General features: G+C 43.1%; 1 protein-coding gene across 1 annotated transcript; it reads left to right on the forward strand.

Annotated features, from left to right (window-relative positions):
* The first annotated feature begins 15,316 nt into the window (after positions 1–15,316).
* Positions 15,317–40,370, forward strand: LOC147615405 (mitochondrial import inner membrane translocase subunit TIM14-1-like). The gene is made up of 3 exons (XM_086779502.1): positions 15,317–15,451; positions 15,554–15,732; positions 40,008–40,370. The coding sequence occupies exons 1-3, from the start codon at positions 15,449–15,451 to the stop codon at positions 40,162–40,164; spliced, it is 339 nt and encodes a 112-aa protein (XP_086635628.1). The 5' UTR covers positions 15,317–15,448; the 3' UTR covers positions 40,165–40,370.
* Positions 40,371–72,089: the final 31,719 nt, after the last annotated feature.

The following is a 72,089-nucleotide window of genomic DNA, read 5'->3' on the forward strand; positions in this document are numbered from 1 at the left end:
TGAAGCCTAGGGTGGAGGAAGAAATCCCAAAGACTGGCAATATGCACTAGGTGAAGGACGTGGACAGATGAGACTTGGGAGAACAGTTCATCTTTTTCTTGCAGAACGTCATGTTCATGGGCAATGTTCATGGGCAAGCCGGAAGATATGTCCAATAAAAATTAAAGACTGCACAGAGCAGCAGAATCAGGAGAGAATATAAATTGGGTCGCCATCTATAGAGAAAATCTTGTGAAAAGGGCAGCCACTTGGGCCAAGGAGAAACAACCAATAGTAGTACATACACATCTAAGGGCGATTGCTCAGGCTTCCAGGTCGGTGGATCTTAGGACAGGAGATGCCTACACCAAACAACATCACAGGGAAGTTGGAGGATCCTCAAAAGCTGCCAAAGTGACTTTTAGTTCATTTGAAGATGATATAGATGATGAGGAGGAATGGCAGAAGATTGCATAGAAAGCCAGCAAAAAGAGAAAACATAGAATAGATGAAGAGATGCTACCTAACCCGAAAGAGGTCAAGAAACAAAAAGCAGAAGAAGAAAGAAAAAGAAGATAGAAGCAAGAAGCCGCTACGGAAGCAGAAAAGAAGAAGAAGAGGAAAAGAAAGAAGAGGAAGAAGAAAAGAGAAGAGGAAGGAGGAAGAAGAGAAAAAGAGGAGAGAAGGAGAATGTCATAAAAAGAGAGAAGAAGCAACTCAAAAGGGGAAGCTGCCTACGAGAATAGAAATTGTCATACAAGCAGAACTTCGGCCTTGGATGGCAACCCTAGCACAGAAGATGCAGGAAGGCCTAAGACACTGCTTCAAGCTACCCAGAGAGCTGGAGAGGCAAAACTCCCTAGCTAGTAGCTGCACATGAACTGAAGGCTAATGTATGTGGCCCCAGAACATCCTCTTGCAGGCTCTCTTAGATGGAGGATTATGAGATGAAGGCCTGGAGCACCATCAATCACATGTGTGTCCTAAACCATAAACAACATGGAATGCTAATGAATGCCACAACTAAAGCTAAGGATTTAGAGAACAAATCATAGATAATGGCACATCACAATGAGGAGATGCAGAAAAAGATCACTAAAGCAAAAAAAGCCCTAGTGCAGCAAAAAGAGCTGAGTGAAGGGAAGATCAGAGCCCTCATCAGTGATGAGAAGCACCTGCTCCAAGTTTAGGTGGAAAGGCTCCAAACAAAATTAGCGGAAGCCCAAAAGCCAACGAAGGTCTAGGCCGATACTCTCCAAGGACTGAAAGATAAAGTGCTGGATAGCACAACGGCGTTGGTGGCGATCACCCAATCAGAAGCCCAAGCCCTGAAGAACCAGGAAGAAGAAGAGGTTATGTGCCTTCCACTGGATGCCAAAGCAGCAGTAATAAAAACAGTGAAGGCTAGACTCATTAAGGTCTAAGATCAGGCGCTATAAGCCCTGATAGAAATTCAAGAGCTAATGTCTTGCAAACCACAATAGGTCATTCATAACCTAGAGGAAGATGACGATGCAAACAGATAGCCATATCAACAACAACAACAGTCCCCACAACAGCAACAACAATAGCCAGTAGGCCAGAAGTCCCCCAAAACAAGTGCTTCCAAAAAGGGAAAACAAGTGGAAAATAAAGACCAGAGTCTAGAAAAAAGCACTAAAGGCTACTACTTGGAAAGTAGAACACTGGGAGAGGGAGGCGAAAAAGCTAGCAGAAAGAAATAAGGCGTTGCAGAAGGAGTTACAGGACGCCACACCCTCCAAGGAGTATGCGAAAATATTGAGAGAAGCTCTCCAAGACAGAGACAAGGCTAAAGAGCAGGCAGAAGAATACAATCAGAAGCTTGAAAGGAGCACAAAATTCAAAATAGACACCATCAATGAGCTGAACCCACTGGAGGTGGAAATGCAACACTACATGGAGAATAAAAATCAACTCAAAAAAGAAGTGTTTGGAGACTAGGAAAATTACAAAACTTCTCTCCAGATGCAAATAGAGGAGGCACGACAAAAGTAGTAGAAAGGGTACATCAGACCCAGAAGACAAGGCTACAGTGGAAACTAGAGCTAAGGGAAGCAAAGGAAGAAATGGCCACACTCCAAGCAAAACTCGCAAAGGTAAAGGCTAATGTGGAGCTAGCCATAGAAAGCACAAAAATGCTGTCGCCCCCGGAGTACCCAGAAAAGAGCGCGAAGAGCTACTAGTCGAGGTCCGGAAGTTGCATGACACCAACCAAGCCCTGCACAAAGAAAGTGAGCACCTAAAAGACCGATTGGACAATAGCTCATAGCAGCTCCGTGGGGCCAGCCTGGACAACCCATTCTTTGAGGCCTCACATGTGATGTTCTCTGAACTGCTAAGGGCTAATAAAGAGCTGCCGCAATATTTTCAAAATGCAGATAGAATAAAAATCCATACTTACTAGGAAACCTCTTCCTCTTATGCACCCATGCTCACAATTCTTGTTCTCACAAACGCCGGAGGGAAGAAGGATGTTTCTACCTAGAATGAAACCACCTATAAGTGTGTCTGGAAGTGGGGCACCGAAGACTCAGAAGCAGAAAAGGTACAAAGCCCACCTTTAGATGATCCAGCAGAATATGAAGAAGCTGTACAGGTCGAGTGGAGGCCCATACCAATGGCAGAAAAGAAGATTCTAGGGTAGACCCCACTCAGATCGGTGGTGAAAGTTTTTGATCAGAAGACACCATAGACCTACAATAGGGGTATGGATTGCTCATAAGAACATGCAGAAAAATTAAAGAAGATGTAGAAGTATGCCACCTACTCCGATGATGTATACATCCCGGACCACACTCCCCTATAAATGTTCACAAAATTCAAAGAAAAATTTGTCAGGGAGACTGGTTCCGGAGCAGAAGCTCAAGCACCGAGCGTGCTAGGTGTTGCGCCAGTAGCTCAGTGTGACGGTAAAAGGCACAATCAACCCACTCCACACGTCATGAGCACCACCTCGATATCGCACGTGTGAAGGTGGCAAATTGTAACCACCAGAGAGCCGTTTCCAAGAACAAGAAGTCTCAGCTTAAAAGGGTGACTGATCACTACTGATAGTAGAGAGAGAGAGAGAGAGAGAGAGAGAGAGAGAGAGAGAGAGATACTCAGATAGAATGGATGTATTACTCTCTGCACGGTGTGGATTAAGTACGTTGTGTCTTTATTTTAATAAACATGCTACACATGTGTGAGACAGTGAGTGGGATATGCAATGGAGAGTTGCGGAGTGAGAACTGAGAGAGTGTGAGTGAAGGTTTGCACAGTAGAGTAGTGATATGTGTGTCCCCATGACCACTTAAGAGTTGGTGTTCGTATCCAGAGACTCTGGTGGGTGACTACGTGTCTCCCACGGCATTGCCTAATTGGTCTATCACACCAGATTGTTGTCTTGCCATTCTGTTGTGAGAGGAAAATCAACGAGAAACAACCTTGATGCTTCTACCTGTCATATTCTGCTAAGAGGGAAATCAACGAGAAACAACCTTGATGCTTCTACCTGTCATATTTTGCTCAGAGGGAAATCAATGAGAAACAACCTTGATGGTTCTACCTGTCATATTCTGAACCATAACATAAAATTCTTTGAAAATGCTAAATACTTCCGCTTCGGATTTTATGAAGAAAACCCAAGTATCTATGGAATAATCATCTATGAAGGAAACATAGTATGTATTACCACCAAGTGAAGGAGAGTGGGTTGACTCACCGACATCTGTGTGAATGAGGTCAAGGACTCCTCTTACTCTACTTGTGCTTCTAGAAAAAGGTGCTCTAGACTACTTGCTAATGCAATATGCTTCACATACTTTATCAACTTTATGTAGGGATGGTATGCCCAAAACCATACCTTTGGATTTCAGCAGACATTGCTAACCTTCGAATTTTAATTTGAATCCTTTATCCACCATGGCTCCTACTGAGAGTAAGTTCTTGGTGAGTGAAGGCACCAAGAGGACATCTCTCCAAGCTGCTTCCTTTCCCCTATGTTCAAGGGAAACTTCTCCTTTACCTGTGATAGAATTAGGAGTGTTGTCTTCAATATAAATCAAACCATCATGAGTAGAATCCAACTTAGAAAAATATTTAGCATGAGAAGTCGTGTGGCAGCTTGCCCCACTATTAATCCACCATGGTTCCTGCTTGCTGCGATGGTCTACATGATTTGCCTCTGTGATCTCTTTAATAGAGAGAAAAGTGTTGGCAGTTGTGAAGCTTTGAGAGCTTCCTTAATCATTAGAAGAATAAGTACCTTGATCATTGTTGTTGTTGTTGTTGGGTTGATAGTTGTTATGTCTTCCTCTTCCTCTTTGATTATTTAATCTTCCTCTACCTCTATGTGTGAAGAGGCCTTTGTTAGTGTTACTTACTGAAGTGCTGATGCTACCATGAATGTTCTTCATAGCTGCTTTCCTTTGATCCTCGTCCTCCCTAAGGATCTGATCCATTTTGTCTAGTGAGGGTTTTTATCTTAGAATTATGAGGCCTTGAACAAGAACTTCATAGCCTTCCTTCAGCCCATGGATGATGATTGTAGCAAGCTCGTTATCGGACATCTTATCTCCCACATCTATCAGTTGATGCAAATCTTTCACCCGATGAAGTCTGTAGCAGTCTCATTGGGCTTCCTTGTCTCATTTATGAGTTCAGATCTTAAGGCAATTTGCCTTGAAGTGCTCTTAGACTCATACACCTTCTTTAGGTTGTCCCAAGCTTCTTTGGGAGTCAGCACCTCCCTCAAATGGCTGAGGATGTCATCCTTCACACTCAGCTTTATCATGTGGATAGCAAACATGGCCTTCTTGTCCCATTTTGCTAGATCTTCAGCAGTCATATTAGTTGGTCTCTCCATAGAAACCATCTCCAAAAATCTTGGAAGAATAATAGTGACTCCATCTTCAACTTCTAGGCTGCATAGTTTGTACTATTGAGTTTTTTAGCTCCCTCCAAGTGTAGGCTACTTATACTGGTTGCCATCGAGTTAGTAGAACAGGCAATTGATTCCGCCTTCAGATTTTGACAACTAGAGCTGACTCTGAAAGGTGATTGTGACTGTAGTAAACTTGGCCAAATGAGTAATCCCGGCCAACATTGAATGCTGACTCCGAAATGCAAAAAGCTATGAGACAACATGCGGTGACTATTAGCACGTGATGTCAACAACAACAGTAGTAGGTTGACAGCTGTCAGTAGGAGGTTAACAGCTTGTTAGTAATAACATGTCATAGCATGTCAAAACGACTTGTCAGTAGAGCAGGTCAACTCATATGGTTGACTCTGACAGTTAATGTAGACGACTGATTTCATCACAGCCAATTCAAGAAGCTGATTCCAACAAGCAGCTGGTTTAGATAGCTGGCTCCAATAGCTCTTTCAAATAGCAGATTTAGTCAATTGTTTCAGATAGCTAATTCTGTGAGTGACGGCCAAAAGATAACATGGCATCAGTAGGTTGGAAGATGATGTGGCATCAATAGGTTGGAAGATAACATGGCATCAGTAGGTTGGAAGATGATGTGGCATCAGTAGGTTGGAAGATGATGTGGCATCAGTAGATCAAAAAATGACACGGCATCAGAGCAGGTTAGAAGATGACATGACATCATAGGTTAGATGATGATGTGACTTTAGTACGTCAAAAGATGACGCAACATCAGTAGATCAGAAGATGACATGGCATCAGCAGGTCGAAAGTTGATGCAAATTTTACAAACCTAAGTGTATAGACGAAAGTGGCTGATGCTAAATCTGTAATCCAAGTGCAAAATGCTAAATGCCAGAATGTAAAAGACTCACTTAGCAGTTTGTGTAGCACACACCGACACGGAGCAGAAGGTAGTGTGTGACTGAAGCTAATGCAGATGCTGGTGTGCTTGATCTCAGAGGCTAGGTGGTTCCTAGCTAGAATCTACGCAATAGAGTAAACAAGGCTCTGATACAATGTCAAAATTACAAGGATAGGAGGAAATGCAACACAAGAACCAGCACAGATAATTGAATGAACTAGTTGAGAACTGAATCAACACTATTTATATTATTAAATTAGATGAGATACATGAATACTAATTCTGACTCTAATAAATGGATGGGATAATCCCCAAAACCCTAATCCTAGTACTAAGGAGCTCAAACAGCTAAAATATGATAGTTCATACAGTGCTGTGAGTGTCAGTCTCTTAGACTACACTTAGCATATGGCTTCTGCTTACTGTGTTCACTTTGGTTCACCCAGTTCACTATCAATAGTTATGTACAAAACCGGATTTTATAATGATCCAAGATGAGCAGCTTGTCACCGCATCGTGCTTCATCTTCGCCGATATAATCAGGTAGGTGTGACCATAATTCTACAACTAAATCACGCGTGAGATGATGGCAACTTGTAATTTCTCCTTTGATGTAGGGATCAATTTCTACCAAACAAACGGAACATTTGCAAGGCTTAGGAAACCTTAGAATGGTGTGAATCTTGAATCTTTTAACATTGCTATTATGCCTCCCTACTACTCTTGCCTACTAGCAGCAACTACCTGCAAAGATCTGATTCATCGTAAAGAGCGCCTCAAGATGTGATAGTGCAACTTACTGTTATGCCTCCTTGCTCTACTCTTGCTACCTACTAGCAACTACTTGTGCAGAGATTTGCTTCTAAATCAAAGGGAAAGAGATGAAGCTACCCTTAACTGTGTACTTACATCTTGCTTTCCTCTTGAGCTCTTCACACAAACATTGGTGCTTTGATACCATGAGAAGAATGCAACAGACAAGATGATCTTGAGATCCTTGCAAAAGTAAACACACACAAAAGAGTACATAAGCACATAAAAGAGATGGATGGTTGAATTTTCTTCTATTCTCTTCTCTTCTCTATAACTAAATAGAGAACTATATTCTCTTCTCTTATCTTCTCTATAACTATAACCTAAAGAGATAAGAGTACATACTATAAGGAAAAGTACTCTCCTACTATAACATATAAAGTACTCTCCTACTATAACCTAAAGAGATAAGAGTACATACTATAAGGAAAAGTACTCTCCTACTATAACATATAAAGGTGGGTCCATAGTGTGAACCTAATTACATGAGCTGGTGCTATAGCTATAACCTAAAGAAATAAGAGTATATACTATAAGGAAAAGTACTCTCCTACTATAACATATAAAGGTCGGTCCATAGTGTGAACATGATTACATGAGTTGGTGCTATAACTATGCCACAACTCTAGTATACCAAAATGGGTGTATGTAAAGGCATATCACCCAAAATCTCACCAACCCAACCACCAACCTAGCCAATGCCATAAGTGCAAAAGCTATCACCTAGGTGGGTCATTAATGTTTACAACACTAGTTGAGCTTGATATCTCAATATAGTAGACATATCACAAGGTTAGTGTTGGATAATAACTCTGCTTTAATTCTTGAATAATTACAAAGGATAAGAATTTTTATTGAAATTTGTAGCTGGTACATATTGTATGATAAGAAAATCCTCAAAGGACGTGAGTTGGTATGTCTTTACAAGTCTTTAAGGTAGTAATAATTGGTATAATAGTAGATATACCTACCTCTAGACTCATGTATAGCCGACTCACATCTCTAGACTCATGTCTCACATCTCCAAGTGCGTAGCTCACGTCTTTAGGCTTAAGCTCACGTCTTCAGGCTTAAGCTCATGTCTCATATCTCTAGGCTCGTGTGTATTGACTCATATGTTTAACTCACGCTTTTTTCACATGACTGTGGACTTACATCTTCTAACCCAAGAGCTAGTTTAGCTTGGTTTTTGGAGTTTTTTAAAAACTTTTTAGACTTAGGGTGATTAAGAGTCCTAATCCTAATAAATGGTAGTCATGCAAGTGTTTGAATGTTTTTTTTTAATTTTTTGTTGATTTTGCATGCTTCTAAGCTACCAATTCAAATAATGTATTAAAAAATATAAAATGCATGAATACAAATGAACCATCCCACTCTAATCCACACCTAATGTAGCTTAATGCTTATGTTTTTGGAGTGGATTCCACTCCTAATCACAATTGCTAAGCTATTTCTTGGCTTACTGCAATAAGGTCAAAGCCTTATGGGCTTTAAAATCATGTAAAAGGCTAATAAAGTCATGAGATCCCCAAGGGTATAGCATCTCCAATAACCACCACTATTAAGAACTACCCTCTACGTCAACAGTCCCCCATGATAAAGCCTCTACTCCTTCGAGAACCCCTCTTTAACCAACCTCACTAAAGGAGAAAAAATTTCCCAACACCAAAATTTCATCATCCACAATCCCTCTTGTAAACATCCCTAAGGCATCAATGACAACACTAATGGTCATCACTATAGCTGACAAAGGTAAATCCATTGGTGTGACCTCGACAATGGTAGCCCCTCTTATGTAGACCCAAGCCTCATCATCAATGTTTCCCAAACCCATAAACACCAGTACTTCCTTGCAAGATCATGCCAAGAAGGGTACCAAAACTTTAGCTCTACTGAAGAAGGTAAATCCACCACATTAATAAATTTCAAGATATGTGTAAGGCATTAAAAGATGGATGGAAAAACTTTTGTTTGTAGATCAAGGTTACTATGAGGATAGAAATCCAATTTGTCTACCTCGCCAACCCAGGCCAGACACTCATCAATACAAATCTCAAAAGTCTAGAAAAAAGGGTACCCAATTATTGTGAAAACCCATAAGAGCCCCACCATAACCTCTACTAACTCAAACCTTATGGGTTCTAAAGAACTTGTTGATACAAGGTAATATTGAAGTGTGGATCCAAAGACCTCCTAAGAGTGCACAAAGGAAGAAACCTCAAGAGCAATGACATCATTGACTTCCAAGCCAAAAGTTTGAGAAAGATCAGTACCACATGCCTACTATATGTTCAAGGGTACCATGAAGGCAATTCCTTCAGAGGGATGCCTAAAGAAGTCAGCAAAAATAAAGCCTCACCACCACCAACCTTAGTGTCAAGAGCACAAAAGTCTCACGTGATGTGGAGGCCAAAGTAGATCATAAGAATTCTCTCCCAAAAATGGAGGAACCACAAGAACCTGCATGCACTCAACTCAATAAGGGCAACCAATTGAACTTGCCTATCACCTCACCACTTGTGATGAGGGGAAACTCCAAGATTTAATATCCATAATGGAGTTGACCATGCACAAAATGTACATGTACCCACTTTTTGAGCCACAACTACAGAAGCTTAACAATAGACACGAGAGCCCACTCTCTCATAAAAAGGGAGGGTAGCCATAAGAACACAACTCAGGTGTGTATAAAACCTATCATATGTTATGTTGCCTTGATAGATTTAATGGAAGAGAACATAAAATCTACAAAGGCTAAATGAGAAAATCAACACATCCACATTTTCACCACCATGAAAAATTGGAGTTTTTCACGATGTGAAAAACAACTAGTTTTTCACAATGTGAAAAAACATCATAAAAAGAGGGATAAAGCTAATTGGACATCTACAAATCATACTCACTTCTCCCTACCACTTATCTCTAGCCTATCATCAACTCTCGATAACCTCAAAGTGACCTTCATGATATTTTCATGTCATGAAAATCACCTGTGTTTTCACGACTGTGAAAAACTAGACTATTTTTCATGCCATCATGAGACAAACATAAAAATGATGATTAATAAAATTGATGTGCTAGGGGGATAATTCCACATCTTAATAGAGCAATCTCCTAAGAATTGAGCAGTGTTAAAAATTTTGGTTGTTCACGCTATGAAAAACCGCCTTGCTTTTTCATGTCAACATCAATCATGGAAGAAACACCAAAAACATTGATCTACCAAAAACATCAATCATGGAAGAAACACCAAAAACATTGATCTACCAAAAACATCAATCATGGAAGAAACACCAAAAAATTGATCTACCACTTTTATATGACTTACTTCATGTCAAGATCAGTCAACCATAAAAAGGGGAAGAAGTCTTTACACTTTGAAAAACTCTAGTTTTTCACGTTGTGAAAAAACTACCCTAGTTTTTTCAGGCCATACTTAAAGCTTGATGTTTCACATCTACACACTGGTCTATCATCACTAATGTATTTTATTAACATGGGATCATGTATATATCACCAAAATAAGGGAGTTGGTTTGCCATGAAAAGCTAAACTATGGTTTTTTCATGTCATAAGGCGATACACACATTAAGCAACATCAGAAGTGCATCTACATGGCTATCTCACTTCATCTGGTGCCAAAAATCCCAAATAAGCTTAACTTAGACACCATGACAAATTGAACTCGGGTTTTTTATTTCATAAAGGGTCATCTAAAAAAAGGGTCATCTAAAAAAATCATCATGATGCACCAAGGAGGTTGTCTAGCTTCATCATGTGTACAAAGAAGCCCCAATAAGCTTAACTTAGACACAAACTCAAATAGGTTTTCACGTCCCAAAGGGCCTTCTAAAAAATCAATATATTGACCAAGTGGAATACTAACATCACCAAGAAACATCCAAAAGTCATGCCAAAATGAGGAGACCAATATCTGATCACATGATATCACTATGAAAGTATCTAGCAACAACAAGGAGCTTTGATGGTGAACTGTAGGTAGACTATGGACAGAGGATCTCATACACAACAAAGGCGCATAAGTATAGTGAAGATCTCAATATGACTGAGGAGAATTTTGATGGTGATCTCTAGTTAGACTATGGATAGAGGATCTCATTCACAACAAAGGCGCATAAGTATAGTGAAGTTAGATCCAAGTTGTTGATCTCAATATGATTGAGGAGAATTTTCATGCCCGTGAAAAAGTCACTTAGACCACAAGTTCACAAATAGAAGTAGAGTAAATGTTTCTCAATACTCTTCCAAGCTTCTAAATCATCCACATCCAACCACATTAATGGGTGAGCTAATTAACTTGCCATTTTTTATTTCAATTGGCTAACTAATGTAGTAGATTTTCCATCATGATGTTACAGATGCTCCATCATAAGTAAAACACAATTATTTACTCACACACTAGTAGAAGAATTGCAAAGTTCATAAGCACCTTAGCCTCACCATCGACATCCTTCTAAGTATGTCTATGGATGGGGGGCACGAGAAACTCCACCAATAGCATATAATGGCTGCCACTTGCTCTCATAGATGTGCTACTACGGGTCTTAGCATCCATGCTAGCTTGAGGCAAGGCCTAAAAGAAGAATTGTGACTATGATTGAGGTTGATCCAAGCCACGATGTCCATGCATAAATATAAACTTGTCCAAAAAGGTAGGTAAAGGTTAATGTTCTTTTCGAGCAAATTCCATTAATCTCTTTGGGGGGGCTATAATTTGAGAGTCCATGGCTAACCGTTTGTTGCTTGCACTTGGCCATCTGTTGAAATTTCAAGAATTAAGTTGGACAGAGCAAGTGAAATGCACATCTTCTAGTTTGTTTCTCTGCTAAGGTCCATGACACCAAGATTGACATCAATCCTATTAGTAAATCCCCACAAGCCTCCAACCATTACCATTTTCATCTTCATGCTCTAAAGAGAAAAAATTATATTGTCTATTTTTTCCATTTGTTTTTTTCCATGTATTAAAATAAGGGGTGATATTTTGTAGGTTAGCAACATAATGTTGCTACTATTGTGGTGAATTTTGAGCCATGGCGGCTTGCTCCTCGGATCAACGTCAATGTCCAAAAATTTGACGAAAATAGCAATTTTACACCATTATTGCATTTTTGTCAAAGGGCTAAGAAGCTCTTAATGGTCCATTCTGAATTTTCAACAGGTCGAAGGACAAGTTGAGGTTACCCTCTCTAAGCTGAGGCTACCCTTTCCTAAACACTCTAGTCTCTATGTAGCTCATGTGGGCTGTTAGAGTTGGATGTTCGTGCTTTAAAAAAAACATGATGATTTTTTTTCAAAACATTCAACATATTTTTTAGGGGGTAAAAACCAATGTGTCTATTATGTCAAATGTACATGGAGAGACCCCATTAAAGCAACAGAGGGCTCATAGATGAGGAAAGAAAACTAAAAATAACGGAAACATAAATCCAAATGAGACTGATCTAACTACCATTTTTCCTACTTGAATGAATTTCTTATCTCAAGAGATCTTCCAAACCAATGAACATAGTGCAATACTGCTTGTGTATGGGCAGCCAAGAATCTTGCCTTGGATATGTCCAAATAGTATATCCCAATAGTGTAGCTTCCATTTACCAAAGGAGCAAGTTTGACAGGTTGTCAACATTGCAACAATCATTAGAGTCCAAGGTTGTTGTTGAGCTAAAATAGTTTGTAACATGGTTCCTTTGCGTGCTAGCATATGATAATGACTATTAAGAATATTGAGACACCCATACAACTTGGGTGAACAGATTCTTTCGAATCGTAGAAGAAGGTACAATGCTTTTTGATGATGTTTTGTTCGCCACCATAAAACCTCCATGTCTTTGACATAAAGCTTGAAATCTGTTGTTTTAACCATATTAAAAGCAATAAGAAATACTGAATATAAGCCATAAGAATGGACTGCACAATTCTGAGTCGTACATGAAGAGGCCAAGTAAATAAGTGCCAGTAATCCAATTTTGCTCGTGCATGACCAAGTCACTCTAGTAGCTGTTCGATGAGACATATTCCAACCTACAGGATATCCCAAGTGTTGAACAATGCCAATGGGTTGAATTATCTATCTCGACCATAAAATGCTATGCCAATCCATCTCCTTCAAAGATAATAATTTTGTTTTTTCTAAAATTTATAAACATGCTTGTCGCCTCTCCAAATAGCTCAGGAGCTTGCATAAGTACTTTAAGATCATTTGGTGTATTCTAAGGGAAGAAAAAAGAGTCATCAGCATAAGCTTAAGCAACCAAAGCACACCCATTTGGTAATTTCAACCCATGTAACTGCCCAATATTAGTGAGTTTATCCATGTAGAGCAGTAATGAGTGGCCAATTGCATATAATAAAGCACTTAACGGGCATCCCTGTGAATGAGAGGACAGTCCTTTGCATAATATGCAACAAGTCGTATTGTCTTCGTAAAGCTAGTAAATAACATTTGATAGTTTTTGCTCAAACCCAAGCTTTTTCATGACAATAGCAATGTAATCCCTTTGAATAGTGTCAAGTGTCTTTGCTACATCAACTTGTAGTAACTAAAGATCTTGCTCTATATATTTTGTATATTTTATCCCCACATAGGCATTATAGATATTATCAAGGAACAAAGCCATACTACACAAGATGGAGGCCTCTATTTTAAATCCTTTTAAGTTTGTCAATGAGCATTTTTGTGATCATTTTATAGATTACTAGCATCAAAGTAATGGGTCGCCAATGAAATAAATTTTGACATACGTGTTTTTTGGGCACCAATTTGACAAGCCCTTCTTGCCAAAAGGATGGCATAATTCCTTTCAACCAGGATTGATTCACCATAAGCAACAGGGGCTGCTTAAGTATTCCCAAAGTTCTAGAAAGAATTCATCAGTCAAACTATCCCAACCTGGCGATTTCTATTAGCCTAAAGATTTAACAACACCACCGAGCTCTGAAGCTGAAAAAGGAAGTTCAAGGTCTCTTGCTTCCTGTGCATCCATAATTGACACCATCTTAGATAGGAGCTCAAGACGAGTATTAGAAACAGTAGCTGTTAATGGAGCGGGTGAAGCAAAAGAATGTTGAAAATAAGCAATGCACTCTTGGTTCAATTGCATAAGATTCTATGTACTTCGTTGATTTTTTCAGCCAAGTGATTTATTGTCTTTCTTTCCCTTAGTACCATTTTCCATAATCTGTTATTACTCCTTACATTCACATTGCAAAATGATACCAAGCAATGTCTGTGTCCTCATACATTTCAGCTTTTAGGGCACCCATAATAGCACACACCATTTCTCGAAACAGGGTGAGTGAGTGAGATAACTATTATGTACCATACAAAGTCATTTGGTGGGGAACTGTATATCATCAATGGGAGCATCCAAATAAAGACCCAACCATAAGGGAGCATGATCAGAGAGTCCAAGGGAATACTCAACCCACATATGGCATGCATGAAGATCAACATGATTAGCATTTAAAATATACCAATGATCCAAATGAGCATGGTAAAACCAATAAGAGCATTGTGATGGAATGTAAACCCTTTTACATCCAAACAAATTTCTTTCCATATATCTATTGCATTCAGACAACATAATGTATTTGTCCATGAGGTCCTCTGACCCGCAACCATGTGAGATCGACCACAATTATTGTCAGCGAGTTATTAATTAAAATCACCACACAAAAATGCATTAGTCATCCATGGAAACTGGATAAGTTTTTGCCAAAGCAAGGCAAATTCATAAGCCTGCCCATTTAAAATGCAACTATCAGGTTTCATCCTATATACATAGTTCCAAAGTAGTCTCCAAGTTCTTGGGTTATTTAACCCATGTACATTATATGTCAAGCATTTTATTGGTGCATTCATGTTCATTAAAAGAAAGCCATGTACATTATATGTCAAGCATTTTATTGGTGCATGCATGTTCATTACGTGAAAGCCATGTCAATCCTACTTGCTTTGTAATTTCCACCCTTAAGTGCATCAGCCCACAACATTCCAGCACACCAACATGGGTAGAAGTGGATGCCTTACTCTCGGATGTAGTGACCTTTGCCCAAGTGTGGGACTACAATGGTCGAGGTTTCACATTGATCATTTTTCTTAGATACAGGGTTTGCTAGCCCTAATCATCCGGCATGCTTTTCTCTTTTGCTACAAAATGTTTCTGAGGTGGCTCAAAACGCACTTGTGCATGTGGTCCACCTTTATTTCTAGTCTGGACACCCATATTAACCACATGACATGGATTAGCTGTCTTAATAGAAAGGGATTTCGTTTGAGGCATCGAATCATTCATTCATCGGAGCAGAAGGGACACAAATATTAACCACATGAGGTGGACTAGTTGTCTTAATAGAAGGGGATTTCGTTTGAGGCATTGAATCATTCATGATTAGATTAGGAGGGACTGAGTCAACTGGAGGATGCAATAACAATGTGGGACATTCAGAGGCCAAATGCCCAAACTTGGCACAGGTAAAAAAAAGCTCTTGCAAAAACTCCTCGTTTGAGTTCAAAGCATTTTTTCCCATGTGTCCGATAGACACACACGTATTAGTGATTACACACACGAATTGCTTGCTCACACAAACACACACGTTTTAGTGATTATACACACGAACACAAACACACAACTTACACACACACACACACACACACACACGTTTTAGTGATTATACACACGAACACAAACACACAACTTACACACACACACACACACACGAATTGCTTGGACACCACGGCATAGTACGATTATATACTTTCGGGAAAGCGCAGTCATTCTTTCTCTCAGAGCTACTACCTGACGATACCTCCTCTTGCGTTCGAAAGCGTCATGGTAGGTTTTTCTATATGTGCAGCGATTTGTGTGTGTGTGTGTGTGAGAGAGAGAGCGAGAGAGAGAGAGATGTATTTAACTGTGTTGTTGGTGGTTTTACAGGCATCGCCCTTGATAGCGGGGCTTACAGTTGCAGCGGCCGCCTTGGCGGGGAAGTACAGCATTCAAGCGTGGCAGGCCTTTAAAACGAGGCCCAGAGTCCCCCGCGTGCGCAAGTTCTACGAAGGTGGCTTCCAGCCCGTCATGACCCGGCGAGAAGCCGCCCTCATCCTTGGTGTGAGGTATGTTTTTCTTTCCCCCATCACTCTTGACGGTCGTACTCGTTTACTGTACTAAATCTAGGGTTTTTCCTATGCGCAGCCCTTTGTCAAATTTTTCCGTCATTTGGTACATCCCTGCAAAATCCTTAAAAGGACTGTAGATAACAGAGCGAGACTGGACATTTCTTTAAGTGAACCGCCCATCAAAGATCAACGAAAAAAACCCTGGAACTTGGAAGGGCCCTGCACATAACAAATGAAAAGACATGGCAGGGTGTCCGGGTTACTAGGCTTTCTGGGCAGGCTTTACCTCCCCCCCTTCCTGTCATATGTAGTCTCTTTTATGGTCTTCCCTGCTCTTATTATCCGGTTTCTGTCACACTCTGCCTGTCAGGATCTTTCTGTCCACAATCTGACTTGGCCTGCAAGCATAATTAAAACTTTATATCCCCCTCTCCTCCCCTCCTCAAACGATTAACAACAAGGGGTTTAGGATTGCCTTCAAGCAGTGTGCTGGTTTCAGAAAGGCACTTTGATTAGTCAGCCAAGCTTCAGGCAAGGCTTGGGTTTGTGTGTGTGGGAGCATATATTGATACCAAGTTCTACACCCGCTATTGGGCACTGATGACATTAGTGGGGATGTTGTAGTATCTAGTCCATACTATGCATAATGGAGTTGATGGTTATATTGTCTTTGTGTGAATATATGCTCTTATGTGTGTGTGTGTGTGTGAGAGAGAGAATATCTTGATACAGAGTTATACACCCACTATTGGGCACTGATGACGTTAGTGGGGATGTCGTAGTATCTAGTCCATGCTATGCATAATGGAGTTGATAGTTATATAGTCTTGTGGGTTGACTGCAATGGGTATATAACATGCACGTTCCTAAAAGGTGAATTTGGGCATGTTCCTGAATTCATCTAGGCATATATATTGTCTTGTGGATGGACAACCATGAGGTTATAACTTGAACTTTCTTATAAGGTGAATTTGGGCATGTTCCTGGATTCATCTAGGTATATATATAAGGCTTTAGGCAAACACATTGTGAGCAATGTGATGAGTCTGAAATGATTAACATAAGTAAGTTAACCTTTTGAAGAATGAGTTTAATAAAGCCAATTCTTCTTCTTCAATCTTGTCTCAAGCAGCTTGATATGTCTCCACTATGAGTCCATCAATGCACTCATGCAAGGTCAGAATGAGCTCATCTAAGGTTAAACTAGCCAGCAAGTACTCTTTTGCCTATCATTGAAAATGGTAGGTTCATGTATAAGTTAGGATCTTAGCCTTCTCTCCCATAGCGAATAATTCTACTAGAAGAAGGTCATGGGTGCTTGCTGCTCCTGTTACTCGTGCGGCTTCAGATGTAACTAAATGAATGAGACCTGTGGCTTAATTTTTAGAGGAATGATTAAATACGAAGTCCCTTAAGAATAGATAGGTAGTTCAAATGTCTATTTGTTGTTATACTTGTGCTATGTGGAAGAGATGTTGAGAGAGAGTGTTAGGATCATATCGTATAAACCACCCGTGGTTAGCCAATTGTAGGAGCATAAGGACACTGGCATGTAGCTCACTTCCCAACCATAGAGCCACCCCCAAGTTGGAGGTTAGAAGCACCTAGAGACTTGGCTCCATGTGCAAAGCCTTGGTGTCCCATACCACCAGGACACCCCCCTCTGATGTAAGCATGGGGTAGTCTCAGTAGGGCCTAGGGTTGTCAGGTGCGCCACTTATCCTAGGGTGCCACGTGGACATTATTCTCGATTCTAAGGCAGATAATCTCCTTTTTTATGGGCCTCGAGCATGTTGTGAGCCCTAGGCCAAGGGATGAGTTGTCGGGCACCATCTAGGTTAGGGTCATGTCAGTCATGTTTGGGGCACAAACGGTCGACCTTTGGGAAATGGCAACGGCTCAAAACTAAGAAATAGAAACGGCTAGGAAACGGTGGATGAATGATACATAATATAAAAATAATGAAAAAATTAATAACTAGGGAAAAGTTTGAGGAGTACACTGTCATAATTTGAAATAAATAGTGAACAAAATTTGTAGAAAATCACTATGCGAGCACTAGATGAAATAAATCAATGGGTGATTTTTTATTGGAGATTAGGAAACCGAGAAACGGAAACAGAAACGGCGACTCTCAAGAAACAACGTTTTCGGGTTGGACAATGGCTGTTCCTTGTTACTATTGGCACAAGTCTTTGTAAATTCTCTTTGCAAGATGTGTAATGTTGTGCGGGCTAGCTGGGCACTTATTAGACCATTGGTTAGGTGCTGGGGGAAGCTCAAGCCGGCATTAGTCCCTTGTACGAGTCTCGAGCAAGAGGTCAAGCCAAGTGTGAACACTTTTTAGGTCTTTGGCTACGTTTTTGTCAGGACACTACTATAAAGTGGTGTGAACATGGAGTGGTGCCAACCCGAGCCTTACCTAGCCCTAGGTAAAGGCAGCCCAGCTATAAGTGTGGATCTAAAACCTACCTTCAGAGACTTGACGGGCGGTGAGCACAACTTAATCACACTTAAAACTCTTGATGAAACGGAATAATAATAAACTTTGCAAAAGAAGATCAAGAGATGGAGCTAGAGCGCTCTTGCACAAGAGACCGATAGGCCCCAAAGCGTGGCACCCCCGCAGGTATTTATTTATCACTTGAAGTTGGCGTAGCCCTTGTACAACTTCCGAGAAGAGATCTCCTTGCTTCACGTAGAAGGAGTCTCCTTGAAGCTTTCACCCAAGTTTGTTGTGCATACAAAGATCCGTGGCCCACCTTTTTATACAAGTTTGGGGTAAAAAGCATAGCTTTTTCCCTTTTAATAAAATCTTCTACGAATGCTTTTCTGTCTTCTTCTTTTTTTAATTTAAAAAAATTCTATTTGCACACAGGATATGCGTTTTTGTTTTCAGCGTTGCTTTCCCTTTGCGTTTTGCTTCTTGACGATTCTCTCTCTTGCGCTTTGGGATTCGCTACTGAACTGTGCGCCTTCTCGCCGTTCAGCACAACCTGCAGTCCAGCCTGTCGGTTTGTGTTGCAGTCAGCCACACCACGTGGCAGCGCCACGTCACCTCGACGGCTACCAGACCTGCTGCGCTGGCTGCAACCCGGCTGCTCTCCCCCTTGGCCACCTCAACACTGCGCTGGCTGCAACCCGATTTTTTTTCTTGCTGTGCTGCAGGGCTACTACCCGGCTGCCCCCTAGTTGCGCTGGAGGGCTGCTACCCGGCTAGCAATGCTTAAGAAAAGAGGTAAAATACTCAGTCCTGTAACAAGATCATATCTTGCAACATGAGCAGAGTGTTCAGCCCAAGCATAAGGAGGCAGATGAACACTCAAGCGCTTAGATCATCATCTTCATCATCTTCAAGTACAACAAGGTAGCTGTGTAGGTGCAAGCTATCATTCAGCCCATTAATGCACCATTTCAAGGGCAGCCAAGGGAAGGCAAATGCAGCCACCAAGAAGACATCAGTGGCGGCCAGACCTAGTAGCAAAACGCATCAAGACAGGTATGGGCACACTCAGTGGCATAAGTAACGGGTGATTCATGATCAACTTTGGCTGTCCCCACATTATGCATAATTTTCAGCCCATGATGGGACTCTCCTCTGGCCAATTCCATAGACAAAGTACAGTGGCTAACATGCCCAACACTTTCCCCACAGGAATCATGCATCACATATACATTTACATCTTGTTTGCCACTCTCTTTGCCATGTACATCTCTTTCCTTTCCCGATCCATGCGTAGTGGAGGCTATGTAACACGCCGAAGCTTTGGGAGTCTTCTTTCAGCCCTAAACACTCCTGGAAACTTGCTGATGCAAAACGCAGAAATGGAGAGAGAGTAGAGAGAGAGAGAGAGATGTGCTGGAAAATTCAGTATATTACTATAGTACAAAAAGGTACTCTTCTACAGCCCTAGGTTGTCTTCATGGAAAGGGTGATAAACACCAAAATTTTGGTCCCTACTTGGACTCTAAGGATCCAATCCCTAAAGGACTGAATGAGTACAATGATGAGCTACCTTGCCTATTTATAGGCCTTTTGATTCCTTGGAGAACAGGCCGACCAGCAGTCGGCGAGCAGTCTTGGCATTAAATCCATAAAACCCAGCGCAGCCGACAGCTCATGTATTCCTACCTGGTTCAGTCGACAGCGCATCATCCATGCCCTGGCTCCAAGTCGAAGCTACTACCTCATCTGCACCCTGATGCTCCTAAATTCTAGTTCATACTCTTTATCTGGCTGCCTCTTGTGGACCAGCACCGGAGAATGTCCATGGCATCTTTCATGCACGTGACATCCCCCTCTGCTAAACATGATGACGGGATTCCAACCTGTTCTTGGATGACTGTCATCATCCCAATCTATTCCCGAAGTTCCTCTGTCATCCATCCAACTTTGGCAACCCTTTTCACTGAAAACCTGGCCCGGTCTCCAAAACCACTGTGTCTCAAAATAAGATGTATGCATTTGTTCCATCTAGTCCACAATCCAGTCCTGCCATGACTTTGAACACTATCTTGGTCTTCATTCCTGAGAAATGAGTCTGGCACTCTCACATCACCCCTTGGAGGATAAACCTCCCTTGGGACCGTTGCCCGAGAACCTATCTGGCTCACAGGACTGCCATCCCTTCTGGCTTTGTGGAACACCACCAACAAACCTCCTAGGAGCTCTTCCCGATTCTGTGTTCCTTGCCTTGGGCTTCGTATCCGTGTACTTTCTTGTACCTTGGACCTATACACCATCATCTGGAACTAATTCAGTGTTTAGCTTTGCTGAGCCTGATGCTCTGATACCAATGTAATACGCGGAAGCTCTGGGAGTCTTCTTTCAGCCCTAAACACTCTTGGAAACTTGCTGATGCAAAACGCAGAAATGGAGAGAGAGTAGCGAGAGAGAGGTGTGCTGGAAAATCCAGTATATTACTATAGTACAAAAAGGTACTCTTCTACAGCCCTAGGCTGTCTTCATGAAAAGGGTGATAAACACCAAAATTCTGGTCCCTACTTGGACCCTAAGGATCCAATCCCTAAAGGACTGAATGAGTACAATGATGAGCTACCTTGCCTATTTATAGGCCTTTTGATTCCTTGGAGAACTGGCCGACCAGCAGTCGGCCAGCAGTCTTGGCATTAAATCCATAAAACCCAACGCTCCTCTGTTTTGGTCCAGCCGCCTCTGGTTGGTCCAGCCGCCCACCTTGTGTAAGCAGCCGACAGCTCATGTATTCCTACTTGGTTCAGTCGAAAGCGCATCATCCATGCCCTGGCTCCAAGTCGAAGCTACTACCTCATCTGCACCCTGATGCTTCTAAATTTTGGTTCATACTCTTTATCTGGCTGCCTCTTCTGGACCAGTACCTGAGAATGTCCATCACATGCTTGGAAGTCATTGAAGCCTCGTCCTTGTGCACATAAGACTTTATCCTACGAGACATAGCATTACTTGTCTACACCCACGGGGTTTTTTTGTTACAAAGTTCACATGTTAGGCCCTTCACCAAATCTCCAGTGCGATTAAGGTAGCATTACGAGACATAGCATTACTTGTCTACACCCGTGGGGGTTCTTTGTTACAAAGTTCACCTGTTTGGCCCTTCACCAAATCTCCAGTGTGTGTAAGGTAGTTGAGAGCTACCTCACGAGGGTTCACACCCAATTCCCTGGCCAAAGAGTCCATAGTATGTGCAATCATAGATGCGGCTTTTGTGGCCTCCATAAGCTTTTGAACTTGTGGGTTCTTATGAAACATCTTCAACTCTTCCTCCTTGACATTCAATTGTCTCTTTAGACGTTCCATCTCGGCCTTCAACACATTTGGGTCATCTTCATGCATCCCCTATTGGCTTTGAGAGTGCTATCCCACCCGTGTTTGCTTCTCCACATAACTTGTATGCATATGCCTATTACCCAAGGCATCAGAAGCATGTGTACGGAAACAACTGTGCTCTGATACCATTGTAACTACACCGGCTAGGTGTGAACGTCCTTGGGCATAGTCTCGTGAACATTACATGTGTCAATACTCAAAATGTAATTGCTGCGATGCACAACTGAAAGATACATCGTTGCACATGATAATCTACAAAGACAAACACTGCACAATACACCACCACTGGGGCCACGAACAGGCCGGCCCCCCAACAATACTGAAATAAACTGTGTACACGATTCCAAGGGCTTTCTAGCCGGATAATCCAATGCAAATGCAAATATGAAGACAAGTTACCCAAAGAAGAGTGGTGTCGGAGTAGATTGTCGATGCCGGACTCATCAATTGAGTCAAAGTAACCTAGCCATGCAAATGCAAATATGAGGACAAGTTACCCAAAGAAGAGTGGTGTCGGAGTAGATTGTCGATGCCGGACTCATCAATTGAGTCAAAGTAACCTAGCCATGCAAATGCAAATATGAGGACAAGTTACCCAAAGAAGAGTGGTGTCGGAGTAGATTGTCGATGCGAGACTCGTCAACTGGGTCAAAGTAACCTAGCCATACATACACCTGAAGGAAAGTGAACGCGAAACTGTTATTCCAAGACCACGGACGAACACCTGCTCGTACTAGAGCTTGGCTTACACCCTCGTAGAGACTGTGGCTCAAGCCTTCTTGGTGCAAGTACACAAACACGTACATGCACACGAATAGGTATTAGTACATGGTTTCCAATAGCAGGTACTCCTCAAACAAGTACACACAGCCGGTTAATAGCAAATACTGTTGGGGTAAAGGCGTTATGCCCACCCTTATAGTGTGTACAAGCCCATAAGTTATAGTACATAGTACACTTAGTACTTTTAATGTACTAAGTGCACTATGTGTACTAGTGCAATATACATGTGTGATAGGGGAGTCACACACTCATGCCTCATGAGTTGACTTATCCCCACAACTCTCTCTCTCTCTCTCTCTCCCTTGCTTCTCTGTGTATGTCTCCCACATGACCTAACCCTAATTCTCCCATCAACTGGTATCAGAGCTTTGGTCACCAGGTTCTCCTCCCTCTTCTGCTCTGCTGGCCGCCCCCCCTTTTTGATTCCTGGTCGCCTTGCTGATTCCTGGTCGCCCTGCTCCTTGCAGCACAAAAGGGGCTGGCCAACCAGCTGCCCACGCAGCCAGCCCACGTGGCTGCCCAGGCTGCTACTCGGTGAAGAGGCCAAAGGAGAAGCTAGGCGAGCGAAGAGGCGAACTCAGGCGATAAGCTTGTTGCGCTTTGTGGCCACCAGCGGCTGCTGCTGTAGGCGGGTGGCGCTCATAGCGAATACGTCAACACACGCTAATCGTGTAGCGTGGCTGAGGCAGCGAGGAGGCTAGCGCTGGGCGTTCATATGCTAGGCGAAGGCACACGAGCGAAGAATCGTTGGGCGGAGCCCGTCTTGTAGCTTGGCACTAGGCGAGCGAAGCGCACAGCAGCAATACGAAGCACAAGGCTTGAGCGAAGGCGAATACAAGGCGACGCCTGGTCAGTAGCGAAGGGAGCCCGTCGACGTGATTGGCGTCTCTAGTCCACCGACGAAGGGGTCTCCATTCAGAGGCTCGATCACTTGGTACTTCTCTTGAGCGCGGATAGCAACTGGCCTGGCAGCGATCTTCTTGGGCAGAGCCGCTCCAAACCCGAGACCTGTGCCAAAGAAAGCGTTGTTGAGGGGACGGCTAGCTACCCTGGAGGAGGAGGTGGTCTCACGGCACTGTCTCGAGCTGTGGAAGCCATGGCCGGACCCTTTGAGCGGCTGATTGGGTAGCTTATGGAGGATGATCCCCCCGTAGCAAATCACAAGAGCACTCTTTCTGCACCAACAATCTGCAGCAGCAAGAATTGCCCCCATCTCCTGCAACAGCTTGCAAATTGAAGAAAAATCAAAAATTACAAGGTATTTTCCTCAATTTTTTTTTTGGGATTTGCAATTGAGCAAGTACAATCAACAATTGAGCAGATACAGGTGTCAAATTGCTCAATTTTGAGCAAAATTGGCAAAATTGGGTGACATTGGTCACAATTAGGATCAATTTGCAGGACATTGGTCACAATCAGGATCAATTTGCAGGAAATTGGATGTCGAAATTTGGGGCTTTTGATGTAATTGTGCAATTAAGCACTCATACATGCTGTATGATGTGAAAAATTGCACATTTGGGCAAAATTGCAGCAAATTGCAGTGCAAATCAAGGGGCTTTTGTGCCGATTTGGTTGATTTGCATGCAGACGATCGCATTTGATGCTGTGGATAATGTGCTGATGCCTTACAAGCACTCAATGTGCCTGTAAATCAAGGGGCTTTCATGTATTGGATGTATATGTGGCCAGGGGGAAGCATCGTGAACACTCTGGATGCCTTCATGTGCGTCAATGTACCATGTATGATCAGAAATTGATCTGTAAATCAAGGGGCTTTTCAAGTTTGTATGCTTGTTGAGCTTGGCAAAGCAGCATGCAAGACATTTATGCCTTGAATCCTCAAAAATCAGCTTGCAGTCAAGGGGCTTTTGCCCAATTTCTGTTCGGGACTGTTGTATGCAGTGTACAGGACTGTAAAAGTCTGATTTTCACTCATTTGGACAGCCAGGAGAGCATTTATTGCTATTGTACCTACTGGTACAGATTTGGCACAGCTTTGTGCATGTTTTGGCATGGCTGTACACTGTTTTGAGTGACCAAAAGGTTCAATTTCAGTTGCTGTACTTGTCGGTACAGGTTTGGTACATCATTTGTAAGCACTTGGTACTGTTGTACAGTACTTTGGAAGGGCAAAAGAGCACATTTAAGGTGCTGTCCAAAATCTGCAGCAACCAGATTTTGGTGTTTTTCATCACATAAAGTGGGAGAAAAAGTTGCATTTGTGCTTCCGCAGTGGGAGATAAAGCTTGGGAGAATAACTGTGAGCACTTTGTGTGCTTTTGGTGCAGTGTTTGCACATTTTGCAGGGAGTCAGGCATTGACAGGTTGCATTTTGCTATGGCAACCACAGGTGAGAGCTCTTCATTGCTTCACATCAAGAAGCTTGAAGGCTCGCATAATTATGATATTTGGCAAACCCAGTGCTACAATGTGTTGCTCCAGGAAAAGCAGCACAAGCCTATCAAAGAAAGGGGTGTGATGCCCGCTTCTCTTACTGCTGAAGAGTGGGAAGATATGGATGAGCTGGCAAGATCTACTATCATGTTGTCTGTGTCAGACTCATTACTTTTCAGCATTCGTGAAGAGAAGACAGCTTGGGGAATGTGGCAGAGATTGCAGGACTTGTATGCCCAACAAAGTGCCTCAAGCAAAGTGTATTGGTTGAAGAAACTCATAGGTCTTAAGATGAAGGAAGGGGCGTCTATGACAGCCCATCTAAATGAGTTTAATGGTATTGTCAGCCAGGTCATTAATCAAAAGTTGGCAATGGACGATGAGTTCAAAGCCACTTTTCTGTTATGCACTTTGCCAGAGAGTTGGGACACATTCAGGACAGCCACTAGCAATTCGAATGCTATGCTGTCATATGCAGATGTTGAGGGTGCTCTTCTTCAAGAAGAGATGAACAGGAAAAACAACTCTGTTGGAAAGTCCAATGCAATGAATGCACGTGGGAGATCCCAGCAAAGGGGAAAAAGCCAAGAACGGGGAAGGAGCAAGTCTCGCTCCAAAAAGGATTTGGAATGCCATTATTGTGGCAAGAAGGGACACATTAAAAAGCAATGCTACAAATGGAAAAATGATCAAAAAGAAAAGGAAAAAGGCAAAGACAAAGAGAAGGATGAAGCCAAAGATGTAAAGCCAAAGGGCAAAAGTGGAGTCAAGATTGAAGAAATCAATGTGTCACATGCAGGTGGCAGTGAGGATGAGGTCCTCTTTACGTCTTCACTTGTTGATGCTCATTCACTTCTTACAGGTGGTCATGGTATGCACTCATGGATCATTGATTCAGGTGCCTCCTTTCATGTCATAGGTTGCAGAGACTTGTTTGTCAGGTACACTGCTGGCAATGAAGGAGTGGTTTATTTGGGTGATAACCATGCATGCAAGATTCTTGGCAGAGGTGATGTAAGGCTTGTATTTTCAAATGGCTCACAGCTTATGCTCCATGATGTCAGGCATGTGCCTGAGATCAAGAAGAATCTGCTTTCTACTGGACTGCTTGATGATGCTGATTATGTTACCACATTTGGTAGTGGAAAGTGGAAAATTAGTAAGGGCTCATTGGTTGTTGCCAGAGGCTCTAAAGTGGACACTCTTTACTTTATGCATGCAGGTGTTTGTCACCATGCTAATGTAAATGCAACCGAGCTGCCGGAAATCTCTATGTGGCATAGCCGGTTGGGACACATGAGTGTCAAGGGAATGGAGCAATTGTCTCGTTTGGGTTACTTGCCTTCTCTAAAGTTTTCAAGTTTTCAGTTTTGTGAGCATTGTATATATGGTAGGCAACTACAGTGCCCCCACAAGAAAGCTCTTGGACAGAAAGATGCTCAGTTAGAGCTTGTGCATACAGATGTATGTGAGATGCCTCAGCTTTCTTTGGGAGGGGCAAAATACTTTGTGTCTTTTATTGATGATGCCACACGCAAGGTGTGGGTTTATCCTCTTCGTTTGAAGAGTGATACATTCTCAGTGTTTGAGAAGTTTGTTGCTCTTGTTGAGAATCAAACTGGCAAAACACTGAAGGCTTTGCGTTCCGACAATGGTGGAGAGTACATGTCCAAACAGTTTCAGGACTTTTGTGATGCTAAAGGCATCAAGAGGGAGCTCTCTACTCCTTATGATCCTCCACAAAACGGGACAGCAGAGAGGATGAACAGGACCATACAGGAGAAGGTCCGTTCTATGTTGTCACATGCTGCATTACCTCATGGTTTTTGGGCTGAAGCTGTTATGACAGCCGTTCACCTTATAAATAGGTCACCTAACACGAGGCTTGGTGGGAAAGTGCCAGAGGAAGTATGGACAGGGAAGCCTCCGTCATACAAGCACTTGAGAGTGTTTGGTTGCGTTGCGTACGTGCACATACGCAGGGAAATGCGCACCAAACTTGATCCCAAGTCTCACAAATGCATATTCCTAGGATATGGTGACAGAGGTGAAATGGGGTATAGACTTTGGGATCCCATGAATAGAAAGATCATACGCAGCAATGATGTCATTTTTGATGAAACATGCATGTATAAGGAGCCTGCAAGGCAACAGGAGCCTGGCAGAGTCATCTTTGATAATGATGGACATCATGGACAACAACAAAGGGCTGTAAATCAGCCATTACAGCAGGAAAACCAGCCCTTAAATGGTGTTGAAAATGGATCCCTATGGATATACCACAGTTAGAGGAGATACCGGGCATGATATTTCAGCCTTATGGCATGGAACAGGAGCCACCAATGGGTGATATGCAGGCTGGACATCAACCTGCAAATGATGGTCATTGGGTACGGAGGTCCACAAGACCCTCTAGAGCCCCTGACAGGTTTGTTCCAGGGGTTGACTACTTGATGCTTACTGACTGTGGGGAGCCCTCATGTTATAAGGAGGCTTTACAGAGGGCAGACAAGGCTCTATGGCAGCGTGCCATGAAGTCAGAGATGGATTCTCTGCATAAAAATGGAACTTGGAAGTTGGTGCATTTGCCTGCAGGCAAGAAGGTTTTGCCTTGCAAGTGGGTTTACAGGCTCAAAGTTGCACCAGATGCAAAGCCAAGATACAAAGCCAGGTTAGTGGCTAAGGGCTTCAAGCAGGAATATGGTGTGGACTTTGAGGAGATCTTCTCTCCAGTGGTCAAAATGACCACACTTAGAGCTGTGTTAGCTTTGGTTGCACATGATGATCTGGACTTGATTCAGATGGATGTGAAGACTGCTTTTCTTCACGGTGATCTCCATGAGGAGATATATATGCAGCAGCCAGAGGGTTATGCAGTGAGTGGAAAGGAGAAGCTTGTATGCAAGCTGAAAAAGAGTCTTTATGGGCTCAAACAGGCACCAAGAGAATGGTATCATAAATTTGATACATTCATGAAATCACAGCATTTCAGGAGAAGTGACATAGATCACTGCTTGTACACCAAGAAAGCTTTGGATGGCAGTCTATTGATCCTCATCTTGTATGTTGATGATATGTTGATTGCCGGGAAATCTCGTAAAGAGATGGATGCATTGAAAAAGAGGCTGCATGAAACCTTTGATATGAAGGATTTGGGTGATGCAAATCACATTTTGGGTATGCGGATACTTCGGGACAGAAATCAGCATGTGTTGTATTTGTCTCAAAAGGAATACATTGGCAAAGTCTTGCAGAGGTTCAATATGGACGGGGGGAAGAAGACTAGTACTCCTTTGCCTCCATATGTGAAACTCAGTGCTATGGACAGCCCACAGTCGGATAGTGACAGGGCTGATATGGCCAAGATTCCGTATGCTTCAGCTTGTGGCAGTCTCATGTATGCCATGGTTGCTACTAGGCCGGACATTGCATTTGCAGTGGGAGTGGTTTCTAGATACATGGCCAACCCTGGCAAGAAATATTGGGAAGCAGTGAAAGGTGTCATGAGATACCTGAAGGGCACACAGGATATGTGCATTTGCTTTGGCAAACAGGATGCATTAGTGCATGGTTACACGGATTCGGATTATGCCGGTCATCCAGATAACCGGAAGTCTACTACCGGTTATGTATTTACATTCACAGGAGGTGCTGTGTCATGGATATCCAGGATGCAGAAGTGCACTGCCTTATCTACTACAGAGGCCGAGTATATTGCAGCCACAGAGGCTTGCAAGGAGGCATTATGGCTATCTCGGTTAGTGGTTGATTTGGGCTATACAGGGGATATTCCATTGTTGCATTGTGATAGTCAGAGTGCCATCCAGTTGGCAAAGAACCCTGTCTTTCATGCAAAGACGAAGCATGTGGATGTGAAGTATCACTTCATCAGAGAGGTGATAGAGAACAAGCAAATTCAGCTTGTTAAGATTCACACGGATGACAACCCGGCTGATCTGTTGACAAAGAGTTTGCCTCCGGAGCGGTTTGCTCATTGCAAACACTTGATGGGCATTGGATGAGGCCAGTTTCAGCCTTGATATGGCCTTGTATATTATCATGCACATGCTGATTTTTTCTTTTCCTTTACTTAAGGGCACTTTGCCTTTAAGTGGGAGGTTGTTGGGGTAAAGGCGTTATGCCCACCCTTATAGTGTGTACAAGCCCATAAGTTATAGTACATAGTACACTTAGTACTTTTAATGTACTAAGTGCACTATGTGTACTAGTGCAATATACATGTGTGATAGGGGAGTCACACACTCATGCCTCATGAGTTGACTTATCCCTACTATGAGTCATGACCATCTCCCCTTCCTTCCTTGTTGTTTAGTTCTGTAGTTGCCAGGGCACTTTTTACCTTCTTTAGGAGGGGTTTTTTCCCCTGGCTTTATCATTTTGTATCAGCTGGCTTTTGTTCTCTAGAGTCTAGACTCTACACTAGTCACTCTAGAGTCTACACTGCAGTTTGAACTTTGCGCAGTGCACAATGCGCATTTCAATTTTCAATTTTCATTTGCTTCAATTCAATTGCTAGTTTTGAGGTGCTTCATGTTATGATGTTTTAATGTTCAAGTAAATATGGATTTGTTTAAAAAATGCTAAAAAATTAGGGTTGCGTTTGATTCAGGTCAAGGGTTTGAATCAAACTCGTATCATACTTTCATACTCGTTCGCGTTTGACGTTTGATTGACGTTTGAAAAAACTATGATCCCCACAACTCTCTCTCTCTCTCTCTCCCTTGCTTCTCTGTGTATGTCTCCCACATGACCTAACCCTAATTCTCCCATCAAATACACCCAGTACAGTAGATGTAATGTGATATTCATCAGGTACAAGAGGATGTACAACTGATACAAGAGGATGTACAGCTGATACAAGAGGTACAGATGGTACTTCTAATACAATAGTTGGTGCAGCAGGAACTACTGTAAGTACAGCAGGTAAAGTAGGGTTCTCAGCTAGAATAGCACACTGTAGGCTGTACAGCAGGCACAGTAGGGTTTCCAGCAAGTACTGCAGGTATAGGAGTTTTTTTCAACGGGTACTGTAGGTATAGTAGGGTTTTTAGCTGTACAGCAGCCAGCAAGAGGCGTGAATGATAGTCAACTTGTAGATGAGCAGCAGGGAGAGATGCACCAGCCTCCAAATAGTGCGAAAGAGAGAGCAGTTGCGAGCATGGTTGGTATGCAGGAGGTGGAGAGGTCCAACCCCTGTGTGCCACATGGCATAGACCACCTCAAACCAAGGTGGGCACCTCCTTTTGGTGCACACACACACGTGTGTCTACATGGTCAAAAGGGTGCCCGCTGGTTGGGCTGCCCTAACCTGCATCCCTTGGGTCCAGGGCATTGGGTAATGGCTGGTGCCCGACTTTAACACTAGTTTGGTACCAAAAAAGGACACTTAAGTGTCCTTTTTCGGACGATGCAAATAAAATGCTACTTGCGCTAGGAAAGACATATTCAAAATCCCTCTTGAGGAGTTTGAATATGTGACCTAGTGTGTCTTTAAAAAATGTAACCTTGCAATTTGGATGCTGGCACGATAAGGAATTACACCCATAAATAGGACTTGCATGAGACTGCAACTCAGGTTTGAGAAAACCGCCTTATAAGCTTAGAGAAAAAAATCACTAAGCCTCGTGAAAAATTCCAAGTAATTATTTCATATTTGTGTCAAAGATTTTGCCAAGTTTCACATGAAATAAAATTCAATTGAGAGTGTCTAAAATAGTAGGAAGTTGTGTGTGTTTGATACACCACTTTTTAGCATCCATTTGTATCCAAACCATTGCAAGTTTTTTAAGATGATACAATGCTTACTCTATCCATTGAGATCTTAAAGTTATATGTAAAAGCCCCTTGGTAAGCTACAAATATTAATTGTTTCAAAATGTCAAAACTGTACACAACAAAAATTCTGGATTTAGATTCTTGAGTCAAACGCATTACATTCCTTAGTAAACTTGCAACATTTTGTCTGTATAGAATAATCCCGCTAAGGTACATTGTACAAACATAATTTGGGCACCTAAAACCTTTGTTTCATGGTTGTTGAGAGAGAATTTAGAAATTTTGAAAAATGTAGCATGATTGAAAAACTAAGATAGCGCTCAAGTAGCAAGATTTACTTGAGCTTGGGACCCCAAAAAATATGTATTAACTTGGTTTTGAACTATAGAATCATTTCCGATTGCCAATTTGCACTAACATAACCTTAGTTTTATGGAAGTACCTTTGGAAGGCCAAAATTTTTCTCTTTTTCAGCATCTTGGTAATTATGAGATTTTTGTTATAGTTCACAAGTAGCTTAGGAACTAGGACCTAAAGGAGATTGTGTTGTTTTGAAATCCCAAGTTCTACCAATTGACTTTTACAAACATGAAAAACATGATTTATTCAAGAAGTTATAGGCATTTTATGGGATTTTTGACAAAACAGCTTCAAATTTCAATGAAAATTTCAAGTTAGAGTTTTTTGTCAAATTTTTTTTTTTTTGGAGAAATGATCCTTCTATTAGTTAATGAGAAAACGCCATATGGCTACAAAGCTCACCTCGCAAGGAGGGATAGAAAACACAATGAACACCTGAGCTCCCCCCCGTGGCTGGCCGCTCTCTGGGGGGGGCTACCTAGTAGTACATGAGGGAGGTGAGAAAAGCCAAACTGGCGGCCTATAGTGCCAAGTGACATCCTCGTCCCTCACGGTGAGGAAAGGGCCAGGCTGCCAAGTGCGGAGGAAAGCCTTGCGGCGCCCTCTCATGCGATCCGAGTCGCCCTGGAGTTTCCCCCAGTGTCCTCTCAAGGTGTGAATGATGTCCACCCAGAGGGCCTGTATGACCTCCGCCGGTGGAGTCGCCTGGTGGTCAATGGCCTCCCTGCATCGGGCTCTCCATATGTGCCAAGCCGTCATGCTGCTGATCATCTCCCATCTCTGTCCGACCCCCTCCTGAGAGGCTGCCGAAGAGAAGTCTGGCGTCGGAACCACCGCCATCGCCCTGTCAGAGACTTGGATGGTCACACTGCCAGGGACGTCCTCATATCCAAGTGCAGGGCCGCTGTCCGTGGCCCAAGCCACCGCACCCCACGTCACCAACATCTCACCTGGTGAGCCTGCAAAAACCATCCTGACAGCGCGCTGCCAGACCTGCTGTGCCTGTGGGCAATCCCATAAGCAGTGCCGCTGTGTCTCCTGTGCATGGCCGCACCGAGGGCAGGACGCTGGGTGTCTGCCAAAAGCTAGCTAAGCCCCCACAGCCAATCCTCTATGCGCTGTGAGCCAGAGAAATAGCGTCACCTTCCGGGGCCAGAAACTGGCCCAAAGGCACTGCCAGAAGTCCCTAAGAAAGGCGGGGGAGAGCCCCTGTCGCCGCCAATGCTCAGCCGCTGCCGGGGTGCTCGCTATCCTGTGTCTCTGAATCCGCCGCCCCAGCCTCGCTGTGTACTGAAAAAAGGGGATGGCAGGGCTGGTAGGGGCCGAGTAGGGATCTCGCCAAAACCACTCACCTGGGTCCCACTAAAGGCGAATAAGAGGCCTGCTGTCCCAAGCCCATAATCTCCAAGAACAGTCCTCCCCTATCGAGGCCGGTGAGGGGTCTACATGCCACTGCCTCTGATGGAAGCCGACCACCCGTACCCTCTGAAGAATGCAACCCTGGAGCCCATCCAAATCTAGTCGTGTCCTCTGAAGCTGGCCACCCTCTCCCACCTCGAAAGTGAGTGGGGTGACTCTCTCCGCTGTGCCGCAGACCGCTAGAAGGATCTCATGCCGAGTAAAGACACCCATCCACTGTGGAGGTGGAGGGTCCTGTACTGGGGTCCGCCACTCCCGGGGGATGGCCGCCTCAATGTCCTGTCTCATCAACTCTCTGCCCCTCATCCCACTGAGCCTCCTCTCCTGAGCCTCTGGAGGCAGCTCCTGAAAGCATATCCAGTCATCTAGGGACTGGGCCGGGCCGGAGCTCAACGGGCCCCACGACACGTGAGACCGCGAGCCAACCATATGGCCACTGGGAAGTCGAATCAAGGGGTTCCAGATCAATGGCTGCCTCAGGCGCTCCTCATCGGTGCCCGGGGGAGTCTGGAAGAGGGACGGCCTCAGATGCGCCCAGGCCCTCAGAAGGCTGGCTGCAAAACGCTCCTCGAAGCCAAGGCCCACTCCTCTGGATCGCTGCTCCGTAAAGATCCACCTGATGCTGGGGGTCCAGGGGCCGCTAAGAGAAGGAGTGCGGCTGAGCATCCTGGAAACAAGAAACTCCTTCCACGGCTCATCGCCTGGTAGGAGACCACGAACTACCAACTTGCCAAGCAAAGCTCGGCTTTGGCAAATAGGATCTACAATGCCCAGGCCGCCTCTCTCCCTCGGCTAAGTGATCACAGCCCATGCCACCTTGGCCCTGGCGGGTCGCCCGTCGCCTCCGGACCAAAGAAAGTTCCTGATGAGCCTCTGCACCTGGCCAATGCACGCCCGAGAGAAGGCCCAGCAAGAAGTGATGTACCACATGGTAGCGAGCAGAACCTGGTTGGCCACAACTACTCGGCCAGCCAGAGATAAACGAGCGGTACTCCAATACAGAAGCTTCTTCCGAATGCTCAGAAGAAGGGGGGCTATCTGCTGCTCCGGAGATATATCAATGCCCACATAGCATCCCAAATAACGCACTGTAGTGCCGGGGGGCAGCCACTGAAAACCATCAACTGGCCTCCAAGTCGGGGGGGGCATAGAACTGACCCACAGCCCACACGACTTGTGCCAATTGATCAAAGCGCCCGAAGCTCTGCAAAACCTGTCCATGGCTGAGGCGAAACGGCGGAGGTTCTCCTCACCTCCCTGAAGATAGACAGCAGTGTCATCCGCAAACTCCGAGTCTAGGAGCTCCTCCGAGGTGCGGATGGGAAGCTGGAGGCCCCTCAAACCTGTATCCTGTGCCGTCAAGAAGGTGCTCATGGCCTCCGCCACAAAAAGAAAAAGAAAGGGCGCCAAGGGACACCCCTGCCGCACCGAGCGCGAGAGCTGGAATCTCTCTCCGCACACGCCCTGTATCAGCACCTGGCTATGAGCCGAAGTGTAGAGTGCAGAGACCCCACGGATCCACTGAGGGGGGAAGCCCATCCTCTCCATAGTGCCTTCCAGGAAGGCCCAGTCCAACCGATCATATGCCTTCTCGAAGTCGAGAAGGAGCACCGCCAGATCCTCCTGCCGAAATCTAGCCAAAGCCGTAGCCTCCCAGAAAGAGAAAATGTTATCCAGGATGCTCCTATCCTGGATGAAGCCTGTTTGCGTGGAGTGGATGATGTCCGGAAGGTGAGGCTGAAGCTGCCTGCTGATCGCCTTAGCTAGGACCTTGTAGGCCGTGCCTAGTAAGGTGATCGGTCTCCACTGTCTAATCTCCAGTGTGTCTCCTCCCTCTTTGGGGATCAAGTGAATCAACCCCTCTGCCATGCTGTCCGGCATGACTCCCGTCTCCATAATCTCCTGGAAAGCCAATCTGAAGCCCCTATGAAGGAGGCCCCAGTACCTCTGGAAGAAAGCCACTGAGAGACCGTCCTCTCCTGGGCATTTGCCCCGAGGTAATGCCTGAAGAGCCTCCTCCAGTTCCGTATCCGAGAAGGGGGAGAGAAGGGAGTGCTGCAAATGGGCCGGCACAACGGGTCTCGTGAAGCTCCAGACTGCCTCCCTAGCCTCTCTCACCCTGTCGTCTGCTGGCTCAGCAGAGAGAAGATCCCTGTAAAAATCTGTGGCTATCGCCCGAACCCTGGGTGGATCCACCACAACCTGGCCATCAGCCTGGCGAAGCCGCCTGAGACCCTCTCGTCTGAAGCGAGGCCCAGTCGCCTCAAAGAAATCCCGAGTCACTTTGTCTCCAGCCTGAGTCCAAAAAGAAGCCCGAGCATGGAATCGGAACTCCACCCGCCTCTCCTCGATGGATCTGATCTCAGTGCGAGCTGTCTCCATCTGCTCTGAGATCCAAGGGCTCAGGGGATCTCTCTCCTGGAGTCTCTGGAGGGACGCTAGACTCCTCCGAAGGCTCCTCTCCTGCTCTCTGAAGGCCTCCAGACGGTCCATGGCAGCCAGTCTGAGCATCCGACTGATCTCCTGCAAGCCACTGGCAAGATCACTGGCTGCCGATCCTCTCCTGAACTGCAGCTCCTGCCAGACCTGCTCAACTCTGATCGCGATCTCAGGCTCCTCTATGAGACAATCTGGAATCCGGACACTCTGGCCCCGCTCTCCTCTCGTAGGGTCCTCAATCTGGAGAAGCACTGGAAAGTGGTCTGAAAACGAGGAGCCTGCAAGTATGCCCACAGTGCCACCTCTATCACAAGCCCACTCATCAATGTAGAACCTATCGATGCGGGAGAGGTTAACTCCTGTGGCCCGTCTATCCGAGCGCGAGAAAGATAGACTCCCCTGCAACCGGCCAAACTCCGGGAGAGTCCACGGATCCTGGCCTCTCACCTGTAGTACAAGCTCCTCCCAGGCAGCGAGCTCTGGCCCATGAATGGTCTCCTGGCTGCCCCCCATCCTGTCCTCTGCATCCTCCAGCATGTTGCAATCCCCTCCTAGGCACCAGTGGTCTGCCAAGGGGAGGGACTGCCTAATGGTGCTCCAGAACTCGGCTCGCCCGGGCGCCCCGTTAGGGGCGTAGAAGTTGAGGAAGCCAATGCGGTCTTCCCCAACCCGAAGGATGATCCACTGCGCTCGACCCTGAACCAGGGTGCCAGAGTCCACAACCTCGGATAGAAGCTGCTCGCTGACTGAGATGCATACTCCGCCCTGGTTCCCCTGGGGGCCATATGCCGGGGACCAAAAGGTGTGACTCCTGCCTGGCAAGATCTTCCCGCAGGTGCGGGTACGCCCGGCAGAAAGGTGGTGCTCCTGGATGAAGAGGATATCTATGGGTCCTCCAACGAGGGCCCTTTGGATCTCCTGGCGAAGTCTGCCCCGACCAATGTAGCAGCGATGTCCACCGAGACCCTGGATGTTCCATGAGAGGATCCTCATGGATGAGCTGTGGCAAGTGAAGCAGCCGCCACTGGCTCACCCCTCTCAGCCGGCCCAGATGATTTGCCCTCCACTCTGTGAGTCTTGGGCGCCGGCTTGGAGGGAGAATAGTCACTGTCTGTCCGGGTGCGGAGTCTCTCCAGAAAGAGGGTGACCTGTGTCTGTGTCCAGCCCCACTCCGCCTTCGCCCTGTCTAGGGCATAGGCGTGAGACCAATCCTCAGCATATAAATATCGAAAGGTAGGCTGCACCCTCGGGGCGGCATGGAGGAGAATCAGTAGCACCGCCTCAACTGATGTGTGGACCGGATCCACCCGCCAATCTCCTATACCAAACAGGCTCATGCGGGCTGAGTGTAGTCGGGTCTGCAATAAGTCCGTGAGCCCCAAGTCACTGAAGTGGTGAGAAAACTCCAGTATCTGGTCACGCAGAACTTCCTCTACAGAGTTGCAATCCCATGCTGTGTCTGGGGCAACGCTGAGAGGAAAGGAGAAGGCCACCATGCTGCTCACCACTGAAGGAGAACGAGAGGGATGGCACACCACGCAGACTCGCAAGGGCGCGACCAGTGTCTCGAATGGGCCAGCATCCAGCTGGAGGCACCTGAAAAAACTGTAATCCACTGGTAGCCCCATCACTCGCGGGGGCCCCCCAGGGGATGCTGGAGAGAACTTTGTGGCGGGCGAAGCTAGGATCGCCATCTCCACCGGCCCGGAGTGTCGGTGAAACAGCCGCTGGACTGAACTCTGGCCTACCCAGCTGCGCTGCCCCGGGGCAGTGGGTGGTCTGGCGAAGTATCCTGGAGAGGCCGAAGGAGGGATGGGGGCTCGCGGCGAGGAGGGGGGAGAGCGAGGGGAGGATGGAGAGGCATCTGCCAGAGGATAGGTGTCAGGGGGGGCCGCCGGAGGAGGTGGGAGGGGGGGGGCGGGGGGGGGGGAGGGGGGGGAGGGGAGAGTGCTCTCCAGGAGGGGGGGAGGGGAGCCGGGGGTCGCAGAGTGCGGCCGGGGATCCTCAGGAAACTGTTCCAGGGAGGGGGCAGGGTCCCCCGCGGGGGGAGGCGGGAGTGGGGTCTCCACGTGGGAGGCTCCACCATCGGCCTCAACAACGGGCACTGAGTCTGAATCCTCGTCCATCGGGGTGGGACCTGCAGGCCGCCTATCCCTGACAGGAGCATAAATGCGGGTAGGTGCCTGTACGCCAGCCGGAGTCGCCTGTCCACCAGCCTGTCCGCCAGCCTGTGCTGCCTGCTGGCGTCTGCGACGGTCCCTGCGGGCCGGGCGTTTCCGCCGGCGAACCTCCTGCCAGCCGCCAGCCTCCTGGGTCTGCGCGGCGTTCTCCGCCGGAGCCTGCTCGTCCGATGGTGGCGCCTGCTGTGGCGAGCCAGGGATGTCCGATCTCGGAGGTGGATGGCCACCTCTCGGGTCTCCTGCAGGGGGTCCAGAGGTAGCATAGCGTGAAGGATGAACCCCCTTGCGGGGACATGCGCGTGCGAGATGGCCCATCTCCCGACATGCGAAACACTGGTCGGGGAGGCCCGAATATTCCACGCGCTGTATCAGATGTCCTCCAGAAAGACAAGGGAGGAGGATCGTCTTCGGGAGGGACTCCGGTGACGGAACCACAACACGAATGGCCGGGAGTCCTGCTGCCCGAGCAACCACTGAGGCCGCGGTCTGTGGCACCTCCACCACTTGCCCGAAAGCCCTGCCTATGGACGGCAAGAGGGGCAAGTACTCCCTTCGGAGACCTGGAAAGCAGACGGTGATGGGGAATCCAGTCGCGCCTGCCAGTGGATCAGACGATGGGTCGAAACCGTGGGTCCATCGTGCCAAGAACGCCCGAGAGGAGCGTAGGGCAATGGGGCTCCGAGCCAGCACCCTCTGAGCTGCTGGTGGGGACTCGAACTCCACCTGGTAGTAGCCGCGGCCTAAAAAATCCACGCTGACGATTCTTGCAGTCTCGCCGATGAGGCTACCCTGCAGTAGGTCGCGTAGCTCTCTCCGCATTGGGCGGCTACCCACCACCTTGCAAACTAAGGAAGAGGCCTCCAAAGAAGAAACGGAGGACGCGAGAAGCTGCTGCTCTGCATCTGAGAAGTCTAGTCGAAGACCTGTATCGGTCGGGGCTGACGGAGAGGCTGCCATGGAGTCCTCCTGGGGGAAAAGACCAGGTACTGGCTGAATCGACGAGACGAACCCAAGAAAAAACCTCTCCACTTCGCGGAAGTCGCGGAAAAGGAAAAAAGGGGACGGGGGGCTGAGGCAGGGAGAAAGGGAGAAGCAGGGACGGAGGGCTGAGAGGCCGACGATGCGAGGGGGGGGGGAAGAAAGGAAGGAGGCGGAAAAGGGGGGGGGAGGCGGAGGAAGGAGGGCGAGGGGGGGCTGCGCAGAGAAGGCGAAGGGGGGAAGAGGAGGGCGGCGTGGAAAAGGGGAGGGAGGGCAAGCGGCGCAGGCGGGGGGGCTGAGGGGGGCAGGCGGGATGAAAGCGGGAGAGGGGAGGGGCTGCGGGGACAGGCGGGTGAAGGAGAGGGGGGAGGAGGCGGCGGCGACAGCGATGGGGGAGGCGCAGGGGGCAGCGGGCTCACGCACGTTCCCTGTTGAACAGCTTTTGAAGTTTCTTCTTAATGCTCATAAGTACTTTTTTGTCAAATTTCTAATATAGCTTGTGTTTTGACATCATGAAAAATCTCCTTTATTTTTTGACTTTTAACCGACCTATGGTTGAAACAAGGTGTAGAAATGTTGTTTCTAGGTTCCCCAAAAAATTCCAAAGTTTTGGTGAGAAACAGGACACTTTAGTGTCCAGTTACAGAACTAGTGTAATGAATGTGAACAATAAAGGTTATAAAACCCTTGGAGAAATAAACAAGGGTTAAATGAATACTTGCCACTTGTTCACATGCCACAAACCATGTCAAAATACACGGCACTCGCACGGTTCATGGGTGGGCGTCCCTTGCCCGTGAATTGGACACGTCATAAAGGCAATCACACGAGAACTAGTCATGCAAAATCAGTTTCAAGCAAGCAGAGATCCGTGCACATGCATTATGCAATGGATACATCTCCCGTTCTTGAAACCTGTAGATAGTAGGTCTTCCTGAGCACAGAACTGGCTCTCATTGGGAAACTTGAAACTAGGATCCCTAAGAGTGGGTTCCACGTTGTGGCCACACTACGGATGACGAGTCCTGGCCTCGCGTAGGTGAGACGAGTACTAGCCTCAGTATGGGCGGTACAAAGCTCCTTGGCCTCCCCTACCTTGACACAAAATAGGGGAAGACCACTTGGGCGGCCAAATGGTGACCTGAGCAAACAAGCTTACATGCTAGCGAACATGGTTGCTTTGCATCTGCGCTCATGATAGAAACTCAAAAAATGCACAAAGGCAGTCAACACAAACTGGGATGTCAAAAAAGAAAAAAATTTGCTAGCCCTAAGCTTATAAATCAAACTGGCAGTAGGTCTCATCTGTGGTGTCAACATTTACGGTGTTTGCAGTTTGCAACTACCTGTGTGCAAATCGATCTATAGCAAGGTTAGGCTCTAATACCCACTATGATATGCTTGCAAGAGTTTATGAGAGAGAGAGAGAGAGAGAGAGAGAGAGAGAGAGAGAGAGAGAGATGGAACACAAAATGTAAGCACACGACAAGTAAAAGTTTTAACAGATTGTTGCCCAAGTACAAAATAGAATGCAAGTAGATCTCCCTGATTACAACCAAATGCTGCTGTTGGGAACAACTGCTGAGACCAACATTGACTGCTGCAGATCAGAACCAGCTCTTCGTGCTCTTGAGTAAGGCTTTGTTGCAGGAAAACTTCAGGGGTACTGAGATATTGAACAATGACCTCGGCCCTATATATAGGGGGCTGTGGAGCTGTTGGCCAGCTCCCACGACCATAATATTTTTCAATATATGGGGCTGTCCAAGAAAGCTCGGTGGCTGGCCCACAATTGCATAAACTGCAGGTCTGGCTGCCTAAAATGCAGCCCAAAGCCATGCCAAACTAGCTGCGGCCAGCACTGTAGGGGCAGGTGTATCACAATCCATGGCTTCCATAAGATTGTGAAAGAAAAAAAAAAGACTGTTAGAAGACTCTACTTTTAGTAAATGGTGTGGTGCTGTCTTTGATCTCTTTTTTTTTTGTGAGGGGGGGTATTGGGCTGGCGTATGCATGTTTGCCACTGACCAATTGTTGTACCTTTCTTGAATGTATCTTGGAGAAATTAATTCTCACTTTCTTTCATGCTACAGAGAGAGCGTGGCACAGGCCAAGGTTAAAGAGGCACACAGGAAAGTTATGTCTGCTAACCATCCTGACACTGGAGGCAGTGATTACTTGGCATCTAAGATAAACGAGGCAAAAGACTTGCTACTTGGACAAACAAGGGGTGGTGCTTCTGCTTTCTAGATTTCGCAGCATCTAGATAGAGCATGAGAACTGATACAGCTGTGCAGTCTGTCAGGCTTGCCAGCCTTGATATTTTAAAGCTTTTTGAGCAGACTATCACGAAGTCAATAGTTGTAGCCACATTCTTTGAGAGTCATTTGTAAAAACAGGTTTCAACAAGGTTCACAACAATGATGTGGATTATAGTTCATATTGTTTTCTCATTACACAGCTCACAAGGTTGGTGTCTTTATTTCTGTTTTAGGAGTAGTGAAAGGTCAGGCAGAAGAGATGCCTCTATTGTAAGAATAATAACACTTGGAGGTTTCTGTGCGTTGTGTGTGTGTGTGTGTGTGTGAGAGAGAGAGAGAGAGAGAGAGAGAGAGAGAGAGGGTTTGTGTGTGTGTGTGTGTGTCTGAGACCGTGAGGGCCTAAGAATGTAGAACAAATGAAATAATGAAATGGAAATGTGAGGCAACGTGAGGTGAGCATGTGAATGTCTCAAGGTTTTGAGTGGCGACGTAAATTTTTCCCTTACCTTCTTGGATGGTTGAGGGGTACAAGTTATGAAGTTGGTCATTTAAGGGGTTGTGAGGTGATCCCTTTATACTTCTAAGAATCAGGAGAGAGAGAGAGAGTAGATGTCAACAAAATATTCGAGTACAATATTTGTTTGGGGTCTCTTTAGTGCGATACATGTTTTAGCCATTTTCAATGTTTCCATTTGTATATCTGGTTGATGGCCCCAATTGTGTTCTAGTCAAGCATTTTCCAAATCTTAGTTCTCAGCTTAGTAGTTAGGTGAGTAGATTAATTCCAAGCAATATTCTTGTTTACCTTTCAAACTACTAAAAGTAATCAATTAAGATTAAGGCTTTTAATTAGCTTATAATCACTTGATTAGTCCTAAATAAATATAAAAATCTCATGGACCTTGATTGCATGTCCATTTGCAATTCCATGCCTCAATTTTTGTAATTGTGCCCTTATCAATAATTAGAGAGAAATTGGTAAATAGTTGAAGATAATCATTTACTAATTGAGCTTCTTCCATAGTTTTTGCTTCCATCGATTCTTAGTAGACATTTTGTCAATGGAATTGTTTGCTTCTAGACTCAAATTAAAAGCCTTTCAATTACTTGGGATAAGAAGCTTTCAAAATACCATGCTTAACATACTCTATCCATTCTTTCTGTAACATATCCATCTTCACTAATAAAGAAATGTCCATGTAATAGATAAATTTATGAGTTTTTATGGTATAAAAATCAATGATTTTATTAAATGAGCCATTTCTACTTAGAATCTTCAAATTCTGAGCCCAAATTCGAAATCTGCGCGTTCACTGTGTGGTCCACACGTACCGTTACGTGGACACCCATGGTGTCCCTGACCAGATAAGGTAAAGGTACACCACTCCTTTCCCTGTTAACCGACACTGTACCTTTTCCCCTGAGCCATGCAGGCCACTGATCTACAATCTTTGCTGGTACATCGTCCTTTCGTCCTTGCTTTGCGCAGCGTCCGCACTCGTATCCCACAGCTATATAAACCCCTGGGGTGCTCTATGGGCAACACACATTTCTGCGTAGCTTATGCTCTGTTGTGCCACCGTCCGTACCGTCATCTGTCCCAGTGCAGTGTACTTGTAGTACAGCCGTTCCTTGCAGCCACCCCTCTCCACACCCCCTCATTTGCCACTTTTGTCACTTTTCAGATAAGGTAATTTTCCTCCATCCCTCTCTTGCTAGGAGGCAGTGTCCTTAACTCTTCTCTCCTCCCTTCGGGTGTGAAGAGACTTACAGCAGCCTTCTTCCCTTTAGCAAAACGTTTTTGTGTTAAGGACATCTCACAATCCCTCCCCCCCATTTGCGTGGACTTTAGTAAGAGGTTTTAGCCTTAAGAGAGGGTTCATGCGCTATGATCTTTTGCTCATACGGTGATCTAACGATCTCAGAATTGAGATTTGATTGGAGCAATTCGACCGCGACAGCGAGCCCTACAAGACGACGTCCAAGATGGTCCCTTTCGAAAACGTCAGAATATTACCTCGGGAGGAGCACACAACAACAAGATTAGAGAAGATGCTCCTGATGCGGCTCCAACCCTCCCTTTACAAGCTCCTCAAGGAAATGGTGGCCAGGTTAGCTTGGTCATCTTTTAAAGAAGAGTTTTTTTTAAATATTAGTGTTAATAAATGTGTATCTTATCCTTTTAAAATAATGACATAAAATTGTATGAAGTTATGAATTAAGTGATGATGTATTCAATGAATTGCATTGAAATTGTTATCTTAAAGAGTGCAAGTTTTTCCTGGCGTCGACGCTAACTCCGTTCCGTGCTTGTGTAGTCGGGCGGCATCGTTAGCAAAGCCCGGGAATGCCCCAAGGTATCCCTCATACCATTGGGAGAATAAGATTCGCCGATTGAGGCGAGAGATTATGATGCTGTCTAGTTCTGAGGGCCCAGGCTAGTGCGATGAATAAGCCCACTCTAGTGTGCAGACATCCCTCTGAGAGGCGGGAGAGTCAAGCGATGGAGCCTGAGAGGGCGACAGGCCGGCTTGAGTCCTCGCCAGCGGCCGACAATGAGGTGTATGGTCTCGTAGGGTTTTGCCCAGCATGTAGAGGCTGGAAGGTCGAATTCTAGATCATCGGCAGTGTAATCTTAAAATTATTTTTACAATGATGCCAAGACGATCACCCTCCACTTTCCAATGCGCTTTACACTGATATCTAGGAGAAGAAGCTCTTGCTCAAGCAAATGCAACCTCCCTCCTTTAAAGGAGAAGGTTCAAAGATTGAGAAGGATGGTGAAGTCTAGATTGAAGCGATGGACGATTATTTCTCTACTGTCGGTACTGGAGTAGCAAATCAGTCTATGCGTGCACGGTTTCGCCTCATTGGAGATGCTAAACTCTGGTGGAAACAGTGGTGCCGTGATAAGGGAGTCACCGAGCATTCTCAAACGTGGGAAGACATCAAGCAGGCCGTGAAGGAAAGATATCTTCCCCCATCCCATGAATCCATAAAGATGAATGAGTTTTTTTGTCTTAGGCAGTGCAGCTTAACTCTTGAGGACTACTATTCCAAATTTATCACTCTTCAGAAGTATGCCCCAGCTATGACTACTTCCCAGCAAGTGGCTCATTTTTGCCAAGGGTTAAATGAACCCTTAGATTCCCGCCTTGAAGCAATGAGGCCAAGTATGCCCCAGCTATGACTACTTCCCAGCAAGTGGCTCGTTTTTGCCAAGGGTTAAATGAACCCTTAGATTCTCGCCTTGAAGCAATGAGGCCAAGCACATTACAGGATGCTCTCATACGAGCAAAGCCCCTTGTGAAAGAAATGAGGACTGACAAACCTAAGCCTCAAAAGAGATCTTACCCTGAGGCAAATCCTAAAGATCAACCCTACAAGAAACCCCAACAGAATTTTTCCTACTACAACAGAAGGCGACAAAGCAACTCTTTTATTCCCCGCTCGTATGCTGCTTCTTCCAGAGAAGGCCCTCTGTGTTTTGAGTGCAATGAGCCGGGACACTTTAGGGCCAACTGTCCCAAGATGGCAACATCATTTCCCCAAGGTGGCAGAGGAAATCAAGGCCGTGGAACCCCTATCCACCAAGGTGCAAGAGGCGGTGGACGTGGCAGAGGCCGTGGAAAAGCAGTTGCTAGGACCGCTTGTATTATAAGTGAAGAACCGACCTTGGAAATGGCTGAAGAAGAGCGCGCCACCGTCCATGTGGCAGTAGAACACCAAGGCTCGAATAAACAATTTGGTGTAATCCAAACCCCAGCCACTTATCACGGTAAGCCATTTCAACTTTTGATTGATTGTGGCAATACCCATTCATTTCTTTCTCCTAGGTGTTTACAGAAATTAAACTTGGGTCAAAAAACAGCTAGAAGAATGACTGTAGAGTTAGCCAGTGGAAAAGTAGTATCTCATCACTCTATAGGAAACCTTGATTTTGAGCTGGGTAATGAGCGAACTCATGGTCACTTTAGAGTCTTGCCATTAGGAATTTATGATGGAATCCTTGGGATGGATTGGTTAATTGCAAACAAAGCTAGCATTCATTGTAACCAGGGGAGTATCACTTTTGAAAATGAGCATGGCCAAGTAATATCCGTCCAGGGGATAACAGGAAAACCTAAATCTAGGGTAGTCAAGGCAAAACATCTTCTCAAGGGAACACGTAAGGGTCAGCAAGTTTTCTTAGTCAAGCTCAACAAAGCCATTGAACCTAGTAAGGAGACAGAACCCTCTTGGCTCCAAGAATTCTCTGACATCTTCCCTGATGAGCTTACAAGGCTACCGCCTTCTCGAGAAGTCGATCATGAAATCGAGGTGATCCCTGGAGCTCAACCCGTCTCAAAAACGCCCTATAAAATGTCCCTTCCTGAAGCCATTGAACTTAAAGAGCAACTTACCCAACTCATTGAGCAAGGATTCGTACGCCCCAGTAGCTCTCCTTGGGGGGCACCTATTCTTTTCCAAAAAAAGAAGGACGGAACTCTCCACCTCTGCATAGATTATCGAGGACTAAATCAAGTCACTGTCAAGAATAAGTATCCTATCCCTCGCATCGACGAACTTCTCGACAGGCTTCATGGGACCAAAGTCTTCTCAAAAATAGATTTGAGGTCTGGTTACTATCAGATCAAAGTCAAGGAAGCAGATATACCCAAGACAGCCTTCAATACCCGTTATGACCACTATGAGTTTACTGTAATGTCATTCGGGTTAACCAATGCTCTTGCAACCTTCAACCGCCTAATGCAAGATATATTCCGTCCTTACTTGGATGAAATTGTGCTTGTTTTTTTTATGACATCTTAATCTACTCCAAATCAATGGAAGAGCATGAGGAGTATGTGCGTAGAGTTCTGCAATTGTTGCACAGACACAAACTCTATGCCAAGAAGAGCAAACGTACCTTCTTTACTCATCAAATTGAGTATCTTGGGTTCATCGTCTCCAAAGATGGCATTTCAGTAGACCCCGCCAAGGTCAAAGATATTCTGGAGTGGCCACCCCCTAAATCAGTTCGTGAAGTTTGTGGGTTTTTAGGAATCACGGGATGGTATAGGATTTTTATCAAAGATTATGCATTGGTAGTAGCAACAAGCATTTCTGCGTAGCTTATGCTCTGCTGTGCCACCGTCCGTACCGTCGTCTATCCCAGTGCAGTGTACTTGCTGTAGTACAGCCGCCCCTTGCAGCCACCCCTCTCCACACCCCCTCATTTGCCACTTTTGCCACTTTTCAGATAAGGCAATTTTCCTCCATCCCCCTCTTGCTAGGAGGCAGTGTCCTTAACTCTTCTCCCCCCCCTGTGTGAAGAGACTTACAGCAGCCTTCTCCCCTTTAGCAAAATGTTTTTGTATTAAGGACATCTCACAATCCTCCCATTTGCGTGGACTTTAGTAAGAGGTTTTAGCCTTAAGAGAGGGTTCATGCGCTGTGATCTTTTGCTCGTACGGTGAGCAAACGATCTCAGAATTGAGATATGATTGGAGCGTTTCGACCGCGACAGCGAGCCCTACAAGACGATGTCCAAGATGGTCCCTTCTCGAAAACGTGAGAATATTGCCTCGAGAGGAGGAGCACGCAACAACGAGATTAGAGAAGATGCTCCCGATGCGGCTCCAACCCTCCCTTTACAAGCTCCTTAAGGAAATGGTGGCCAGGTTAGCTTGGTCATCTTTTAAAGAAGAGTTTTTTTTAAAATATTAGTATTAATATTAGTATTAATAAATCTGTATCTTTTCCTTTTAAAATAATGACATAAAATTGTATGAAGTTACGAATTAAGTGATGATATATTCAATGAATTGCATTGAAATTGTTATCTTAAAGAGTGCAAGTTTTTCTTGGCGTCAATGCTAACTCCGTTCCGTGCTTGTGTAGCGAGGCGGCATCATTAGCAAAGCCCGGGAATGCTCCAAGGTACTCCTCATACCATTGGGAGAATAAGATTTGCCGATTGAGGTGAGAGATTATGATGCTGTCTAGTTCTGAGGGCCCACGCTAGTGCGGTGAATAAGCCCACCCTAGTGTGCAGACATCCCTCTGAGGGGCAGGAGGATCGAGCAATGGAGCCTGAGAGGGCGATAGGCCGGCTTGAGTCCTCATCACAACGGCCGACGATGAGGTGTATGGTCCTGTAGGGTTTTGCCCAGCATGTAGAGGCTGGGAGGTAGAATTCTAGATTATCGGCGCAGTATAAAGGAAAAGAATAAGAGAGCCGGTTTAGCTTGTATGGAATTGATTCATGTATAAACTTTTTATATATATCTTGTCTTTGGCATTATTGTATTGTGGAAAAAGGCTGTTTTAACAAACCTTGTGAAAAGAGTCTTAATTAAGGAACATGTTTATTTATGTCAAACAGTGTGGTAGGATTAATTAGAAAACAAATTGACGCGTGAGTAGGGTGGAAAGTGGGAGGATGGAATGCCCCGACAGTACCATCCTACGGACGGGTGAACCCGATTAGCGGGTAGCTTTTCAACAAATTAAGTGAAAGCTCTACGCTAGATAAATAGGTTCTTGGGCAACTCTATTCTAAAAGACTAGGCCAGCGGCTGTGCCGAAAAAAAGGGTTGCCTCTAGAAATCAAGTCTAGTAGTTACCCAATTTATGATCAATTATCCTATGGGTGATTTGATTTTTAGAAGATCACGCTCCCCCTGCGGGATAAGACTAGGTCTTACCTATGAATCGTATCCTTGAACCTCTACATAGTCAAGGTATCGATAAATAGGAGATTTTCTCCAAGTTAAGACTTAGTGGACTATCTTAAGTGTTTCTCCTATTTTAGAAGGGGGGAACCTTACACTCTCTCTCTCTCTCTCTCTCTCTCTCTCTCTCTCTCTCACACACACACACACATGCACACATGCACACATGCAAAAGAAAGTATTTAGGTAGGTTGGTTAGAAAGTATTTAACTAGGTTAGTTCTCCTTGCTCGTGTTGTTAACACTACTAGTAGAAAAGAATGCACACAAGCAAAAGAGATGGTGCATGTAAGATTGAATCATTGTGCGTTTCATATGAAGGCTCTTAGATCCTTCTTAATTGTGTGTCAAATTGACTCTCTCTCTCTCTCTCTCTCTCTCTCTCTCTCTCTCTCTCTCTCTCTCTCTTTCAGATTTTATTCCTCTACACCCATAAGTTCACTATTGAGGTGACCTATCACTTTTAGAGTTGAGATAATGCAATACCTAGCTAATTATTTTCCTTGTTAGGCTCTGACTAGGCTCTAGTAAGATTTGTGGATAGTGGACTTTGATGGTATGGGACACAATGGCTAAGGTGATGTCTATGGGTGATATTTATCTTGCCTTATGTTAGTGGGTGCATTGAATGGAGCTATGATTGGCTATTGAGGTTGTGACATATGCTCTTATTATTGAGTGCACATATTTCTTCCAATAGAGATTAAAAAATTGTGTGAATCTTATTCATGCGAATAACAAAGGTATTTCGTATGCTTACTTATGACAATTACTTTATCTTATACTCCCAAGTTTCTCCTAGTTAATAATTTGAGTTAATTAACCATCTTTGTAATATATTTTTATTTGCCCAACCATGTTTGAGACACATGATTACTAAAAGACCTAAGAATGGTGACGTACGTTTAGCCTTGCCTTTTATTTGATATTGTATTCACTTTTTAAGAGTTGAAACATATGCCTTTTTCCACCAATTTTCTAATATGAACAGTCAAATTAATTTTTGGATAAGAATCTAGATCTAAAGCTTTTGACCTACTATCTTTTGAGGTTGACTTTCATAGTAGGCCATGTGACATGCTAATACTTATTTCATTGGCTTGTATGGCTTATATAGCTTGTCTTTGAATGAGATTGTTGTGTGGAGGTTGCTAGTTTTTCTTTTGCTAGCTTATATAGTTTGCTTAATTGTCATGACACTAAAATTTTACATTTAAAGCTTGTACTTGATGTACTTTCTTTATAATGGTTTATAACATCGTGTGGGCTTGTTGTTGGTCCATGGCTTCAAACATGTGACATCATTAACAAGTGGGTTATGTTAGCACTCTACCCAACACTAACCAAGGTTCTTTTACATTTGGAGGGATGGTCCAATTGTAATGACAACAATATGTCTACTACAGTCTATGCACCTTTCATATTTATATGTTATATTTTCATCATGTTTGTAGTAATGTTTTTAGGACAGTAAAGGTTGTAGCTCTTACACCTAAATTGGGATCCATATCCTTGACTATTACGATTGTAAAAATTGCATTCCACCTTGGGTATTGTATTATCTCCACTTTTTGCAACAATGTCATGCCCTAATGAATATCCTATTGCATTGTGCTTGGACACTCATTGTGGTTTTTACTAGGGATGCAACCACAAGGGAAACAAACGTGGTTAAGCATCACACACAAGTCCCACTATCAATATTAAAGAAATGCACCATAGGAAACAAAAATACTAGAAATATTTAGGCCCAGGGAACTTCCTCATGCAAATCAAGACCCTACATTTTTTTTGCCTTTTTTTGGGGGGGGAGGGACCCCTCAAATTTTGGGGGGGGAGGGACCCCTCAAATTTTCAGCCAATCAATGTTTCAATTAACTAGCTGTATGATATTTTCATTCTCTTATCATTACTCCATCCTTTACAAGGCATTTACATGTAAGCATGTTGTCTATAGGACTTCATGGTCAGTAATGCCCTCTTGGAGTGTAAGAGAGAGATGATGCCTATTTCCTTCCCCAAGTTGTGTAACTATCCTTACTCCCTTCAATCATTGAATGCATGTCTACTCAAAGCTTGATGAACCATCGAGTTCCACAATTCATTAAATGCATGTATACTCAAAGCTTGATGAACCATTGAGTTCCACAATTTAATCTATGTATTCTCATTATCTATGACACTGCACGGCAACTCTCTCTACCACGAAGTTGTAATTCCTTCCTATTAACTATGCCATGGAATCAAAAAACACAAAGTGAGTGGGAAAAATCATTCTTGATACATTTAACTGTTACAATTTTCTTTATATGTATACCAACTATTAACTCTAAAAATGGTATGTGAAACATATTGAAGACATGCCATGCACATATTATGTGAATCTAGCAACAAATGGTACATTGATGGGAAGTTATTCTGTGAAACTATTGCCAAGATATTGCTTATAGTTTCAATGTCATCTCCTCATCCATGGAAGAAAAAAGTACATAAAAGTGGAAAATTTTAAGAGCTTGAACAACCTCTACCATTGTGTCAAATAGATGTGAAGCTCGCTCTTGTTTTTCAACACACACACACACACAAAGTTAAGTACTTAATATATCAACATAATCACTGAGAATACTAAAAGAAATGGATGGTTTGGCTAAAAAATTCAAGATTGATGGAAAAGCTTGGCACTAATGGCATGATAGTAATTATCTTTGTGATAATGTGGTAAGTCCATAGAGATAGCTGACATTTGATATTGTTACAATTGTAAGAACTATTCATGGTCCTTGTGGCTCTTTTCTAGAGGGATTTAGCAAGTCCTCACATTACATGACAGGAAGGCATAACTTTTTTGAAATACTTAGTATAGAAGCATTAATGTAACATGAGTATGCAAGGAGAGGTTGTAGAAAATACATCCTTCATTATCTGGTGGAATATCTATAGTATCGTATGGTCATTCATAGTTGTTTTTTAAAAGAAAGGATGCTTGGAGAACTCGTCTTAAATCGTGTGGAAGATGTAGAAAAACTCCATGAGCTACTGCATAAGAGATTCTCTAAAGGGGGGTTTAATTGTAAGTACAAGATTGAACTAACAAGAGTTTCTTGGGGTTGGGGGGTTATTTTTAATTAGGCATGGGAAAAATTTTGGTAGGTCCCCCACTACCTTGATACCCCTAGCTTGCATAGCACCTCTCCTCTGCTCATCACCCTTTCCCTCCTCTTGAGTCCTTAGGTTCATAAGCTTATAGCTTGCTAAATCTTGACAATAAGGACTAAGATGCTCTTATGTTCAGTTCATCAACTTGTGCATCATTCTCCTGAATTCCCTAAGGCCACTCCATGTCCCCCCTTAACCAACTATATGTGCATGTGCATGTGCATGTGTGTGTGTGTGTGTGTGTGTGTGTGTGTGTGTGTGAGAGAGAGAGAGAGAGAGAGAGAGAGAGAGAGAGAGAGAATTCCCAACCCCAAATCTTAGAGCATAACTTGCAAGTATATTACAATGCTATAATTAAAACTTGAGCATTATAATTAAGCAAATAGGAGCAAGTAATGCCACATTTTGTGTTAACTATGCACGCATCAAAGCACTAGATCGAGTCTCTCATCATTTCTTTACTGCAAAGAATATCAAAAACCAACATACAAATCTGCAAAAGGCATAGAGTATAGTAGCTATTTGTGATTAGACCATTACCTCAAATGTGGGGGTAAGACTAATACCTTCCACCATCCAACGAAACACTATAGCTAGAAGCTTGATAATTTTGTTGGGTATTAATGAGCCAATGTAAAATCTAAGTGTGGAGGAAGTTATAATGATTAAAGTTGATGCTTGCATACGATCAAATGTAAAATAGGGGACTGTAGGGTTGGCAAAGTAATATATATTATATAGTGTCACAATAGTTTGAGGGTCCTAGTTAGGTATAATGTTTGAATGGGTGACAATAACACAATGTGTAACCCCCCTCCCCCACCTCCATCCCTAAAAGCAAAAGAATGTTAAATAATGAAAATCTAGAGAATAAAGAGAATCAATATAATCTAGGAGTGTGGGGGTCTCATAACAATGGGAGGTGTAGATGTAAAGTAACTTTATAGAAGTATAAGGGTTGAAAAATGTCAATATATGCCAACAAGTGCTAGCCTAGTTGGTATGGGTGTCAACAAGGAGTGGTGATCGCTAAATAAATCTCTAAAACCTATTTTTGATCTTTTTTTATATCTAAATGTTGGTGTGTGTGCATGTTTTGAAGTCCACTTGTATTTCAAATTTCCCTATTGAAAAAAAGTGTAAGAGTAGTGTACCATTACAAGCATAGAATTTGTGTGTGTGTGTGGGGGGGGGGGTGTGGGTGTGGGTGTGGGTGTGTGACACCTAGTGACGAGGAACACCATAAGGTGTGGGGTGCCAAGCCACAACCAAGAATAAAAGAAGACATAGAGAGAAAAGACTATAAAATTCAAATAGATCTAGGGGGTAAAACGGCTAAAGGCAATGACAAGTTCTACTCTAAACTATCCTCTTAATGACGCTACCAAATGCATTAAGATTATGTAGCTAGAACTAAACTCATGAGGGATAAAGAAAATACCCTACTTCCACCAAATTAAATCCACATTCAAGATCAAAGGAAAAAGACAAAGGAAATATTAACCTAAATCAGTGTCTATGGGTCTTGGTAGAGCCTAGCTATTCCACTAGCTACTACGAGGGAAACTCATTGTCTGTTCGCAATTGCAAAATATAGAATGTGACTTGAAACATATTACAATCCCAGAGAATTAAAAATAGAGCATTATCATTAATGTAAACATGAGCAAGAAACCCCACATCCTGAGTTCATTATAACCACATTAAAGTTCTAAATCAATCCCACATCATGAGTTCATCATGCTCACATTCAAGTTCTAGATAAATCTTTGACCATTTGACTATCAAAACAATATGTACAAATCTAAAAAAGCAAAGAGCATAGTAGCCATCATATTGTTAGCTACAAACTCCTAATGTGAGGAGATAAGAATGATACCTACCTCTATATTCAACAAAACACTACAACTCCAAACATGAGGGAATCAGGTTGATAGCTACCACTACTTAACAAAACATTGCAATTAGAACCTTGTGTTATTGATGGGTAGGTGTCACTATCATACATAACATGTTATTAATATCACAAATTTGAGGTGTGGACCAATACCATTGACAACAAGTCTACTTGACTTTATGAACCCTTATCAAATATTACGTCGACAAGCAAAGGAAATAAATTCTTTAAGTGAAAACTTTTAGTACCATATAAATACTTAAGTGGGGAATATAATCTATTAATAGGAATACTAGCGAGTCATACACGACAAAATCTTATTCAAAGGTAAGCTGCACAAGCCATTGACAATTTAAACTATAAGCCATTAAAAGAAGAACTAGTGTGTCACATTTTGAAACACCCCAAAGCAAGAATTACACTTGATGTCCACACAAGGCTGAATCACACATGGGATATCTATGAGACAATTCAAATCCCTAAGTAATCTAGAAATACTAGTGCATGCCATGTGCTAAAACACCCAAAGTAAGAATTGCACTTACCTGTGCTGGTTGTCTCCACCCAAGATCAAATCACACATAAGATATATGTGAGGCAATCAAGGTACTTGTGTATATTCCAAAAGTACTATCTATAAAGTACTAGTGTATCACACGTTGAATCACTCCAAGCAAGAACTGTATTTACCTGAGTGTCCACCCAAGGTTGAATCATGAGTCTAAGGGTAGAGGCAAAACTATAATAAAAATCCAGCAATGCATTAAGAACTATGGGCACCAATGTACTATCAAGATATATCTCATCCACACTAGCAAGCTGCTCCTTAAAATCTTTGATCTTGGTCAAGAAGTTGTCCATTGAGTCTCCCTCATTCATGTGCTCAGACTCCAACTGTTTGTGCAGATATGTAAGGTGTGCTTCATTGCGCACCTAGTATAATGCAGCAAGTGCATCCCATGCTTGTTTTGAAGTCTTTACATGACCAAATATGAGGAATAATGCTTCGCTTCATAGAAAGTGCAAGCAATGCATGTGCCTGTGCATCTCTTCCATCCCATCTTATTTGAGCAGCAGTAGGAGGTACTGGTGGTGCATGTCGAGGAGCCACATAGGTATCAGATTCTACTTCAGATGTACCTGCAGCACCTGGTTGCATTGGTTGTTGTGAAATAGGACGCGTTTCACTACCATTGACTACATTCCAAAGGCCTTTAGCAACCAGTACATGCCTCATCATATAGGACCACAATGGGTAGTTAGTCCCATCAAGTTTGTCCTCACCAGACAACATGTTGAATACATCACTACTGCCAGCCATAACTTTTCTACCAAATGCAAAATCTTTCAACACATTGCAAGTACTCAGTATTCACTGAATGCAACCCTGGATGGTCTGCCAACTAGCTACAAAGTGTATGAAAAATAACACAGAGTAGAGAATAGAGTGTTACTGGCATAAGTATGATGGTCAATGTTGTTGAAGCCACTGTAGATGCTGTTGCACACTAAATCTTTGCTGTTGCACAGCCCAAATACCCAAAATCGAGCAGAACCAATCCCAAAATGACGCCTCTCCAAAAGGTTTGCAGAAACCTTGCGGTGCCCAAAACATGCCCGAATCGCGCCGTGGACCCTAAAAATGTTGTAGTATACAGCACACTATAGTATATACCTTCTTCTCCTAAGAGGGTATCTCAATCGGAGACAGAAAAATAGGGTCATGAAGAGGGAGGCAGACTACTAGATCGTGTCAAAAATTGTGTGTGTGTGTGTGTGTGTGTGTGCACGCACGTGCATGCGTGCATGCGTGCATGCGTGTGTGTGTGTGTGTGTGTGTGTGTGTGTGTGTGTGTGTGGAGAGAGAGAGAGAGAGAGAGAGAGAGAGAGAGAGAGAGAGAGAATTGATTAACATCCACTGTTGGGGCAAACTATGGATTATGGGATGATGATCATGTCACTATCGTTACACTCTAATAGTGCAGTAATAGCGATTTCTTACTTTGATTGTGCAATGATAGGGGTTTCATGAGGCCATTTGATGATGTTTAGTTGTGCTTAATATCTCTTACTAAGGTTAGGTAAAGACTAATCTTACTCATGCATATAATAGAGGTATTTTATATTCTTAGGATTACTTTATCTTATATTTGGAAGTTTCTCCTAGGTAATAATTTGAGTTAATTAACCATCTTTGTAATATATTTTATTTGCCCAACCATGTTTAAGATGTATGCTCACTACTACAAGACCTAAGAATGGTGTCATATGTTTGGCCTTGCCTTGCCTTTTATTTGATCTTGTATTCACTTTTGATACATATGTCTTTTACCACTACAAGACCTAAGAATGGTGACATATGTTTGGCCTTGCCTTGCCTTTTATTTGATCTTGTATTCACTTTTGATACATATGCCTTTTTCCACTGCAAGGCCTAAGAGAATGGTGACATATGTTTGGCCTTGCCTTTTATTTGATATTGTATTCACTTTTGATATATATGCTGTTTTCTACCAATTGTCTAATATGAATGGTCAAATTAATTTTTGGATAAGAATCTAGATCTAAAGCTTTTGACCTACTGTCTTTGAGGTTGACTTTCATAGGCCATGTGACATGTTAATACTACTTTTGATATTGATATTATATTCAATTTTGATACATATGCATTTTTCCACCAATTTTCTAATATGAATGGTCAAATTAATTTTTGGATAAGAATCTAGATCTAAAGCTTTTGATCTACTGTCCTTGAGGTTGACTTTCATAGGCCATGTAACATGTTAGTACTTTAATTGGCTTGTATGGCTTAAATTTTCTATGGCTTATATAGCTTATCTTTGAACGAGATTGTTGTGTGGAGGTTGTATGACTTGCTATTTTTTCTTTACTAGCTTATATAGTTTGCTTAAGTGTCATATGACACTATAATTTCATATTTAAATCTTGTTCTTTCTTATAAGGGTTTATAAATTTGGGTGGGCTTATTATTGGTCCATAGCTTCAAATGTGTGACATCGTTAACAAGTGGGTCATGGTAGTGCCCTACCCAGCACTACCACAAAGGTTTTTTTACATTGGGAGGGATGGTCCAATTGTAATGACAATAATACGTCTACTCTAGCCTATGCACCTTTCATATTTGTATGCTATTTTTTAATCATGTTTGTAGTATTGTTTTTAGGACAGTAAATGTTGCAACTCTCTCTCCTAAATCCATGTCCTTGACTACTAGCATAGCAAAAACTGCATTCCACCTTGGGTATTGCATTATCTCCACTTGTTGCATTAATGTCATGCCCTAATAAATATCATGTTGCATTGCTTGGACACTCATTGTGGTCTTTACTAGGGATGCAACCACAATGGTAAAAAATGTGATTAAGCATCATGCACAAATCCCACTATCAATATTAAAGAAATACACCATTAGGAAACAAAAATACTAGAAATATTTAGGCCTAGGGAGCTTCCCTACACAAATCAAGGTCTTCCATTTTTTGCCTTAAAAAAAAGGAGTTGTTACACCCCTCACATTTTCACATAATCAATGTTTCAATTATGTGTGCTAGCTCTTAACCACCACCATGGCATCCTCACTCTATTGTCAGACTGGAATGCTCCATGGCTATGGGGGTGAAGAAAGAGTTGTCTGTGCATAGATGGATGCAAGAGAGAATGACCTTCGTGGTGGTTATTTCTCACAAAAGGTGGATGAAGGAGAAGCTAATGAGAGGGAGCAACCTACAAGAAAACCTATTCATGATGCTGACAAACCATCTAGCATGCAAGGATCCAATAAAACACATGCAAGCAAGAGTATAGAAGAGAAGAGCTCATAAGTATTCTATTTTGCAAGGGAATGAATGCTTATTACTTATTATCAAAATTGACTCTTTTACAAGCAACTAGTGTTCAGACTAGGCCAACCAAAATGTAAAAATGTTATGGCCACTATTACTAGTCTTAAAGCAAGTATGTATACACATAGAGTCCTTAGAGTTTCCCTATTTAAGGCCCCATGGTAAGGCCACTTTATATTACTAGTCAAGTTTCCCTATTTAAGGCCTCATAGTAAGGCCGCTTTATATGTTCCAACATCGTCTCACAAAAGATAAGTGCCTGGTTGAGCAAGTAAGATGGAAAAACGAGCCTTCCAGTTAGTCAAGTGGGTGTGAAACCATGTTAACCTACAAACTGGTTATAAAAACAACAAAAAAACATTTGGGTGTCTATATATTGATCATAGAAGAGAGGTCTTTGGGTGATGACTCTTCCTCCCAAAGCAAGAACACTTCAGAATAAGCCTTCTACTTAAATTGATTATAGAAGAGAGGTCTTGGGTGATGACTCTTCCTCCCAAAGCAAGAACACTTTCAGAACAAGCCTTCTACTTAAATTTAGGTAGAGATAGAGATAAAAGCTACGGTCAAGGACAAGGTGGTGGTGTGGCCATTTGGAAATCAAAATTATGGACAACAACAATCCAATGATTCACAACAATAGCAAACACACACAAGTGAAAGAGGCCAAGGTAATAGAAACATAATTATGCATCTTTAAGCAAGCAGTAGAAGATAGATGTGAGCATTTGGTTGTTATGCAGCATATGTTGAATTCAGTGTGACTGCAGATGTAACCACAAATGATGATGATGTATGGTATGTGGATTTGAGAGCCTCTAACCACAAGACATGCAATGGTGAGTGGTTTAGAGATGACAAAAATTAAAAAAAAACCAAGTTATGTAGAGACGGGGGATGACACGACTCATCCTATTGCTCACATTAGGAATGTGCCATGGGTTATGTAGGATAGTAAGATGAGGTACTTGGATGACGTACTTCATGTGCCTAACAGAATTAAGATTTTGATTTCTGTTGGGTAAATAGTTAAGCAAGGTTTGTAGGTACACTTTAACCCTGAGGGCTACTATGTTTAGGACTTTAACAACAAATGTCATTTGTGTGTACATGGTAAAAGAGTGGGCAAAATGTTTACTTCGGATATAAGCATGCTTGAGGTGAAAGCTTCTATATGTTTGCATAAGGTGCAGGTGTTTTGGTTGCTGTTATAAATATCTGGCACAAACGTATTAGTCATGTGAATGAGCAAGCAATCGAAGTCTATGCAAAATTTAAAATTTGTTACATGTAGATGGAATGTACAAAGTATGTGAAGCATGTTAGTTTGGAAAGCAAACAAAGAATGCATATGTGAAGTATGTTAGTTTGGAAAGCAAGAAAGAATGTATTTTCACATGACAGAAATGTAAGTAAGAGAGCACTTTTAATGTCATGCACTCAAATGTATAGGGGCCGACAAAGTTGGCGTTAATGGGAGGATGTCATTACTATGTATCCTTTATTGATGTGACCACACAAGGAAAGTGTATACGCACTTTCAGAATCTTAGAATGTTGGCTGAAAAGTGAACTTGTTTATAGGTTAAGTGAGGTCAGATGGAGGGGAGAGTACGTCTCTACTGAGTTTAGTTAATACTTGAGAAAGCATGGAATTCAAAGACAATTCACATGTAGGTACACTCTGCAGCAAAATGGTGTTGCTAAGAGGAAGAATAGGTACATTACATAGCTTGTTTGTGCATTGATGGTGGCTAAGAAGAGTATGTCTCACCATTATTAGGCTTAAGTGATTGCGACTATAGTTTACATTATGAAAAAGACCCCTATAGTAGTATCAATGCATGGTGTGAATCTAGAGGAGAAGTATACTAGTAGAAAACCAGATTTGTCACACTTGAAACTGTTTAGATGCATTGCATATATACACATTTCTAGTGAGCTACGTAGTAAGTTGGATCTAAAGGCTGAAAAATGTGTGTTCATTGGTTACTCCCTTGAGCAAAAAGGGTACAAATGTTATAACCCTATAACACGTGAGATAAAGGGTACAAATGCTATAACCCTATCACACATAAGATAAGGGTGAGCAAGGATGTTGTCTTTGATGAGATGAGTAGTTGATATGCCACTATAAAAGACTCGATTGGGGTTGATGCATAGGAGTAGGTCAGTAAATCACAGTCATTGAGTGGACCGAGAGAGTCCCCCTACTAGCAATGGATCTATTGATAGACCATGAAGTGGTAGGCTACATTAAAAGTTCAATCCTAGAGGTTCAACAAATATATCACATAAAGGTAAAGAGAAGGTTGATGAGTCTCTTGGTATACCTAATATTTCAGCAAGATATGATATCTTGAGGATAGTAGCTCAAATAGAAAAGGGGTAGCAATAGTGCTAGTAACAACACTATTACCACAACAATAATAGGACCAAACCCTACACACCAAACTAATATTTCAGCAAGATATGATATCTTGAGGATAGTAACTCAAATAGAAAAGGGGTAGCAATAGTGCTAGTAACAACACTATTGCCACAACAATAATAGGACCAAACCCTACACACCAAACTATTATCAAACCCATGCAAATTGCAAAATTGATATCCAAGTCCAATGGGATTGGAGACCCCATTCCAAAGCTAGAAGTATTTGATCAGATGTACACCATGTGCAATTGGCTTAATGACCTTATAGTATGAGTAAGTGTCTTTGGACTTACCATGGAAGGAAAGGTGGGTTAGTGGTTTTGATCACTAAAACCAAAAGATAAGGCTAACTTTGACCCCTAAATGCTTGTTTCACAATTGGATACTCGTGCCAAGGAACTCGATGGAACCCAGTTGATCAACTTTACCATTCCAAACACCAAGAGAAAGATTCAATTAGAGACTACATCAATAGATTAAGATTTCACTCTCGATGCTCAAACAGTGATAAATTCTTTAACAAACAGTTACCGAGAGATTCCTAGAAGGAATCCTTCATTATTCTACCTTGTATAATGCCTTGTACTTAGAAAAGCATAAAAACTTTGAGCCATGCTATATAAGTGCCATTGATAACTTCATGGGAACTTCTTTAAGGAATCTCCCTAAAGGAACCCCTTTTGAAGCATCCTTTAGCACAGTGCCTTCAAAGTTTGACATGAAAGGGAAAGAACCACAGGCCACACACTAGCCATAGAAGGCCTAGTAGCCACGCTCATGTAGCAAATGACTGAGTAGTGGAATGTTCGAGTAAGAAAAGATAACATAGGCCAACCACATATGTATCCCAAAGGTGAGTTGGTCTGGTATTCAATATGCCATGCCAACCACACAAGCATAGAAAGCCCCAACATAAGTCCAAATAAGGGGGAATATGGCGTGCATATTGTATGAGGATGGGAAACCATAACACTATCCATTGATATAGGAATCAACCTCAAAGGTAGTAGCAACAGTCGTGCTAGTTGCACATTCTCCATTGATATAGGAATCAACCTCAAAGGTAGTAGCAACAGTCGTGCTAGTTGCACATTCTCCACCCGCCCCCACCTGCCTTTGACGGCTCCACCAGCAATACCCATGCTTGCCAACACACCTCACCCAAGGTAGTATGTGCCCCAAAGAGGAGTTCTAAGAAATTTAGAACTACCCTTGCTATCTTTGATATTGCCACAACAACCACCCATTCCTAGAGTGACTCCAATGAACTCAAGCTCACTGGCAGAGCCACACTAAAACCCATGGGAATATTACAAAACTTGAGAATTAAAGCTTTGGCCTAAGTTTCTGCCATTCTTTTGTGACGATGAACTTCTCTCAGTAGCCTAATTCCTTTGATTGCATCATCCTAGGATGACCCTTCGTATGAGAGAGGTTTGAATGGTCCATGATTGGGACATAGACCACATTTATGTTTGAAAAAGGAATGAAACCCTCAAAGTAAACCTACAAACATGGAAAACTCACCCTATGAGTGGTGGAACTTTTTCCAAAAACTCCATAACCACCAATATCACCACTGAGCTAAACATGTGCCATGTTGGATGAGGAATGCAAAAGCTCAAAGTTTGCCTCACTTCCTGAGCTGAAAGGCTTGAAAATTTGGATGCACATTCTTGCAACTATGGGCATCCCCCTAATAAGAGAACATGCACAAGATATGCCATGACAAATGGCAAATCACTTCCATATATATGTTAAGTGCCATAATTTGAAGGCGACATCATCCATGACCAAGAGGTGGTAGCTTGAGGCTCGAAAAGATCAAAAAAGGATGACTTGTATCTTTTCCAAGGAGGAAAAGAGGAAAAATGCAGATTATGCAAAATATCCCTTAATACCAATTTTGGGTGAGGCATAGAGTAATCCTAGGCCATGTTATTTCTAAACATGTCACCAGTGACAAGGTGAAACTAAATCTTGAGCTTCCACTAACTTTAAGGGTGTCCAATGTTTCATGAGACATGCCGGATACTATAGAAGATTTATAATTCTATATGCTAACATAGTGAGACCCTTGTACAAGCTCCTTGTTATCTTTAAGTGGATGGATGAGTGTCAAAAGACCTATGACACTCTCAAGAAATCCCTAGCAAGTGCACCAATTCTATGATCTCCCAACTGGGATATTATGCACATAGATACCTTGGCTTTCGCAAATTGGTTGCATTTTGGCACAACCACCAGGACATCATAACATGGATTTCCTTGTTAGATTTACCAGTTGGCTCAATAACACTACACACCATGGAAAGAGAAGGACTCTCAATGGTCTATGCTATGAAGAAGTACTGCCATTATCTATTAGCAAAATATTCTTCATAGACCATCAGGCACTTCTCTACTTGGTCAATAAGCCTTGCAGCATAGGGAAGGATAATCCGATGGCTCTTGATCCTTCTTGATTTTTGATCACAGTGATGACCATGTGGAAAGGCTCACAACATGTGCACATTGATCACTTGTTTTGCATCCCCAATGGAGAGCCGCTAGTCAGAGTGGAGGATGAATTTCCTGATCCTTCAAACTCTACATTGTTTTGGAATGGGCCAAAGAAATAGCCCATTATTTGGCTAATGGTTTTCCCCAAGTGAGACCCCTCCATCAGACAGAGTATAAGACCTTATCAAAAAGGCAACCCATCATGGTGATGATTGTGTGGAAAGGCTCACAGCATGTGCACGCTAATCATTTATCATGCATCCCCAATGGAGAACTGCTAGTCGGAGTGGAGGATGACCCTACCCTTCAAACTCTACATTATTCTAGAATGGGCCAAAGAGATAGCCCATTATTTGGCTATGGTTTTTCCCACGAGAGACCCCTCAATCGTAATAGAGTATGATGCCTTATAAAAAAGGCAACCCACCATTACCAATTGATTTACGGACTAATTGTACAAGTTAAGCCAAGACGGGTTCACAAGGAGCTAAACTCAAGAATTCGAATATGTTGATATCCTTGAGAAAGCCCACTCTAGCATAGCTGGAGGACATTTCTCAGCCAACACCACCGCCAAAAAAGTTCTACTTGCAAGCGTGTGGTGGCCCACTTTATTTGGAGATGCACCTGAATTTGTAAAAGGATGTGATGAATGTCAGGGTTCAATAGTGTCCCACTGCATGTCATTTATACGGAATAATAGTTGAAAAGTTGAGGCACAAAGAATGGCTCAATGAAAATCTCAAGGACAGAGATATCGAAGTCGAGGACATGGTTCTCCTACACACAAACAACCAAAAGTGTAAGCTCAAGTATAAGGGGTTGGGACCGTTCCTTGTCTGTGAACTTACCTTGCAAGTAACAATGCATATTGAAACACTAAGGGGTGTTGAAAATGAAAGGATTCTTCAACAACAAAAAATATGATGCTACTATTGCCCCTTGACTACAAATGCATTGAGGGCCATTCACCAGAAAAAACAATTGTTGTTGACACCCACAGATGCACGAGTAGACACATTCAAAATCTCATGCATAGGATCAATCATTGTTATGTTTTACATTGAGAATAACCACTTAGAAGGAAAGTTTTATGTTATGCCTAGGTACGATGAATGAAGAAGTGCTCCCTCGGACAAGGATGGATGGGACCCAATCGATGCCAACAAATAGACTAGGACTCCAGACACCTACATTGAAACTAACTACTAGGACACCTACATTGAAACTAACTACTAGACAAGTAACTATCCTAATGATGGATGAAAAGCCTAGTTCTTGTCAAATTCCAACACCAAAACCAATCTCCCGTCTCAAAGCAATGCTCTAAACTATTGCATATCCAACAACACCCTGCGCTCCCACCATGCCACCTAAAAAGAGGCCTATCATCACGTATAAGTAGCCAAGCTCCATTAAAAGCCTCGCTTAAGCAAGATCAACCTTCACCATTGAGTACCCCTGACACAAGTAGCTTGACCACAAACTAACCCAACTAATATCACTATTGTTAACATATCTTGCTAGCATATCTAACCTTGTAGAATCTAGACCACCAATAGGTCCCCCAACCCCAATAATGTTTCTAGGGTGACAAGTGGTGGTGGGTACCAAAAGTATTTCTCTAGGCACAAGATTACTATAAAGGGAAATGAAAAATCTAGGTACCCAAGAGGAAGTTCCCACATATGCTAGTCAAAGTCACGCCACCAACTAAAACACATACCAGAACATTGAACCTCAACCCCAAACCAAAAACATGGTTTGTCATGGAGTTATTAGATGCTCATGGCTACTATGCTAGGCAGAAACAACTATGGCTCCCCAAAGCAGTGTAGATCACAATGCCCCATTGAACAAGGAAACCTCCATAAAATTGTGATACGCCCAAAGATGGTGGGTTCTTGATATGCTTCTAGTGGCACAATGATATTATGAAGGTCAGAAGCATTTGGCTCCCTGAGGTCACACCATCGGTTCCGTCAACCTCTTTAGTCATAACAAAAAGCACCAAGGAGTGATGGTAATGACAACCCAAGGTTCCCAACAACATGGCAACCCTCAATGCAAACCTTGCAAAGGGCAAGGAAAAAAATGACCAATTCAGGGATCCCCAAGACCATCTCCAAACATACTTGGGACATAATATTCCTTCCACCTTGAACTCATCTGCCTATACTATAGTGGAGGGCCCTGCACCACCCACTTCCCTACTGTCAACCTCCCTCTCAAAACCTTGCTAATTGGGCCAAAACCAGGTACCTCACCCATGCCAAATAAACAAGGGTACCCATAGAAAAATTCATGATAGATCGAAGAAGCAAAAAAAGAGTCGAGTAAACTAGTTGTGTTGGGGTAGAGAAGAAAGCAGAAACCAAAGAAAGCAGGAGAGGAAGGTGAGTCCATAAGGATGCCACCATTATTGATGTAATATCGTTCTCTAATCATTGACCATCTAGGTATATCTCAGGATGGGGGGCCATGGTAGGTGAAAACTTGGCCCATGGTACAGCCCATCGCCTAGATTAATAGTGATCAAAATACCAATAACCGAATGCAATGTTTCTCATGTACGAGGCATCAGCAAGAGCAGTACTTGTGCTGAAGTTTAAATGCTATCCGACATCGCAGGCAGTGTTGTTGGATGAGGAGCAGCTTACCCAAGATGCACCAGATGTGGTTGTCCATCTAACACAGGAGGCAATGAAGCTGAGGACAGCTACAGTTTCAGTGGGGGAGAATGTGACAAGTATGGGGAAACGGCATGTACCCCATGTCGAGAACAACTCAGCACAGGCAGAGACAAGTAAACGATTTGATGAATCCAAGAAAAAAACTGTATTCACATTTTATGTGCAAGAAAAACTCACTTTGATTGTTTTGTCACTTTTGCCCCACTCTACAAGACTTTTAGAGGCAGCTCTACAACATTGTCATTTGATGATGTGATGTATAAATTGAGACTAAAATTTTGAATTATCAAAGATAACAAATACTTGTACATCATCTACAAATCCTTGATCATGCAAACTACATGCTCATTGAATGCATACTACGAGAGCTGCATCCAGGTTAAGAACCAAATACCAAAGGTTAAAAACTTTTCTTTTCAAATAAGTCCTCTAGAAATTGTGCATTTAGTATCACTCTGCTATCCTGCAACCCATCCGTATCTTCACCAAGACCAGCCATGGAGGAACCTTCAACCACCCACATGCCATTGGCACCAACCCAACTGTACCTCCACCTCCCATAACCTCCATCCCCTTTTTCCTAGTCCGTTCAAAGAGGAAGCTCCTCTCAGGTCCATAAGTGATATGTGTGCACCTCGTGTGTGGAGCCCAAGCAAAAAAAGTGCCCATTAAGAGAGTCACCAAGTGACCCATAAGTAAGCCCCCACGGGCCACCACCCTCCCTAAATTTGTCACCCACTCCTACTTCATCCCAACCTCTACCACATCTGCTTCAATCGGCCTTCTACCCTTGGCACCATTCCATACCCACCTCCGTGAATCACTCAAGAATGCCATAGATTGGTCTATCATAGACCATCCTTGCCCAAACTCACTAGCAAGACATGGATGCCCTTTGACTTTAATATTAAGCACTACAAACCTACCAAGATTATGGCAGTCAAGGCACATGAAGCCCAAAGAGACCAACTCTTAAATTTGCTCAAGCAAGCTAAAGCTAAGGAGGCCCAAGCGATCCGTGGCGTGGTTAACTAATTTTTAAAGGAGTGTGACACTACCCTTGCTACAAACACCAATGAGGTAACCAAAGCTCTCACTAAATTCCATGAGGAGTACACTCGTGTTCATGGGAGAGAACACTTTAGCCTTGCAAGATAGAGAGAAGGAGAATGCAAGGGTCATACCGGTTTGCACCCCAAGCCACTCTTAGTAGAGTAACTCTATCTTGTGGAGGGTAGGGTCGTCGACATTGCCTCCTTTTTGTAACCACAAAAAGGAGCTTTGCAAATGGGTGGGGAGCAAAGACAAAGAGCTATGGAAAGCTCAACCTTCTACTTCAATACCACAGTGAGTGAAAGCATGAGAGCAGATAAGAGTAGGAGAGAGGAAGAAGAGAGCATACATCAACACCATCACTCACCTACACAATGCCCAAGCATGCATGCAACAAGAAGGAGAAGAGAAAAGTATACAAGCTACTTCTATCACAAGAGCGAGAAGACTCAAACTCAATTATGAGAATGGGATTATGTGTTTTCTCATTAGTTTAAAAATATCTTATGTATAATACTTGTTTGTACAATGCCTGACCACGCCCAACTAATGTCTAGGGGCCCAATAAGCTAGTCTAGGCTAGGCTAATTTTCTAGCCTAAATGGATATCACCAACATTTATGCTAATTTCCTAGCCTAAATGGATATCACCAACATTACACAAGTTGTAAGCTCAGTGTTTGACTATCTTCTAGCATTACACATGTTGTAAGCTTTGAGATTTCCCATAATCAAAGTGCATTGCGCGGTACAAAGATATAGCTTGAAAAAGTTACCATGCATGGAGTAATGTTAGCCAATGTGGTTAACATACTCTCTCCCTAATCACGATTCCATCCTTGAAATCGGCGATGAAGCCCCATGGGAGGCTAGTAGTAAAAGCCACGAAGTTCAAATAGAATTCAAAGCGAGACTTTATGTATTGGGTGGTGTGGTGGAAGGCCTTATAGGATTTCGAGAAGGCAGCTTGGAACCTATCTTCGACCACTGTAGGCTGCTTCTTTTGCAGAGCCATGATATACATAAATCACCAAGGTGAAAGCAAAACCCACTAGTGGGGACACTCATGTGTCATAACATCCAGCCCAATCTGAATCACTAAAAGTATATAGTTGTGACACCCCCTTTTGGATAAAACAATCCAAAATACTGAGTGCACTCTAAATAGTGGAAAACCCACTTAACAACCTGCCAATGCTTCGTACCTGGGCTGTGCATAATTCTTCTCAACTGTGAGATTGCATACTGTATATCTAGTCGTGTGGAATACATAAAGAAGGGATCCAATAGCCTGTTGATATAAACTAGCATCAAAAGATTCTCCTGCATCTTGAAGATCAAGTCGAGTACCTGTCTCCATAGGCACAGGTTTATAGTTTGCAAGATTAAACCTCTTCAATAGCTTTTGTATATATTTAGACTGCAGCATAACAATGCCATCATTGCGCTGTATAAATTGAAGCTCCAAATAGTAATGCAACGGCCCCAAATCTAACATCTCAAACGATGAAAAATCAGCCTTAAAGGCTGAAATCTGATCTATATATCGGGTCCCGTGAGCAGCATCTCATCAACGTATAGAATGATGACCAAAAATGTGTCCTTACTCCTCTTCACATAGAGGATACTCTCTGTTGGACTGTTGCAAAAATCATTTGCAACCAAGTATGTATGAATCTTCTCATACCATGCTCTAGGAGCCTGTTTAAAGCCATAAAGAGCCTTTTTCAACCTGCATACTTTAGACTCTTCTCCTTTCACAACAAAACTAGGAGGTTGCGATACATACAACTCCTCATGTAAATCACCATTCAAGAATGCAGTCTTAATGTCCAACTGATGGAACATTCCACCCATGATGTCCAAAGCAATGAGACACCTAATGATGGCAATCATATGAGATGTGGGTACAAAGGTCTCATCATAATCAATGCCCTTTTGTTGGGCATACCCCTTTGCAACAAGTCTGGCCTTGTAGTGATCAATGCTACCATCTGCTTTGTATTTTAACTTGTAAACCCACTTAGTACCAATGGCCTTCTTCCCATGAGGTAGATCTGTCAAATACCAAGTGTCATTCTTGAGTATCGAGTTATACTCATCCTGCATAGCATGCATCCAATGATCATCATGATGTGCTTCCTCAAAGGAAATAGGTTCCTCCTCATTACATAAAGTAGAAATGAGAACATGATCCATATGAGAATAACCTGTTTTGAAGTCTTAAATGACCGAATATGAGGAATAATGCTTCACTTCACAAAAAGTGCAAGCAATGCATGTGCCTATGCATCTCTTCCATCCCATCTCGTTTGAGCAGCAATGGGAGGTACTAGTGGTGCATGTGGAGGAGGCACATCTGTATCAGATTCCACTTCATATGTACCTTTAACACCTGGTTGCACTAGTAGTTTTGAAACAGGACGAGTTTCACTACCAACTGACCACATTCTAAAGGCCTTTAGCAACCAGTACATGCCTCATCATATAGGACCACAATGGATAGTTAGTCCCATCAAGTTTATCCTCAACAAACATGTTGAATACATCACTACTACCATCCATGAACTTCTACCATATGCAAAATCTTTCAACACATTGTAAGTATTCATCAGTATTCACTGAATGTAACCCTGGATGGCTGCCAACTGACTGAATCACCTGCAAAGTGTATAAAAAATAACACAGAGTAGAGAATAAAGTGTTACTGGTGAAAGTATGATGGTCAATGTTGTTGAAGACACTATAGATGCTGTTACACACCAAATCTTTGTCACTACATAGCCCAAACACCCAAAATCAAGCAGAACCAATCCAAAATGATGCCTCTCCAGAACATTTGCAAAAACCTTGCAGTGCCCAAAACACGCCCGAATCGTGCTGCAGACCCCAAAAATTTCATATACTTCGTATACAGAACACTATAGTATATACCTTCTTCTCCTAAGAGGGTATCTCAATCGGAGATAGAAAAACAGGGTCGTGAGGAGAGAGGCAGACTACTAGATCAAGTGTCAAGGAAGCTAGCTTTGATACCAATTGTTGGAATTAGGTTTAGGGTTGCAACAATGCACACACACAAGATAGAGAAGCTTGAGTGCACACAAACTCACTAGATTAGAATGAAAAAATGTGTGCCATATACAAAAGATAAGTACACACCCCAAAATGAGTATATAAGAGGGTGTACATATGCACGTGGGAAAATACCTCCTAGTGGGGGAAAAAGTACCCCGGTGGTCCTAAGTGTGTTCACACACGTCACTACCATATAATGCTATGCTCTTATGATGAGATCATGACCACTAGTGGAACTTTTGCTCCTGTAAGGTCCCCCCCATCCTAAATAGTGGAAACCTTAAGATAGTCTACCAGATCTAACAAGAGAAAAATTTCCTACTCGTCGACACCTCGACCATGTAAAGATGCAAAGATACAACTAACAGGTAAGACATAGTTCTATCCTCCAGGGGGAGCGTCGTCTCCTAAATAATTTTTAAAATCAAATCACCCATAGAATGATTAACCTTAACTTGGGTAACCTCTATTCTTGATTCCTAGAAACAACGCTTTTTTCCCCATCTATGCGAGGCACAGTCGCTGGCCTAATCCTCTAGAGTAGGGTTGCCCAAGGACATACTTACCTAACATAGAGTTTTTAGTTAATTTTGTTGGGAAAGCTACCCAACTAATCGGGTCCACCCATCCGTAGGATGGTGCCGTCAGGGCATTCCATCCTCCCACTTTCCACCCAGCTCACGCATCAATTTTGTTTTCTAATTAGTCCTACCACGTTGTGTTACATATTTAAACAAGTTCCTTAATTAATGACCTTACACAGTGTTCGTTTAAACAGCCCTCAACAATAATACAACACTGCTACCAAACAAGGGATTTAAAAAATATATATACACAATGTTCAACTCTATCCATAGCCAAATTCAAGCTCAGGGTGTTTCCTTGGTTGTAGGGGTGTAGTCCGTTCGTCAATCGAACACCCGGACATGCATTTATTAAGGTTGAAAGTTTACTGTACTTTAACTAAAATTCTTCCTAGAAGCTTAATCCGGTGTTCGTTTTAAGTACTATAAAATCCTATATTAAGTTTACTGTACTTTAACTAAAATTTTTCCTAGAAGCTTAATCCGGTGTTCGTTTTAAGTACTATAAAATCCTATATTAGGATAAAATTGCACGCAAATTCCAAATTTGGACTGAAAATTTTAAGATTCCAAGTGGAAATAGCTCATTTATTAAAATTCATGATTTTTATACTATAAAAAGACCATAAATTCAACTATCAAATAGACATATATTATTATTGAAGATGGGCATGTTACATCCTTCCCCCCTTGAAGAAATCAAGATGTCCTCATCTCATCATGAATTCAGGGTAATCTTTTAAGAGTGTAGCTTCATCTTCCCAAGTTGCATCCTCTTCAGGGTAATCTTTCCATTATACTAGATGTTCTATAAGAGTTCTATTTCGGAGTTGCCTTTCTCTAGAATCTATAATCCTACTAGGCTACAACTCAAGGACTCCTTGAGTTGGGATTACAACTTGCTCATCATCAAGAATATGATCGAGACTGGGTACATAAGGCTTTAATAAGCTTACATGAAATACCTTGTGGACCTTAATATGGACTAGGAGCTACAGCTTATAGGCACTTTTGCCCAGACACTTGATGATTGTATAGGGTCCATAATATCTTGGGCTGAGCTTCTTATATTTCCCAAGTGATAGAGAGCTACGCTTGGGTCGCACCCATAGAAGAACTTTATCTCCTTCCTTGAAGATCCTTTCAGACCTCCTTGTGTCCGCATAATGCTTTTGCTGATCTTGAGCAGCTTTGATATCTTTATGGATAGCCTTGGTCTGTTCTTCCATCTCCTCGAGCATTTTCTGAAGGCTAATAACTCTTAAGGTTGGATCACAGAAATTTAGAGGAGATAAGCATTCCTTCCCATAGAGTGCGTTAAATGGTGATATCCCTATACTCTGGTGATAAGATGCATTATAGGCAAATTCTACTAGAGAAAGGTATTGAATCCATCTTCTTGGCTTTCATCCACAATAGGCTCTGAGAATGTCTTCAATTACTTGGTTGACTCTCTCAGTCTGGTCATCGGTCTCTGGATGATAAGCTGTACTGAAACAAAGTACCCAGGGCCTGAAATAAACATTGCTAGAACTTTGAAGTAAAGTCAGAATCCCGGTCACTAACTATCCTCTTCGGTAGACCATGAAGCTTGAAGACCTCCTTGATGAATAACCGGGCAACATCAGAAGCTTTAAAGGTTTTCTTTGCCGATATAAGATGAGCTACTTTGGTGAGCAAGTCCACCACCATAAAAATGGAATCATATTCTCCTTGTACAGTCGGGAGACTTGTGACAAAATTCATACTAATGCATTCCCACTTCATTTGGGGGATATCCAAGGGGGCTTGAAGCTTCCCAGGCATCTTGACTCTTTCAACTTTGATCCTTTGACATGAGAGACATTGCTTCAAGTACCGAAGGACATCATTTTTCAAGCCCGCCCAATGATAGCTCCTCCTTATAGCATTCAAGGTCTTTGCATGTAGCATTATATGGTAGTGACATGTGTGAACACACTTAGGACCGTTGGGGTACTTTTTCCCTCACTAGGAGTTTTTCCCCCCCGTGCGTATGTACACCCTCTTATCTACTCATTTTGGGGTGTGTTCTTATCTTTTGTATCTGGCATATATTTTGGGCTGTGTTCTTATCTTTTATATCTGGCATATATTTTGGGGTGTGTTCTTATCTTTTGTATCTGGCATATATTTTTTCATTCTAATCTAGTGAGTTTGTGTGCTCTCAAGCTTCTCTATCTTGTGTGTGTACATTGTTGCAAGCCTAACCCTAATTCCAACAATTGGTATCAGAGCTAGCGTCCTTGACACTTGATCTAGTAGTACGCCTCCCTCCTCACATGACCCTGTTTTTTTGTCTTTGATTGAGATACCCTCTTAGGAGAAGAATGTATATACTGTAGTGTTCTATATACGAAGTATATGAAATTTTTGGGGTCCGCAGCACATTTTGGGCACGCAAGGTTTCTGCAGACGTTCTGGAGAGGAGTCATTTCGGATTGGTTTTGCTTGATTTTGGGTGTTTGGGCTGTGTAGCGACAAAGATTTGGTGTGTAGTAGCATCTATAGTGTCTTCAACATCAACCATCATACTTTCATCAGTAACACTCTATTCTCTACTCTGTGTTATTTTTCATACACTTTGCAGGTGATTCAATCAGTTCGCAGTCATCCAAGGTTGCATTTAGTGAATACTGAGTGTGTTGAAAGATTTTGCATTTGGTAGAAAGTCATGGCTGGGAGTAGTGATGTATTTAACATGTTGTCTGCTGATGAGGACAAACTTGACCGAACTAACTACCCATTATGGTCCTGTATGATGAGGCATGTACTGGTTGCTAAAGGCCTTTGGAATGTGGTCGGTGGTAGTGAAACTCGTCCTGTTTCACAACTACCAGTGCAACCAGATGCTGCAAGTACATCTGAAGTAGAATCTGATACATATGTGGCTCCTCCACATGCACCACCAGTACCTCCCACTGCTACTCAAACGAGATCTCAAACGAGATGGGATGGAAGAGATGCACAGGCACATGCATTGCTTGCACTCTCTGTGAAGCGAAGCATTATTCCTCATATTCGGTCATGTAAGACTTCAAAAAAAAAGCTTGAAAAAATAAGCAAACTTCAAGAAAAGAATGCAGCACTCAAGGGGCGGCTTAATGACCTAGAATACAGAATTGTGACCCTGGAAAATAAATAGAGCGTGGTAATTGGGACCCCACAAAAAGAAGAAGTTATTGTAAAGGTGAAAGAAGAGACAAAGAAAGATTGAGAGATTGTTTTGGTAGCATGTGACGGTGGTGAAGGAAGATTTGAGAACACATTAAAGCAAAAAACTCAATTTGAGAACACATTAAAGCAAAAAACTCAATCATGGTACATACGACGGAAGCTCCTTTTTCGCCCCACGTGAGTCATCCTAAAAGGCCACACTATAATTTTCTTTACATAGGCGTCATATATCTCATAACCCTTGAACTCTATACTATAACACACGAGGGATGCATTTTCTTTACATATGCGTCATATATCTAATAACCCTTGAACTCTATACTATAACACACGAGGGATGCATTTGTGGTGTTTGGGTTGAACTTGATTTGTTGACATGCATATATCAATCATATTGAAGCACTCTAAACTATTGACTTCTTACCAAAGTAAATGCAATCATACTTGACAACACTTTGGTTGCATTCTTGACTCAATAGATCCTTTGATTAGGGTAGAGGAGCCAAAAAGAGCTCACAAGCAAAAAATAAAGCAAAATAGAACTATGACTCAATGATACTATGAAAAGAAGAATATTTATAGAGCCTTGTCAACGTGTTAAAATATGATTGGCTAAAATTGTGATCTTACCAATCTAGCACTATGTTTTCTTTCACCCTTGTTTGTTCATGCCAAATTTATAGACATGGGAGAGAGCTAGGCAAGTGGAAGCTTCTCAAGGAAGAGGCTTTTATTGAAAAAATCAT

This window comes from Cibotium barometz, chromosome 40 (genome assembly GCF_041138505.1).
Source record: "Cibotium barometz isolate CiBa-2024 chromosome 40, ASM4113850v1, whole genome shotgun sequence".
In the NCBI taxonomy this organism is placed as follows: domain Eukaryota; kingdom Viridiplantae; phylum Streptophyta; class Polypodiopsida; order Cyatheales; family Cibotiaceae; genus Cibotium; species Cibotium barometz.

Coding starts and splice junctions, on each gene's coding strand:
- LOC147615405 (XM_086779502.1), top strand. Junction 15,733..40,007: donor GCCCTCATCCTTGGTGTGAG/GTATGTTTTTCT, acceptor TTCATGCTACAG/AGAGAGCGTGGCACAGGCCA.